This window comes from Anomaloglossus baeobatrachus, chromosome 12 (assembly GCF_048569485.1).
Source record: "Anomaloglossus baeobatrachus isolate aAnoBae1 chromosome 12, aAnoBae1.hap1, whole genome shotgun sequence".
Lineage (NCBI taxonomy): Eukaryota > Metazoa > Chordata > Amphibia > Anura > Aromobatidae > Anomaloglossus > Anomaloglossus baeobatrachus.
This window is the reverse complement of record NC_134364.1, coordinates 117,426,416-117,498,504: the sequence shown is the minus strand read 5'-3', so window position 1 is coordinate 117,498,504 and position 72,089 is coordinate 117,426,416. Positions and strand designations below refer to the sequence as shown.

General features: G+C 48.9%; 2 protein-coding genes across 2 annotated transcripts; both read right to left on the bottom strand.

Annotated features, from left to right (window-relative positions):
* Positions 1-840: 840 nt before the first annotated feature.
* MRPS21 (mitochondrial ribosomal protein S21) lies at positions 841-5,115 on the bottom strand. Its single transcript, XM_075329655.1, has 3 exons — positions 4,973-5,115; positions 4,714-4,802; positions 841-1,153 (listed from the first exon to the last, which is right to left on the bottom strand). The coding sequence occupies exons 2-3, from the start codon at positions 4,794-4,796 to the stop codon at positions 973-975; spliced, it is 264 nt and encodes an 87-aa protein (XP_075185770.1). The 5' UTR covers positions 4,797-4,802; positions 4,973-5,115; the 3' UTR covers positions 841-972.
* Positions 5,116-36,692: 31,577 nt separating this feature from the next.
* On the bottom strand, positions 36,693-41,506 carry LOC142257492 (uncharacterized). Its single transcript, XM_075329629.1, has 5 exons — positions 41,480-41,506; positions 38,708-38,767; positions 38,576-38,595; positions 37,835-37,858; positions 36,693-37,681 (listed from the first exon to the last, which is right to left on the bottom strand). The coding sequence occupies exons 2-5, from the start codon at positions 38,715-38,717 to the stop codon at positions 36,809-36,811; spliced, it is 927 nt and encodes a 308-aa protein (XP_075185744.1). The 5' UTR covers positions 38,718-38,767; positions 41,480-41,506; the 3' UTR covers positions 36,693-36,808.
* Positions 41,507-72,089: the final 30,583 nt, after the last annotated feature.

Below are 72,089 nucleotides of genomic sequence, written 5' to 3'. Positions count from 1 at the left end.
TCTCAACAATAGGGTGATGGCCGGGTGCTTCAGAGCCCCAGTAAAAGCACTGGTGAGGATCTCAACAATAGGGTGATGGCCGGGTGCGTCAGAGCCCCAGTAAAAGCACTGGTGAGGGTCTCAACAATAAGGTGATGGCCGGGTGCGTCAGAGCCCCAGTAAAAGCACTGGTGAGGATCTCAACAATAGGGTGATGGCCGGGCTCTTCAGAGCCCCAGCAAAAGCACTGGTGAGGGTCTCAACAATAAGGTGATGGTTGGGCACTTCCTCACTGGTGCGATTACTGAGGCTCTGAAGTGCCCAGCCATCACCTTATTGTTGAGACCCTCACCAGTGCATTTACTGGGGCTCTGAAGCGCCCGGCCATCACCTTATGAGGTCCTCACCAGTACGATTACTGAGGCTCTGATCTCATAAAGTGATGGTCGGCTGCTTCAGAGCCCCAGTAATCACACTGGTGAGGGTCTCAAGAATAAGGTGATGACCAGGAACTTCAGGGCCCCAGTAATCACACTGGTGAGGGTCTCATGGAATAGGGTGATGGTCAGGTGCTTCAGAGCCCCAGTAATCAAACTGGTGAGGATCTCAACAATAAAGGTGATGGCCGGGTGCTTCAAAGCCCCAGTAATCACACTGGTGAGGGTCTCAACAATAATAATAGTGTTATCACCAGTCCTACAGCTGAAGAGTTTGCTGATGACTATTAAGCTGAATCTTGACCTTGATTCTATTGGTCAGACACCTGGATACTTCCCCGGGCAGATATGCAGGAATTCCTGTATGTGCCGCCCCCTAATACATGGACGGATTGTGGCTGTGAATGAGGAGACACACAACTGATTCACTACAAGACTTCATTCCGTATAATGTACAGTTACATGGTGCAGCCGGGAGCTCTGACGCTGCGCTGTGATGATGTGACCGGGAGGCGGCAGAACGGGCAGCGCCGCCCCGGCTCGTACTCCGCTCCCTCTAACAGCCGGGCCAGGGGTCGGTGCGGGTGGTCCGGCTCAGGAACGCTATCTTCCTGGCCATCTCAGAGTTATAGATCCGCTGACAGGTCTCGTACTTTATCCTCCGCCTCTTGTCACACGGCTTCTCATAGTAACGCCTCCTCTTCACCTCGTCCACCAGTCCTTCTGTGGTCAGGATCCTGGGGAGAAGACACAGTCAGGAAACACGCACCTCAGCTGCTGCAGAACCTCACAGCACGCACCTCAGCTTCTGCAGAACATTACAAGACACACTGGAGCTGCTGCAGAACCCCATAACTTGAACCTCAACTGATGCACAATGTCATAAGACGCACCGCGGCTGCTGCAGAACCTCACAATACGCACCGCTGCAGAACCTCACAATACGCACCGCTGCAGAACCTCACAATACGCACCGCAGCCGCTGCAGAACCTCACAATACGCACCGCGGCAGAACCTCACAATACGCACGGCGGCAGAACCTCACAATACGCACGGCAGCAGAACCTCACAATACGCACGGCAGCAGAACCTCACAATACGCACGGCAGCAGAACCTCACAATACGCACGGCAGCAGAACCTCACAATACGCACTGCGGCCACTGCAGAACCTCACAATACCCACCGCGGCCGCAGCAGAACGTCACAATACGCACCGCGGCCACTGCAGAACCTCACAATACCCACCGCGGCCGTTGCAGAACCTCACAATACGCACCGCGGCAGAACCTCACAATACGCACGGCAGCAGAACCTCACAATACGCACGGCAGCAGAACCTCACAATACGCACGGCAGCAGAACCTCACAATACGCACGGCAGCAGAACCTCACAATACGCACGGCAGCAGAACCTCACAATACGCACGGCAGCAGAACCTCACAATACGCACGGCAGCAGAACCTCACAATACGCACTGCGGCCACTGCAGAACCTCACAATACGCACGGCAGCAGAACCTCACAATACGCACTGCGGCCACTGCAGAACCTCACAATACCCACCGCGGCCGCAGCAGAACGTCACAATACGCACCGCGGCCACTGCAGAACCTCACAATACCCACCGCGGCCGCTGCAGAACCTCACAATACGCACCGCGGCAGAACCTCACAATACGCACGGCGGCAGAACCTCACAATACGCACGGCAGCAGAACCTCACAATACGCACGGCAGCAGAACCTCACAATACGCACGGCAGCAGAACCTCACAATACGCACGGCAGCAGAACCTCACAATACGCACGGCAGCAGAACCTCACAATACGCACTGCGGCCACTGCAGAACCTCACAATACGCACGGCAGCAGAACCTCACAATACGCACTGCGGCCACTGCAGAACCTCACAATACGCACGGCAGCAGAACCTCACAATACGCACGGCAGCAGAACGTCACAATACGCACCGCGGCCACTGCAGAACCTCACAATACCCACCGCGGCCGCTGCAGAACCTCACAATACCCACCGCGGCCGCTGCAGAACCTCACAATATGCACTGCGGCCGAACCTCATAATAGACACCTCAGCCGCTGAAGAACCTCATTACACGCACCTCTGCCGCTGCAGAACCTCATTACACGCACCTCTGCCGCTGCAGAACCTCATTACACGCACCTCTGCCGCTGCAGAACCTCATAATAGACACCTCAGCCGCTGAAGAACCTCATTACACGCACCTCAGCCGCCGCAGATCCTCATAATAGACACCTCAGCCGCCGCAGATCCTCATAATAGACACCTCAGCCGCTGAAGAACCTCATTACACGCACCTCAGCCGCCGCAGATCCTCATTACACGCACCTCAGCCGCCGCAGAACCTCATTACACGCACCTCAGCCGCTGCAGAACCTCATTACACGCACCTCAGCCGCCGCAGATCCTCATTACACGCACCTCAGCCGCCGCAGAACCTCATTACACGCACCTCAGCCGCCGCAGAACCTCATTACACGCACCTCAGCCGCCGCAGAACCTCATTACACGCACCTCAGCCGCCGCAGATCCTCATTACACGCACCTCAGCCGCCGCAGATCCTCATTACACGCACCTCAGCCGCCGCAGAACCTCATTACACGCACCTCAGCCGCCGCAGAACCTCATTACACGCACCTCAGCCGCTGCAGATCCTCATTACACGCACCTCAGCCGCCGCAGAACCTCATTACACGCACCTCAGCCGCTGCAGAACCTCATTACACGCACCTCAGCCGCCGCAGAACCTCACTACACGCACCTCAGCCGCCGCAGAACCTCACTACACGCACCTCAGCTGCTGCAGATCCTCACTACACGCACCTCAGCTGCTGCAGATCCTCACTACACGCACCTCAGCTGCTGCAGATCCTCACTACACGCACCTCAGCTGCTGCAGAACCTCATTACACGCACCTCAGCCGCCGCAGATCCTCACTACACGCACCTCAGCCGCCGCAGAACCTCATTACACGCACCTCAGCCGCCGCAGAACCTCATTACACGCACCTCAGCCGCCGCAGAACCTCATTACACGCACCTCAGCCGCTGCAGAACCTCATTACACGCACCTCAGCCGCCGCAGAACCTCACTACACGCACCTCAGCCGCCGCAGAACCTCATTACACGCACCTCAGCCGCCGCAGAACCTCATTACACGCACCTCAGCCGCTGCAGAACCTCACTACACGCACCTCAGCCGCCGCAGATCCTCATTACACGCACCTCAGCTGCCGCAGAACCTCATTACACGCACCTCAGCCGCCGCAGAACCTCACTACACGCACCTCAGCTGCTGCAGAACCTCATTACACGCACCTCAGCCGCCGCAGAACCTCACTACACGCACCTCAGCTGCTGCAGAACCTCATTACACGCACCTCAGCCGCTGCAGAACCTCATTACACACACCTCAGCCGCTGCAGATCCTCACTACACGCACCTCAGCCGCCGCAGAACCTCATTACACGCACCTCAGCCGCCGCAGATCCTCATTACACGCACCTCAGCCGCCACAGAACCTCATTACACGCACCTCAGCTGCTGCAGAACCTCATTACACGCACCTCAGCCGCCGCAGAACCTCACTACACGCACCTCAGCCGCCGCAGAACCTCATTACACGCACCTCAGCCGCCGCAGAACCTCATTACACGCACCTCAGCCGCCGCAGATCCTCATTACACGCACCTCAGCCGCCGCAGAACCTCATTACACGCACCTCAGCCGCCGCAGAACCTCATTACACGCACCTCAGCCGCCGCAGAACCTCATTACACGCACCTCAGCCGCCGCAGAACCTCATTACACGCACCTCAGCCGCCGCAGAACCTCATTACACGCACCTCAGCCGCCGCAGAACCTCATTACACGCACCTCAGCCGCTGCAGAACCTCACTACACGCACCTCAGCCGCCGCAGAACCTCATTACACGCACCTCCGCCGCAGAACCTCATTACACGCACCTCAGCCGCTGCAGAACCTCATTACACGCACCTCAGCCGCCGCAGAACCTCATTACACGCACCTCAGCCGCCGCAGAACCTCATTACACGCACCTCCGCCGCCGCAGAACCTCATTACACGCACCTCAGCCGCCGCAGAACCTCATTACACACACCTCAGCCGCTGCAGAACCTCATTACACGCACCTCAGCCGCTGCAGAACCTCATTACACGCACCTCAGCCGCCGCAGAACCTCATTACACGCACCTCAGCCGCCGCAGAACCTCATCACATCCCTCATCACTCACCGGTTCAGGTTCTTGTACGCGGCGTCCACGTTGCCGTTCTGCACCATCACTGTGCGGGCGATGAACCGCAGGTGATTCGCCATCTCGTCCTGAGGGACATAAAGCGCCACAGTTACCCTCACCTAACTGCTAGGACACAGAACACTACAAGTCCCAGCATGCCCCACGCGCCGAGGCCCAGCAGCCCGTAAGCTTAAAGTAGCATGGCCTTCTGGGACTCGTAGTTCTACACGTGTATTTCTCACTGATGTAAACTCACAAGGTTACTGTCACCACATCCTGCACACGGCGCCGGCCACAGCAAAGCACGCCGGGAGTTGTAGGCACAGGCAGCGCTATGTATTTCGGGTAATGTAGTATTCACACTGGCCGCTTAACATGCCTGTTCTGGTCGCCCGTCATACGAGACTGACATCTAATTTGAATATCCACGCCCATAATATGGGGTCACGTGATCCGCCCACTATGGCATACTTTCACTCTCTATGTCCCGGCTCTACCATGTCACGTGTCCTCCTCGGCTGCAGCGCCTATAGAAGCTGCCCCTATAGAGAGGTGCAGAAGTCATCCTGGAGGAGGCCACTTTACAGTTTTGCACTTTCTTTTTTAATTTTTGCGAAAACCGTCATTTTCTTTATTTTATATTTTATTTCTAAAGCTTTATGTACAGTGTATGGCAGGAGGCGCTGCAGCCGATCATAGCACAGCCATTTTACCAAAGAATCTACTGAAAGACGGGAAACCCTTCCCAAGGGCTGTGAAAACACCCTACTACAATTACGCATTTGGTTGGTTTTTTTTCCCATTTTTTTGAAATTCCACCTTAATCATCCCATATGCAGCAATAATGTCCCCCAGTACATTCCCCCACACACAGTATAATGTCCCCCCAGTACATTCCCCCACACACACAGTATAATGTCCCCACAATACATTCCCTCCACACACAGTATAATGTCCCCCCAGTACATTCCCCCACACACAGTATAATGTCCCCCCAGTACATTCCCCCACACACAGTATAATGTCCCCACAATACATTCCCTCCACACACAGTATAATGTCCCCCCAGTACATTCCCCCACACACAGTATAATGTCCCCACAATACATTCCCTCCACACACAGTATAATGTCCCCCCAGTACATTCCCCCACACACAGTATAATGTCCCCCCAGTACATTCCCCCACACACAGTATAATGTCCTCACAGTACATTCCCCCACACACAGTATAATGTCCCCCCAGTACATTCCCCCACACACAGTATAATGTCCCCCCAGTACATTCCCCCACACACAGTATAATGTCCTCACAGTACATTCCCCCACACACAGTATAATGTCCCCCCAGTACATTCCCCCACACACAGTATAATGTCCCCCCAGTACATTCCCCCACACACAGTATAATGTCCCCACAGTACATTCCCCCACACACAGTATAATGTCCCCCCAGTACATTCCCCCACACACAGTATAATGTCCCCCCAGTACATTCCCCCACACACAGTATAATGTCCCCCCAGTACATTCCCCCACACACAGTATAATGTCCCCACAGTACATTCCCCCACACACAGTATAATGTCCCCCCAGTACATTCCCCCACACACAGTATAATGTCCCCCCAGTACATTCCCCCCACACACAGTATAATGTCCCCCCAGTACATTCCCCCACACACAGTATAATGTCCCCCCAGTACATTCCCCCACACACAGTATAATGTCCCCCCAGTACATTCCCCCACACACAGTATAATGTCCCCCAGTACATTCCCTCCACACAAAGTATAATGTCCCCACAGTACATTCCCCCACACACAGTATAATGTCCCCACAGTACATTCCCTCCACACACAGTATAATGTCCCCCAGTACATTCCCCCACACACAGTATAATGTCCCCCCAGTACATTCCCCCACACACAGTATAATGTCCCCCCAGTACATTCCCCCACACACAGTATAATGTCCCCACAGTACATTCTTTCCACACACAGTATAATGTCCCCACAGTACATTCCCTCCACACACAGTATAATGTCCCCACAATACATTCCCTCCACACACAGTATAATGTCCCCACAGTACATTCCCTCCACACACAGTATAATGTCCCCACAGTACATTCCCTCCACACACAGTATAATGTCCCCACAGTACATTCCCCCACACACAGTATAATGTCCCCCCAGTACATTCCCCCACACACAGTATAATGTCCCCACAGTACATTCTCTCCACACACAGTATAATGTCCCCCCAGTACATTCCCCCACACACAGTATAATGTCCCCACAGTACATTCCCCCACACACAGTATAATGTCCCCCCAGTACATTCCCCCACACACAGTATAATGTCCCCACAGTACATTCCCCCACACACAGTATAATGTCCCCCCAGTACATTCCCCCACACACAGTATAATGTCCCCCCAGTACATTCCCCCACACACAGTATAATGTCCCCAAAGTACATTCCCCCACACACACAGTATAATGTCCCCCCAGTACATTCCCCCACACACACAGTATAATGTCCCCCAGTACATTCCCCCACACACACAGTATAATGTCCCCTCAGTACATTCCCCCACACACACAGTATAATGTCCCCCCAGTACATTCCCCCACACACACAGTATAATGTCCCCTCAGTACCTTCCCCCACACACAGTATAATGTCCCCAAAGTACATTCCCCCACACACACAGTATAATGTCCCCCCAGTACATTCCCCCACACACACAGTATAATGTCCCCCAGTACATTCTCCCACACACAGAATAATGTCCCCACAGTACATTCCCCCCCACACACAGTATAATGTCCCCCCAGTACATTCCCCCACACACAGAATAATGTCCCCCCAGTACATTCCCCCACACACAGTATAATGTCCCCTCAGTACATTCCCCCACACACAGTATAATGTCCCCAAAGTACATTCCTCCCACACACAGTATAATGTCCCCTCAGTACATTCCCCCACACACAGTATAATGTCCCCCCAGTACATTCCCCCACACACAGTATAATGTCCCCCCAGTACATTCCCCCACACACAGTATAATGTCCCCCCAGTACATTCCCCCCCACACACAGTATAATGTCCCCCCAGTACATTCCCCCACACACAGTATAATGTCCCCACAGTACATTCTCTCCACACACAGTATAATGTCCCCCCAGTACATTCCCCCACACACAGTATAATGTCCCCCCAGTACATTCCCCCACACACAGTATAATGTCCCCCCAGTACATTCCCCCACACACAGTATAATGTCCCCTCAGTACATTCCCCCACACACAGTATAATGTCCCCAAAGTACATTCCCCCACACACACAGTATAATGTCCCCCCAGTACATTCCCCCACACACACAGTATAATGTCCCCCCAGTACATTCCCCCACACACAGAATAATGTCCCCACAGTACATTCCCCCCCACACACAGTATAATGTCCCCCCAGTACATTCCCCCACACACAGAATAATGTCCCCCCAGTACATTCCCCCACACACAGTATAATGTCCCCTCAGTACATTCCCCCACACACAGTATAATGTCCCCAAAGTACATTCCTCCCACACACAGTATAATGTCCCCACAGTATATTCCTCCCACACACAGTATAATGTCCCCTCAGTACATTCCCCCACACACAGTATAATGTCCCCCCAGTACATTCCCCCACACACAGTATAATGTCCCCCCAGTACATTCCCCCACACACAGTATAATGTCCCCCCAGTACATTCCCTCCACACACAGTATAATGTCCCCACAGTACATTCCCCCACACACAGTATAATGTCCCCACAGTACATTCCCCCACACACAGTATAATGTCCCCCAGTACATTCCCCCACACACAGTATAATGTCCCCACAGTACATTCCCCCACACACAGTATAATGTCCCCCCAGTACATTCCCTCCACACACAGTATAATGTCCCCACAGTACATTCCCCCACACACAGTATAATGTCCCCCAGTATATTCCCTCCACACACAGTATAATGTCCCCACAGTACATTCCCCCCCCACACACAGTATAATGTCCCCCCAGTACATTCCCCCACACACAGTATAATGTCCCCAAAGTACATTCCTCCCACACACAGTATAATGTCCCCATAGTACATTCCCCACACACAGTATAATGTCCCCCCAGTACATTCCCCCACACACAGTATAATGTCCCCCCAGTACATTCCCCCACACACAGTATAATGTCCCCAAAGTACATTCCTCCCACACACAGTATAATGTCCCCACAGTACATTCCCCCACACACAGTATAATGTCCCCCCAGTACATTCCCCCACACACAGTATAATGTCCCCACAGTACATTCCCCACACACACAGTATAATGTCCCCACAGTACATTCCCCCCACACACAGTATAATGTCCCCACAGTACATTCCCCACACACACAGTATAATGTCCCCACAGTACATTCCCCCCACACACAGTATAATGTCCCCACAGTACATTCCCTCCACACACAGTATAATGTCCCCACAGTACATTCCCCACACACAGTATAATGTCCCCCAGTACATTCCCCCACACACAGTATAATGTCCCCACAGTACATTCCCTCCACACACACAGTATAATGTCCCCACAATACATTCCCCCACACACAGTATAATGTCCCCACAGTACATTCCCTCCACACACACAGTATAATGTCCCCAAAGTACATTCCCCCCCCACACACAGTATAATGTCCCCACAATACATTCCCCCACACACAGTATAATGTCCCCAAAGTACATTCCCCCCCCACACACAGTATAATGTCCCCACAATACATTCCCCCCCACACAGTATAATGTCCCCAAAGTACATTCACCCCCACACACAGTATAATGTCCCCAAAGTACATTCCCCCCCCCACACAGTATAATGTCCCCACAGTACATTCCCCCACACACAGTATAATGTCCCCACAGTACATTCCCCCACACACAGTATAATGTCCCCCCAGTACATTCCCCCACACACAGTATAATGTCCCCCAGTACATTCCCCCACACACAGTATAATGTCCCCACAGTACATTCCCTCCACACACACAGTATAATGTCCCCACAATACATTCCCCCACACACAGTATAATGTCCCCACAGTACATTCCCTCCACACACACAGTATAATGTCCCCAAAGTACATTCCCCCCCCCACACACAGTATAATGTCCCCACAATACATTCCCCCACACACAGTATAATGTCCCCACAGTGCATTCCCCCACACACAGTATAATGTCCCCCCAGTACATTCCCCCACACACAGTATAATGTCCCCACAGTACATTCCCCACACACAGTATAATGTCCCCCAGTACATTCCCCCACACACAGTATAATGTCCCCACAGTACATTCCCTCCACACACACAGTATAATGTCCCCACAATACATTCCCCCACACACAGTATAATGTCCCCACAGTACATTCCCTCCACACACACAGTATAATGTCCCCAAAGTACATTCCCCCCCCACACACAGTATAATGTCCCCACAATACATTCCCCCACACACAGTATAATGTCCCCAAAGTACATTCCCCCCCACACACAGTATAATGTCCCCACAATACATTCCCCCCCACACAGTATAATGTCCCCAAAGTACATTCACCCCCACACACAGTATAATGTCCCCAAAGTACATTCCCCCCCCCACACAGTATAATGTCCCCACAGTACATTCCCCCACACACAGTATAATGTCCCCACAGTACATTCCCCCACACACAGTATAATGTCCCCCCAGTACATTCCCCCACACACAGTATAATGTCCCCCAGTACATTCCCCCACACACAGTATAATGTCCCCACAGTACATTCCCTCCACACACACAGTATAATGTCCCCACAATACATTCCCCCACACACAGTATAATGTCCCCACAGTACATTCCCTCCACACACACAGTATAATGTCCCCAAAGTACATTCCCCCCCCCACACACAGTATAATGTCCCCACAATACATTCCCCCACACACAGTATAATGTCCCCAAAGTACATTCCCCCCCCCACACACAGTATAATGTCCCCACAATACATTCCCCCCCACACAGTATAATGTCCCCAAAGTACATTCACCCCCACACACAGTATAATGTCCCCAAAGTACATTCCCCCCCCACACAGTATAATGTCCCCACAGTACATTCCCTCCACACACAGTATAATGTCCCCACAGTACATTCCCTCCACACACAGTATAATGTCCCCACAGTGCATTCCCCCACACACAGTATAATGTCCCCACAGTACATTCTCCCCACACACAGTATAATGTCCCCACAGTGCATTCCCCCACACACAGTATAATGTCTCCCCAGTACATTCCCTCCACACACACAGTATAATGTCCCCAAAGTACATTCCCCCACACACAGTATAATGTCCCCCCAGTGCATTCCCCCACACACAGTATAATGTCTCCCCAGTACATTCCCTCCACACACACAGTATAATGTCCCCCAGTACATTCCCCCACACACAGTATAATGTCCCCCAGTACATTCCCCCACACACAGTATAATGTCCCCACAGTACATTCCCTCCACACACACAGTATAATGTCCCCAAAGTACATTCCCCCCCCCACACACAGTATAATGTCCCCACAATACATTCCCCCACACACAGTATAATGTCCCCAAAGTACATTCCCCCCCCCACACACAGTATAATGTCCCCACAATACATTCCCCCACACACAGTATAATGTCCCCAAAGTACATTCCCCCCCACACACAGTATAATGTCCCCAAAGTACATTCCCCCCCACACAGTATAATGTCCCCACAGTACATTCTCCCCACACACAGTATAATGTCCCCACAGTACATTCCCTCCACACACAGTATAATGTCCCCACAGTACATTCCCTTCACACACAGTATAATGTCCCCACAGTACATTCCCCCCCACACACAGTATAATGTCCCCACAGTACATTCCCTCCACACACAGTATAATGTCCCCACAGTACATTCCCCCCCACACACAGTATAATGTCCCCACAGTACATTCCCCCCACACACAGTATAATGTCCCCACAGTACATTCCCTCCACACACAGTATACTGTCCCCACAGTACATTCCCCCCCACACACAGTATAATGTCCCCACAGTACATTCCCCCCCACACACAGTATAATGTCCCCACAGTACATTCCCTCCACACACAGTATAATGTCCCCACAGTACATTCCCCCCCACACACAGTATACTGTCCCCACAGTACATTCCCTCCACACACAGTATAATGTCCCCACAGTACATTCCCCCCCACACACAGTATAATGTCCCCACAGTACATTCCCCCCCACACACAGTATAATGTCCCCACAGTACATTCCCTCCACACACAGTATAATGTCCCCACAGTACATTCCCTCCCCCACACAGTATAATGTCCCCACAGTACATTCTCCCCACACACAGTATAATGTCCCCACAGTACATCCCCCCCCACACAGTATAATGTCCCTACAGTACATTCTCCCCACACACAGTATAATGTCCCCACAGCACATTCCACCCACACACAGTAAAATGTCCCCACAGTATATTCCCTCCACACACAGTATAATGTCACCACAGTATATTCCCCCACACACAGTATAATGTCCCCAAAGTACATTCCCCCCCCACACACAGTATAATGTCCCCACAGTACATTCCACCCACACACAGTATAATGTCCCCCAGTACATTCCCTCCACACACAGTATAATGTCCCCACAGTATATTCCCCCCCCACACACAGTATAATGTCTCCAATATACATTCCCCCCCCACACACAGTATAATGTCCCCAAAGTACATTCCCCCCCACACACAGTATAATGTCCCCACTGTACATTCCCCCCCACACACAGTATAATGTCCCCACAGTACATTCCCCCCCCACACACAGTATAATGTCCCCACAGTACATTCCCCCCACACACACAGTAAAATGTCCCCACAGTACATTCCCCCCACACACAACATAATGTCCCCACAATACATTCCTTCCACACACAGTATAATGTCCCCCAGTACATTCCCCCCCACACAGTATAATGTCCCCACAGTACATTCCCTCCACACACAGTATAATGTCCCCACAGTACATTCCCCCCCACACACAGTATAATGTCCCCGCAGTACATTCCCCCCACACACAGTATAATGTCCCCACAGTACATTCCCCCCACACACAGTATAATGTCCCCACAGTACATTCCCCCCACACACAGTATAATGTCCCCACAGTATATTCTCCCACACACAGTATAACGTCCCCACAGTACATTTCACCCACACACAGTATAATGCCCCACAGTACATTCCCTCCACACACAGTATAATGTCTCCACAGTACATTCCCTCCACACACAGTATAATGTCCCCACAGTACATTCCCTCCACACACAGTATAATGTGTCACGCTCCCCGGGTCCCCTGTCACGCTCCCCGGGTCCCCTGTCACGGTCCCCGGCTCCTCTTCCATGCTCCCCGGCTCCCCTGCCTTGCTTATCGGCTCCCCTGCCGTGCTCCGCCGCTCCCGTGCCAGGCTTCCTGGTCCCCTGCTCCACAGCCTTCCTGCCCCATCACCTGCGGTCCCCAGGCAGCCCGGTCCCCGCTCCCGGTGTCCGATGGCAACCCAGCCCCAGCCCGGCTCTCCTGCTTCCTCCTCACCGCTCCCTCCTCTGGCTTCTGGCACCCGGGCCGCGCGCATGCGCATTAGGGCGCGCGCGCGGTCATTGACCCTCTCTTAAAGGGCCAGCGTCCACTGACAGGAAATTGAACACGCAGGTACAGGGTATAAAGGGGTTTAATGTCCAAGTGGGCGGGGCCTGTTCTTCGTGTTTCCTAAGCTAGGAGTCAGGTCTCCTTGTCTCTGTGATATACTCACCTCTCTCTCTTCTAGAGCCGCTCCTGCCTCGCCAACCGGTCCTGCCGATCCCCGAACCCCGAACGCTGACTATCTGCCATCTCGTCAGTCCGTACCATCTCTGATCCCTGTGGTGACCCGTCCTCTCGCTCCATCGGTTCCGGACTCTGCCTGACAACATCTCGGCCTCCGAACCTGAGCTCCGTCACCCGGACTGCCATCAGTGACTCCGTGGTCCCAGGGACTTCTCCATTCCACGCTTTTGCACGGACTATCCTGCTACCTGTAGTGCTCCAGCTACCGGACCCCTTGCCTTCAGTGAGGAGTTCGGCCCAGTGGATCCACCTCCTGGGTCTGCCCGTCCACCTGGCCCTAACAGTAAGAACAGGCCATGGATCCCGCCGAAGCACTAGCGGCCTTGCAGGAGGAACTCACACGCCAGCGTGAGACCCAGACCCGCATGCTGAACTTCATGACTTCTGTGGACGCCCGCCTGAACACGCTGCAAGCGTCGGTCACATCTTCGGCATCTCGAGCTTCCACTGTACGATCCACGGCCACGGCTCCCGTGGCAGCCTCCTCGGATGCTTCCAGACTTCGTTTGGCCTCACCACCCCGGTACGCCGGAGATCCCAAGACCTGCAGAGGTTTCATCAACCAATGCTCTCTCCATTTCAAGCTGCTGCCGCACCTTTTTGCCTCTGACCAAGCCAAGGTCGTGTTCATGATGTCCCATCTAGAGGGTGAGGCGCTGGCCTGGATGAACCCCTTGTGGGAGAAGGAGGATCCGGTGACCACCAACATCCAGGAGTTCCTGCAGGCATTTCGTGGCACCTTTGACGAGCCCGGACGCGCCTCTGCGTCTGCCTCATCTCTCCTCAGGCTACGTCAGGGCACCATGACGGTGGGGCAGTATGCCATCCGTTTTCGCACCTTGGCTTCGGAACTCGGGTGGAATAAGGAGGCTCTAACTGCCGCCTTCTGGGAAGGTCTCTCGGGTTGTATCAAGGATGAGCTGGCTGGTCGTGACGTGCCGTCCACCTTGGATGCCCTGATTGCCCTAGCGACTCGGGTGGATCTTCGTTTTCAGGAACGATTCAAAGAGGTGTCCCGTGAGAGACGTTCGATAAGGCATTCCTCTCCTCCGCAGAAGTCCGCCGTACTTCAGTCAACGTCATCTGGTGTCTCCGTCCACGAGCCCATGCAGATCGACCGTTTGCGGCAGTCTGAACAACGCAGAGCAGAACGACTTGCCAAGGGTCTCTGCTTCTACTGCGGAGAGGGCACACACCTTCTACGCTCCTGTCCAGAGAGGCCGGGAAACTCCAAAGCCTAGGGTTGGTAGGAGAGGCCACCCTAGGTGCTTGGATTCTCTCAGACCCGGTTACGTGGACTGTTCAAGTGACAACGGGAGAGACGCGGTTCACGGCCGAGGCGTACCTCGATTCCGGGGCCGCAGGCAATTTCATCCAGCAGGCCACGGTGGACAAGTACCAGGTGCCTGTTACTCCACTCGACAAACCCCTCGTGATTGCCTCTGTGGATGGGAGACCCCTCTCTGACACCATCTCGTGGATCACCAAGCCGGTGGAACTACGTATCGGTGCCCTGCACACTGAGAACATCGCTCTCTATGTCCTCCCACACATGTCTCATCAAATCTTGCTGGGACTCCCCTGGTTGCGGACACACGAACCCTCAGTCAGCTGGGGTACTGGTGAAATCACCCGATGGGGCTCCTCTTGCCACGAGAACTGTCTGAAGACCATACAACCCATCCGACGACCTCCGGTTCCAGAGTCCCTACCGGGACTGCCCTCGGCCTATTGGTCCTTCGCGGACGTCTTTGACAAAAAGGAGTCAGAGGTACTGCCGCCACATCGTCCTTACGATTGTGCCATCGACCTGCTCCCGGGAACTACACCACCTCGAGGACGGATATATCCGCTGTCTCCTGCCGAAACAAGGGCCATGTCTACCTACATCACAGAGAACCTGGCAAGGGGATTCATTCGGAGATCCTCCTCTCCTGCTGGAGCAGGGTTCTTCTTCGTTAAGAAGAAAGAGGGCGATCTACGCCCATGCATTGACTACCGGGGATTAAACCAAATCACCGTGAAAAACAAATACCCCCTGCCGCTCATCCCCGAATTGTTTGATCGGCTTAGAGGAGCTCGTGTGTTTACCAAGTTGGATCTTCGGGGTGCCTACAACCTGGTCCGCATCCGCTCTGGGGACGAATGGAAGACCGCGTTCAATACTCGCGATGGGCACTATGAATACTGTGTGATGCCCTTCGGCCTGTGTAACGCACCAGCAGTCTTTCAGGAATTGGTGAACGACGTGTTCCGAGACCTTCTCTACGTCTGTGTGGTGGTGTATCTTGATGACATCCTGGTCTTTTCTCCGGACCTCCAGACCCACAGAGAGAACGTGCAGCTGGTTCTACAAAGACTGAGGGAAAATCGTCTGTACGCCAAGTACGAGAAGTGTGTCTTTGAGCAGTCTTCTCTTCCCTTCCTGGGTTACATAATCTCCGATACCGGACTGCAGATGGATCCGGAGAAGGTCTCTTCCATTCTCAACTGGCCCCCTCCTTCCGGACTGAAGGCAATCCAACGCTTTCTGGGATTCGCAAACTATTACCGTCAGTTCATCCCTCACTTCTCTGCTCTGACTGCACCTCTCTCCGCCTTGACCAAGAAGGGGGCTAATCCAAAGGACTGGTCACCTGCGGCCGACGCCGCGTTTGGCTCCCTGAAACAGGCATTTGCTTCTTCCCCTGTGCTCCACCGTCCGGAGTTAAACTGACAGTTCACCTTGGAGGTGGATGCCTCCTCCTCGGGAGCCGGAGCAGTGCTCATGCAGAAATCCTCCTCCGGGAAGATGGTGACTTGCGGTTTCTTCTCCAAGAGCTTCTCAGCGCCTGAACGCAACTACACCATTGGTGACCGAGAACTATTGGCAGTCAAATTGGCTCTGGAGGAATGGCGCTACCTTCTGGAGGGAGCAGTGTACCCCGTGATCATCTACACGGACCACAAGAACCTGGAATACCTGCGGTCCGCTCAGCGACTGAACCCACGGCAGGCCAGGTGGTCCTTGTTCTTTGCCAGGTTTGATTTCCAGCTCCATTTCCGACCTGCGGACAAAAACGTACGTGCAGATGCCTTGTCCAGGTCATTCATGCCCTTGGAGCAGGAGGAGGAGACATCCCAGCCCATCATCTGCCCAAGTAAAATCATTCCGGTGGCTCCTGTCACCCTGGCCCAGATACCGCCTGGGAAGACCTATGTCTCTGAGACTGACAGGCAAAAAGTGTTGCACTGGGGCCACGCCTCGAAAACAGCCGGCCATGCTGGTCAGAAGAAAACATGGAGTACGATTGTACGTCATTACTGGTGGCCATCCCTTCGCACAGACGTCGCGTCTTTTGTCTCAGCCTGCTCCTCTTGTGCCAGGAACAAGACGCCCAAACACCTGCCATATGGCCGTCTTCTGCCTCTGCCTATACCCTCAGTTCCGTGGCAACACATAGCAATGGACTTCATTACGGACTTGCCTCTGTCCTCCGGACACACAGTCATATGGGTCGTGGTGGATCGGTTCTCCAAAATGGCTCATTTCGTCCCTATGGCCAGACTGCCCTCAGCCCAGGAACTCGCTGACGCCTACATACAACACATCTTCCGGTTGCATGGCTTTCCATCACACATTGTGTCCGACAGAGGGACTCAGTTCACCTCCCGCTTCTGGAGGGCTCTCTGCAAACATCTAGGAGTGACTCTGGACTTTTCTTCAGCCTACCATCCTCAGTCGAATGGCCAAGTGGAACGAGTCAATCAGATCTTGACCTCCTTCTTACGTCACTACGTCAACGCCCATCATGACAACTGGTCCACGCTTCTTCCTTGGGCTGAATTCTCCCATAACCACCACGTCAGTGAGTCCTCCTCCAGCTCTCCCTTCCATGTTGTTTACGGACTTCAGCCTTCCGTCCCATTGCCTGTATCCTCTTCCTCGGATGTCCCTGCTGCTGATGCTGTAGTCCGTGACTTTGCAACTATTTGGGACTCTGTCAAGGCGTCCCTTGGACGTGCTTCCCTGCGGATGAAGAGACACGCAGACAAGAGGCGTCTGGATCCTCCGTGTTTCTCTCCAGGAGATCTGGTCTGGCTTGCTTCCAAGTACGTCCGATTGAAGCTGCCATCCTACAACCTGGGTCCTCGCTACATCGGGCCGTTTAAGGTCATCAGCAAGATAAATGAGGTCTCCTACAAGCTGCAGCTCCCGGCCACGATGAGGATACCCAACTCCTTCCACGTCTCCCTGCTCAAGCCGGTTGTCCTTGGTCCCTTCTCCGCTGCTGCCAGTTCTGTTCCTCCTCCTATTGCAGATGATGACATTTATGCGGTAAGGGATATCGTGGCCATGAAAACCGTACGGGGCCGACAGTTCTTCCTGGTGGACTGGGCAGGGTATGGTCCTGAGGATAGGTCCTGGGAACCCCGGGAGAATGTGGGTACTCCCCTGATACGTGCCTTCCTGTCCCGGTTGCGGGGAGGGGGGCGTGGGGGAGGGGGTACTGTCACGCTCCCCGGGTCCCCTGTCACGCTCCCCGGCTCCTCTTCCATGCTCCCCGGCTCCCCTGCCTTGCTTACCGGCTCCCCTGCGGCGCTCCGCCCTCCCGTGCCAGGCTTCCTGGTCCCCTGCTCCACAGCCTTCCTGCCCCATCGCCTGCGGTCCCCAGGCAGCCCGGTCCCCGCTCCCGGCGTCCGATGGCAACCCAGCCCCAGCCCGGCTCTCCTGCTTCCTCCTCACCGCTCCCTCCTCTGGCTTCTGGCACCCGGGCCGCGCGCATGCGCATTAGGGCGCGCGCGCGGTCATTGACCCTCTCTTAAAGGGCCAGCGTCCACTGACAGGAAATTGAACACGCAGGTACAGGGTATAAAGGGGTTTAATGTCCAAGTGGGCGGGGCCTGTTCTTCGTGTTTCCTAAGCTAGGAGTCAGGTCTCCTTGTCTCTGTGATATACTCACCTCTCTCTCTTCTAGAGCCGCTCCTGCCTCGCCATCCGGTCCTGCCGATCCCCGAACCCCGAACGCTGACTATCTGCCATCTCGTCAGTCCGTACCATCTCTGATCCCTGTGGTGACCCGTCCTCTCGCTCCATCGGTTCCGGACTCTGCCTGACAACATCTCGGCCTCCGAACCTGAGCTTCGTCACCCGGACTACCATCAGTGACTCCGTGGTCCCAGGGACTTCTCCATTCCACGCTTTTGCACGGACTATCCTGCTACCTGTAGTGCTCCGGCTACCGGACCCCTTGCCTTCAGTGAGGAGTTCGGCCCAGTGGATCCACCTCCTGGGTCTGCCCGTCCACATGGCCCTAACATAATGTCACCACAGTACATTCCCTCCACACACAGTATAATGTCCCCACAGTACATTCCCTCCACACACAGTATAATGTCCCCACAGTATATTCCCCCACACACAGTATAATGTCCCCACAGTACATTTCCCCCCACACAGTATAATGTCCCCACAGTATATTCCCCCCACACACAGTATAATATCCTCCCAGTACATTCCCTCCACACACAGTATAATGTCCCCACAGTACATTCCCTCCACACACAGTATAATGTCCCCGCAGTACATTCCCTCCACACACAGTATAATGTCCCCACAGTACATTTCCTCCACACACAGTATAATGTCCCCACAGTACATTCCCTCCACACACAGTATAATGTTCCCACAGTATATTCCCCCCACACACAGTATAATGTCCCCCCAGTACATTCCTTCCACACACAGTATAATGTCCCCACAGTACAATCCCCAACACACAGTATAATGTCCCCCCAGTACATTCCCTCCACACACAGTATAATGTCCCCACAGTACATTTCTTCCACACACAGTATAATGTCCCCACAGTACATTCCCTCCACACACAGTATAATGTTACCACAGTATATTCCCCCCACACACAGTATAATGTCCCCCCAGTACATTCCCTCCACACACAATACATTCCCTCCACACACAGTATAATGTCCCCACAGTACATTCCCTCCACACACAATACATTCCCTCCACACACAGTATAATGTCCCCACAGTACATTCCCTCCACACACAGTATAATGTCCCCACAGTATATTCCTCCCACACACAGTATAATGTCCCCACAGTATATTCCCCCCCACACAGTATAATGTCCCCACAGTATATTCCCCCCCACACAGTATAATGTCCCCCCAGTACATTCCCTCCACACACAGTATAATGTCCCCACAGTACATTTCCTCCACACAGTATAATGTCCCCACAGTACATTCCCTCCACACACAGTATAATGTTCCCACAGTATATTCCCTCCACACACAGTATAATGTCCACCCAGTACATTCCCTCCACACACAGTATAATGTCCCCACAGTACATTTCCTCCACACACAGTATAATGTCCCCACAGTACATTCGCTCCACACACAGTATAATGTTCCCACAGTATATTCCCCCCACACACAGTATAATGTCCCCCCAGTACATTCCCTCCACACACAGTATAATGTCCCCTCAGTACATTCCCCCACACACAGTATAATGTCCCCACAGTACATTCCCTCCACACACAGTATAATGTCCCCACAGTACATTCCCTCCACACACAGTATAATGTTCCCACAGTACATTCCCTCCACACACAGTATAAATTCCCCACAGTACATTCCCTCCACACACAGTATAATATGCCCACAGTACATTCCCTCCACACACAGTATAATGTCCCCACAGGACATTCCCCCCACACACAGTATAATGTTCCCACAGTACATTCCCTCCACACACAGTATGTCCCCACAGTACATTCCCTCCACACACAGTATAATGTCCCCACGGTATATTCCCTCCACACACAGTATATTCTCCCCACACACAGTATAGTGTCCCCACAGTACATTCCCTCCACACACAGTATAATGTCCCCACAGTACATTTCCTCCACACACAGTATAATGTCCCCACAGTACATTCCCTCCACACACAGTATAATGTCCCCACAGTACATTCCCTCCACACACAGTATAATGTCCCCACAGTACATTCCCTCCACACACAGTATAATGTCCCCACAGTACATTCCCTCCACACACAGTATAATGTACCCACAGTACATTCCCTCCACACACAGTATAATGTTCCCACAGTACATTCCCTCCACACACAGTATGTCCCCACAGTACATTCCCTCCACACACAGTATAGTGTCCCCACAGTACATTCCCTCCACACACAGTATAATGTCCCCATAGTATATTCCCCCCACACACAGTATAATGTCCCCACAGTACATTCTCTCACACACAGTATAATGTTCCTACAGTATATTCCCCCCACCACACAGTATAATGTCCCCCCAGTACATTCCCTCCACACACAGTATAATGTCCCCACAGTACATTCCCTCCATACACAGTATAATGTCCCCACAGTACATTCCCTCCACACACAGTATAATGTCCCCACAGTACATTCCCTCCACACACAGTATAATGTCCCCACAGTACATTCCCTCCACACACAGTATAATGTCCCCACAGTTCATTCCCTCCACACACAGTATAATGTCCCCACAGTACATTCCCCACACACACAGTATAATGTCCCCACAGTTCATTCCCTCCACACACAGTATAATGTCCCCACAGTACATTGCCTCCACACACAGTATAATGTCCCCACAGTACATTCCCCACACACACAGTATAATGTCCCCACAGTTCATTCCCTCCACACACAGTATAATGTCCCCACAGTACATTGCCTCCACACACAGTATAATGTCCCCACAGTTCATTCCCTCCACACACAGTATAATGTCCCCACAGTACATTCCCTCCACACACAGTATAATGTCCCCACAGTACATTCCCCCCCACACACAGTATAATGTCCCCACAGTACATTCCCCCCCACACACAGTATAATGTCCCCACAGTACATTCCCTCCACACACAGTATAATGTCCCCACAGTACATTCCCTCCACACACAGAATAATGTCCCCACAGTACATTCCCTCCACACACAGAATAATGTCCCCACAGTACATTCCCTCCACACACAGTATAATGTCCCCACAGTACATTCCCTCCACACACAGTATAATGTCCCCACAGTACATTCCCTCCACACACAGTATAATGTCCCCACAGTACATTCTCTCCACACACAGTATAATGTCCCCACAGTACATTCCCTCCACACACAGTATAATGTCCCCACAGTTCATTCCCTCCACACACAGTATAATGTCCTCACAGTTTATTTCCCCACATAGTATAATGTCCCCAAATTGTAAGTGTGCAAATTGCATATGTATTAGCGGTCACATGACGACTAACCAGCTGCGTTGGGGGGCACTAAACAGAATTCTTGCCTTGGCTGCCAGAAAACCTATATTTGCCTCTCATATTACCTGTACACTTACACTATATACTGTACTGTCTACTGAGCTCCTGTGTTTAATGTCACCGGTGATCACTGTATTACCTGTGCATTTACAGTATACTATACACAGAGCTCCTGTGAATAATGTGTCTGTGATTTCTGAATCACCTGTACACACATAATAATAATAACTATGATAATAATAATAATATTTTTTATTCCTATAGCACCAACATATTCTGTGGCATTTTACAATTCAGAGGTGACATGTACAGAGAAGAGTGAGGGCCCTACTCGCAAGCTTACAATCTATGAGGAAATAGGGGAGGCACAAAAGGAAAATGGGAAAAAATTCTTGTATTGTCTGGTCCAGCCATCAATATGATAAGTGAGGTATTCACATAGCGCTGCAGGAACCAGTCACCAACCAGTAAAGTACAGGTACAGAATACTATTAAGTGCATGGAGGGTGTAAACAGATGATGAAAGGGATGAGATTTTGGAAATATTTTGTAAGGGCAAAATGGGAATAATAAGATAAAGTGAGGTCAGTCTAAAAAATATTTTTTTTAGGTCAGGCTTAACACTGGGGTATTGGGAATAATTTGAATTGTCCTGGCAATTGTATTTCAAAGAATTGGCACAGCTCCCGACAAGTATTGGAGACGGGATTATTGAGGATGTTAATCTTAGGTCATTAGTGAAATGGAAGGCACGGGTAGGGTGATAGACAGAGATGAAGGAAGGTATGTTGGGCAGGGCAGAACTATGTAGCACTTTGTGGGTGAGAGTGATAAGTTTATATAGTATTCTGTAGCAGATGGGCAACCAGTGCACTGACTGGCACAGAGTAGAGCAATCTGTGTAGCAGCTGTAGAGGAATATGATCCTGGCTGCGGCATTCAGGATAGATTGGCGAGAGGAGGTTTTAGTAAGTGAGAGTTGCAATAGTCCAGACGAGAATGAATAAGAGCAGCAGTAAGAGTTTTTGCAGAGTGAATGGTAAGAAAGGTGGAATAGTAGAGAAGTCATCAGATGTAATTAGATGTAGGAAGTGAAGGCGAGATCGGAGTCAAATATAACTCCAACACAACGGGTGTGCTGCTGGGGAGTAATGGTCGAACCACCTACAGAAACAGTAATATTGTGTTTAGGAAGGTTAGTAGAGGGAGGAAGTTTACTTTTTGACAGATTCAGTTTTAGATAGAGAGAAGACATGATGTTAGAGACTGCAGACAGCCAGTCACTGGTATTTTGTAGTGTATTTTGGGGTGATGTCAGGAGACGGTGTGTATAATTAGTTGTCATTGGCATAAATGGAACTGAAAAGAAAATCTACTGATTGTTTGTCCATTAGGGGCAGCGCATAGAGAGAAGAGAAGTGCCTAGGACTGAACCCTGAGGAACCACGACAGTAGAGGTAAGAGGAGAGGAAGAGGAGCTGGCAAAAGTAACAGTGAAGCGATAAGAGAGGTAAGAGGAGAACCAAAAAAGAACGGTGTCCTTGAGCCTGATAGAGAGGAGCATAGTGAGGAGGAGTAAAGGGTCAAGCATAGCGTTATCTGAGAGATGGTAGATTAGACTGCAGTAGACCAAACGTTGCAGAAGTTTGGAGATGAACGTGAGATTAGAGACAGGTCTATAGTGAGCAGCGCAGTTCTGTTTCGAGATATGTTTTTTCAAGTAATGGGTGTATGCTGGTGTGTTTGAAGGAGGGGGGAAAGACACCAGAGGAGAGAGAGAGGTTAATTATTTTAGTTAGTTGAGTGGTAAAAGTTGCGGAAAGTGACTGAAGCAGATGTGAGAGCATAGGGTCACTAGGGCAGGTAGTAGGGCGAGAAGATGCAAGGAGTGCCTGGTAATTTCTTCTGTGACTAGTTTGAAGACAGAAAATTAGCGAGGTGAAATTTAGGAGGGAAGAGAATGCATGATGTTAGGAGATTGGGAGAAAATTTCCTGTTGGATATGGTCAATTTTTTCTTTGAAATAATTGGTCAGATAGTCAGAGCTGAAGTTGATGATTGAGGCCAGTTCTCTTAGATATATACTATCTACAGAGCTCCTGTGTGTAATGTCATTGGTCATCTCTATATTACTTGTACACTTATCCTAAAAATTATATAGTACGTATACAGGTAATACATGATTCGTCTCTGCAGAAAGTAACACAAACAACTATGGCTGATAATTTCTAGATCATCTGCCCCACTTTTTCACTCACTTCTACACTGCACCAGATGAAGAATAAAAGTGCCATAGTGCAGTCATGGTGCCCTGCATAGTAGCAGTGCCTCTTTTGTCTCCCATAGAGTAACAACAGTCCCAAAAATAAAATGTTTTGCAGTTGTGATTAGAGATGAGCAAACCGGTCGCGATTCGGCTTGAGCTTGGTTCGTCGAACGGAGGTCTAGTTCGAGTTCAGTTCGGCGAACCGGTTCGACGAACCACTCGAACCCATAGGAAACAATGGGAGGCAATCACATAAAAACACCTAGAAAACACCCTCAAAGGTGTCCAAAAGGTGTCAAACAACTCACAACACAACACAAACACATGGGAAAGTGACAAGGATATATACTCATGCGAAAACAAAAGAGCTGGACAAGGAAAAAGAGGAGGACACACAGATATATGAGTATATGCAAGGGAACATTGATGCCATTACTGTGCAACTTGAGTCCTGCTCATTTTAGGCTTCCAATCTGGATAAATTGCCTGAGCTCACCACGTACGCCTTGGGGATCTTGTCGTGTCCCGCAGCTAGCGTTCTCTCGGAACCTGTTCTCAGTGCTGCTGGGGGTCTGCTGACAGATAAGAACACGCGTCTGTCCACTGACAATGTGGACATACTAAGATTAACCAAGATGAGGAAGTCATGACTCTCAGAGGACTTTTCTTCCCCTGTGTCATCCAGGGGAGGCGAAAGGCACGTGTATTTTTGAGAGTGCTTCATGCAAAGCATCTTTTTCATTTTGAAAATGGGGGTCAACTGATGCCAGTCAAGTGGGGTGTGTGTGGCCCAATTAGTCGAAACGAGGGAGACTGTGGTTGGAGTCCCCTCGTTGTGTTTTACATGCTTTTCGAAGGGCATGACATGCCTAAGAGGTTGAGTTTCAGCATCTGCAACTTGTTGGCTACAGAAAGGCTGCCTTTACACCCTTTTGAGACCGAGGATTTTCGAGACCTTATGCCCATTGCAGTGCCCCAAGAACCGATGGACATTCGCCACTCGTTCTCCAAGAAAGGCGTGCCCGCGCTACCACATCAGGTCGCACACAACATCACCGATTCCTTGAGAAACTCTGTGTGTGACAGGGTGCATTTCACCACAGATACTTGGACCAGTAAACATGGACAGGGGAGTTACATGTTGCTGACTGGGCACTGGGTAACTATGGTGAAAGATGGAGAAGGGTCTGCTGTACAAGTCTTTCCATCCCCACGAGTTGTGTGTCAATCCTTCCTCTGTATGTACAAGTTCCTCCACTGCTTCTGCCTCCTCAACCTCATGTGGGTCCTCCACCTCTGGCCAAACCCTGTGTGGTCAGGCTACCCTTTCTTGTAACTGCGCCCAAGGAATCCCACACACCTCCTTACTATGCTGGCAGCAGAGCTCAACAGCATGATGCGGTCGACTCTTTACTTAGAAATGTCTGGGAAATGTGAGTCACACCGCTGAGGAGTTGTGGACGGTAAGCTCTGGAGAGTGAGATCGAGTTTCATCAATGGTTGTCTCACTCAACCAGCAGCCAGGGAAGGCCGGGTGCGACAATGATGCAAACCAGTCTGCGGCCCTTCTTCAGGGCTTTGTGACACACGTGCCTTGTGTGGCTCACGTGTTGAACTTGGTTGTCCAGCAATTTTTAAAGCACTATCCTGGCCCACATGGCCTTCTGCAGAGGGCACGGTGTAACGCCTGCCTGGATCGATACACTCAGATGGGCTGTAAAGGATAGGCTAGAGGGAACCCACTCACCAAGCTGGACCCCCAGAACCCTGAAACCCTTTAACCCCTAGACAGTGATTTGGAATTACACAGGGCCCACGTTGATCAATACCTGTGGAAGGCTGCAGTTCCAGAGAATAGTAGTCATGCAGGGTCAAAAACATTAATTGAGGAAGAGGAACAGAATGGGATGGCCAGGACTTAATCAGAAAACAAGCAGAGGTGAAATGCGGATCGGCCAACAAGGTACATAAACAGCAAGCAGGAAACGTAGTCAGGTAGCAAGCACACAAACTCATAAAACTGAACTGAGGGTAACAGTAACAAGAGGTTCATAGCTTTGTCTGGCAGTGGTCTGCAGAGAGGATGGGCCTAAAAAAGGTTTTGGTGTATTCCCATTGGTTGTAGCTGAATGATGGTACTTCATCTGTGAGATACCCACCAGCTACATTCAGCCTGTGATTCTGCATCTGTCAAGGAAACGCAGCCCAGTGGGTGAGCATAACCTGCGTCCACCTGCGCCGCTGGCATCGACTCCTCTCCCATCATCAGCACTATGCATGAAAGGAACACGTTGTCACCTGGCGACCGGAGTACAAATTGATTGAGCGGACTCCGTTGGTGACTTAACATCCGTGTGCGGCAATGATGCAAACCTGGCTGCGGGCCATCGTCAGGGCAATGTGACACACGTGCCTTGTATGGCTCACGTGTTGAATCTGCTTCTCCAGCAATTTTTAAACCACCATCCCGGCCTACATGGCCTTGTGCAGCGGGCACGCTCGCTATGTCCTCACTTTCATCCTTCGCACCCAGCAGCTCAACAACTTTCATCGCTCCAGAAGTCTTTTGGTCTGGCGGGTCAACGCCTGAAATGCGATGTTCCGACACGCAGGAATTGGAATCTGCACATGTTGCAGCGTGTGTGGCAGCACCGCAGAGCCCTGCTGAAATACGGTATGACGTATACCCTGGGCTAACTTGATCCAGAGGTAGTGCAGATCACGCTGCTGTAGTGGTGTCAGATCAAGGACCTATGCACCCTGCTACACAGTTTACAAATGTCGACGAAGATGTTTACCACTGGCGATGCCATTCTCAGCGTGACAATTCTGGTCATCTACAAGATGGAGCACACTGTAAGCATTATTCGGAGTCAGGTGTTGTGACAAGAGGAAGGGGAGGAAGTACAGGAGGAGTCATATGCAGAAGGGATAATAAGATCTACAAGGTCCAGACGGTCAGCGGCACCTAGGCGGAAGTCATGGGACGGTGGGGGAGAGGGATTAACAAGGGCGCATAGTATCAGCAAAACTGTTGAGGAAGGTGCAGGAGCCCAGGAAGAGAGGGAGGACGAACTGGCGATGGGCATGGAAGACTCAGCAGATGAGTGAGAGCTTGCTCACATTTCGGTTGTGCGAGGTTGTGGGGAGAGGGCAGAGGAAGGAGGCACGATTCTCACCTCTCTGCCACCAACACACCAAGGACTTGGTCCTCCTGGATGCACAAGACACATGAGCGGCTTCTTGCTGCACTACCTACAACATGACCCTCGGATTGTACAAATTACAAGTCATGCTGACTACTGCATTGCCACACTGTTAGATCCCCGGTACAACACAACATTTTGCAAAATAATTCCTGCTATAGAAAGGGACGCACGTATACAGGAGTATCTGCAGAAGGTGGTACAGATTCTTAGATCTGCTTTTCCAGTAAACACCAGTGCTGCACAGAGTGAATCTGAACGCTTTGTCATGGATAGGAGGAAATGGTCTTTTACTTGTACACATCTGAGGGACCCTGCTGGCGCTTTGTTGCTGCGGCGGTGGTCAGTGCACGGTGCCGCACAAAAAGGTCAGGTTAGGGACCCACTCAAGAGGTTTGCCGTGACGTGGCAGTGGGCTTAATACAATCTGATCAGAATGGTAACAAAAGAACCTCATGTTCTATTTAATTTTTTGCCTAGCGGCTTTAGATCATTGTATTTTTGGGATGTGCGATCCATGTCTTTTTCTCCATGGCTTGTTATATAACAGTCTATCCCCCTCTTTTTTTGCTTGGATCTGCACTCTCCCCATTTGGCACAGGTGATTTTAATCAGCAGGAGACTGCAAGAGGGGTCAGCCTTCTTTTTGCTCCCAGTTCACATTTGGGAGCCAGTGGGAGGTGAGTGCACAGCTCCTCTCACTGTGTGCTGGTGCTGTGTGGTGGCTGCTGTTGTGGTGGTGTGGTGTCGGTGGGGTGGCGCGGCCTGGAGCCTTGGGGGCTTTGCCTTGCAGCATGGGTGCTGTGAGGCACCAGGTCGCCCGCCCTGCTGGCGCTTTGTTGCTGCGGCGGTGGTCAGTGCGCGGTGCCGCACAAAAAGGGTCAGGTTAGGGACCCCCTCAAGAGGTTTGCCGTGACGTGGCAGTGGGCTTAATACAATCTGATCAGAATGGTAACAAAAGAACCTCATGTTCTATTTAATTTTTTGCCTAGCAGCTTTAGATCATTGTATTTTTGGGATGTGCGATCCATGTCTTTTTCTTCATAATATGGCACGTATACAGGAGTATCTGCAGAAGGTGGTACGGATTCTTAGATCTGCTTTTCCAGTAAACACCAGTGCTGCACAGAGTGAATCTCAACGCTTTGTCATGGATAGGAGGAAATGGTCTTTTACTTGTCCACATCAGAGGGACCGAGGGCTGGATGCTGTGCTGAGATGCCATTGAGTACGGTGTCCCTGCAGAGTTGCACTTTTGGTCATATACAAAATGAGTTGAAAAAGGACAGATGCTGGTGGAAAGGGGAACAGGTGTGTTGGAAAGGGGAAAAAAGTTTTTGTCCGTGGGTTTGGTGGTTAAGCAACAGTAACATTTGCTGAAGAAACACCATCTGTTCCAGTGGGACTGGCAGATTTGGATAAGGTAGTATATACTATGTTACCGCTATATACCGAAAATTATTAATAAGAAAAGAAAGAGAAAGGTATATATCCCCATCGCCAGTCGGTGTCCACCGTGCTCCCAGATGGAAAAGGAGAGGTTGGCAACTGTAAGGTTTGGTGGAGGATACAGATCTGTGTGGCTATGAAACTAATAGTAGCCTGAACCAAGTTAGACGCCACTCGGATCTTGAGACTGGGAGCCCTGTTAACGTCACAGGGTCCACATGCCCACCCAGCCCCGGAACTCCCTGTTAACAACACAGGGGCCATTGGGTACGCTGTCGGTGTGCGTAGGGGACACACCTGTGGACAGCAGGCGCATCAGCAGCAGCAGGCCTGTTAATGCCACTGGGCTGCACTAGCAGGACTGGTAGGACAGGACCTGGTCTTAACCGTTCTGCGTTACCAACTGTGGTGGCGGCCTGCATCGACGCCCTATCCCTGCCTACCTCTGGCCTAGAGCCGCAATGAGTTCAACACATGGAGGTGTGCTCTTTCGGAGCATAATAGAAGACTGCGCACCTCCTTGTTGGCTTCAGCCCCTTTTATAACCTGGGTCCGCCCCAAACCAGGGTGGACCACAATGCACCTCCTGGAGACAAAAGCAGAGTGACACGTCATGAGTGGCATAACTAGCATCCTATTCTGAACCGCCACTTCAATAATGACCTCATGGCTGCCACGACCCAAACACCTCACCAGTCATCGTCTGACCATCAATAATGCGGTGACAAGTCATAGGGGCGGGCCTCTGCAAGCCATTTGGGAGTGGCCTGGCCACATCGTCAGGACACCAGATGCCCTGTGGTCTATATGGGCCCCCCACATCAGGGACAGGGCCAAAGAGTTCATTACCGGACCTAGCCTCTGATGCAGTAAGTGCCTGAGCATGCTCAGTAGCATGAAATACAGTCTCCGAAAAAAGACTATCCGCTTCAGCATGGTGTCTAGGCACAAAACAGGACTTAGACCCGGCACGGAATGCAAGTACCTGTGCAAAGAGGCTTTCCGCACTAAGTGTGAAGCCCCACAGGTGTTGTGTCGGTGCGTTACCTTCAGGGACTCCACGTGGAGGAACAGTCTGGTCACAGGTAGGTTGCTTCTTTATATGTAGTTTTGTGACGCCACTCTCGATATTGCGGTCAGTGGGGACCGCCACTGCAGTGTAAGGGAATACCTGGGGCTTATGTTAGGTGCAGTTAGTTGTAGTGGCCTCCCGAGAGTGAGGCAAGCCCCAGGGCCCTGTGTAAGTGTGTGGAACAACAGGTCGCAGAATGACTCAGGCACAGTCCAAATGAGCATGCGAAATGAAGACTTAGCCTCAGGAATGGCACAGTCAGGCTGATCATACTCAGTAGGCTAAATTCTGAAGTTAGGCTGAGGCTGGGGTAAATCGGCACACGCATGCGCACTAGCCGCCTCTCCACATTTAGACGTGGAGGAGAAAGCAGCCAGCTGGACAACCTGAGGCACAGCCCTAAATGGCAGCTGACGCCTGGGCGCAACTGGAACTGCAGCAGGCTGCTTGCATTTACGGCGGCACCGATTCGTAACTACAAATAACAGCCAAAATAACAGGTGTACTTCTTCCCGTGGATAATCAGATATGATCCTTTTTTCATGGACACGACCATCGCTAACAAATGTAGATGAGGCACTAAAACAGCAGCTGCTTCAATGGATCTCGAGTGCGCCATAAAGTGGCCTCTCCTCCACCTCAAGTTCAATATCACAAATACTCCATTCCACTGTAGTGTCAACCCAATCGCACTTGCTTCCTAACAGATCTCAAGTTTCCACCAGCCCTGCTGAGTATGGGGTAACAGAGATGGTTGAGTCTGCAGAGCTATTCAGTCGCACTATAGCCTGGGAATCAGAGGTCTGCTCCAAAGCTGCAATGAGTACAGACAAAGAAGTTATTATTATTATTATTATTTATTTATAGAGCACCATTGATTCCATGGTGCTGTACATGACAAGGGGGTTACATACAGAATACTTATACAAGTAACAATAGACAGACTGGTACAGAGGGCAGAGGACCCAGCCCTTGCGGGATTACATTGTAAAGTATTTTGGGGAGGAGACAGTAGGTGGGGTGTAGGTTGGGCAGAAGCTCCGCACAGTGGTGGTGTCATTTAATGGTTATAGTCATTCATGAACAGATGAGTTTTCAGGTTCCGTTTGAAGCTTGCGGGTGTAGCAGATAATCTGACGTGTTGAGGCAGCGAGTTACAGGAGACAGGGGAAATGATCTGCACAGATGGCCAGAAGGTTTGTGAGTTGGATCCAGGCCCCGATGAAGAAGATGCTGAGCATAATGTACACCCTCATTTCCAAACCGTACATCATCCTGGTGGAGACAATGTTTAACATGATGAGGAGACTCAGATACCTGATTGTAACGTCAACTTTGCTATTCGGTCAGAGCAGGAAGAGGTTGTCACGGAGGACTCATGATGAGGGGATTGAAAACACACAGGGTGATGATGAGGTTGGAGACAACACTTACTGTCAAACCAAAGTGAGCCAATCGATGACGTCAGCAGAGGAGGTGGAGGAGGATGCTACTGACGACGAGGTTACGTTGCGTCTTCCTGGACAAAGACAAAGTACTGGAAGCACGTCAACAACAGAATCCTCGGCCACAACTCTGCCTATGAGCATAAGTCATGTTGGCTATGCAGTTCGCATGGGCTGTAAGCCTTGCCTAGCCTGGGAATTTTTTGGACATAGCAAAGGATCACCCAAGTCATGTAATCTCTAACAATCTGTAAGTAGAAGGCAAAAAATCTCAACTTTGAGTACTTCCACCATGAAGTGTCACATGGACATGAATTGATAGCGTGAGGATGTATTACTCAGCTTTAGCCACTGTCAATGCAACATGCTTATTTGCCGTTCATTGCATGCATTGTTGCAGACTACACACAAGGGGCTGCTGTTATTTTGGAGCTGCTTTTGTCTGTTTGTTCACTGTAGCAATAGCAAAACGATCTTCGGGTGTGGACTTGGAGATGCTGTCTATGAACAAAATGAAAAGATAAAGGTGTGTGTTACAGCAAGGAGCAACCGCGGAAACACTTCGTTCAATTGTGAGGGGAGTCATTTTGGAGTTTGGTGAGGAGTACCGTAACACCAGTGAGCACCATCCTGTGCCACAGACCAACATTCTTACGGTGCTGTCTATACTGTTTACCATGAAAGGAGCGTAAAGTCTGTATTTATGGCAAATGGACAACACAGTACCCGGGTACGGTAGGCTGTGCCCAGACAATAATGCGGGCACGCAACACTTTGTTTTATTATCAAAACACATATCTGTTCTGGGTAGGCCGACTATATAGACAATCAGACTTGCTGCCTCTGCACTGTCAAATTGTCACGTACAGTTTAAATCATAGAGGGACAGCGGCACATGTTTGCATTGACTGTTGATTTTCAAGATTTCCATGACTGTGTTGCAGAGCTGTGTGGTTTGCATTCACACAATTATCATCTGCCTTATCTGTGAGGCTTCAGCTAACAAGGGTATTCGGGGGGGGGGGGGGGGGTAATGTGTTTTGTCTATGATTAGGTAGATAACTTGGAAGCTCTTGTGATGTGTCACTGGTAAGTCGTGTTCACACACACACACACACACACACACACAAACACACAATTACTGCTGCTACGCAGAGGGCTTAGCAAGCAGTAGGCAACTGAATAGATTGTTCTATTATTGCAATGTAATGCATGGTTCTTATTGTTTGTTTTGGGAAAGTTAAACAATCATTTATGAACCCAACTGCAAACAGTGCTTTTCATGTTGCGTGGTTTTGCTGCATACTGGGGAGCCCACCAAATACAAGACAAAATGAAGCATAAGTCGAAATGGGAATTTCACTGTGCTACAATGCAACCTAGCGGGGCTGTGCAACCACTGCCTGCCCAATCAAGTGCATCTGCATGCTCTTCATCCTCTGTGACTGTGGGGACAGCAGTCTCACATGCTTTTTCACACTGAACTTCCACCCCGTAAGCGGGAGTGTGATTGGCAGGTCGTCACTTGTTTTGTAAGTGAAAACAGATGGTATAGTTGAGCTGTCAGACATCGAGAGAACCATCATTGGATGAAGGAAACAATATATCCACGCCTGCACCTTCGTCACAGATTGCCTGGACTACCTGCAGTTAATAATTGCGTTACAGAAATGGAAAGGAGAGTAGAATGCACATGTGTTGTACCTTGCTTGGCAGCAAAGGAACAATATCTTAGTATTCCAGACAATTTTAGGATGGCAGAAAAAGAGTCAGATCTTGGGCAAATTAAATAGCGTGGTAAAAGTGGGCAGGTGGGTACAGTGGCCGTGTTCTGTGGGTACCAGGACAGTAAAGGAAGCCTCACTTTCTATCCCTCCGAATGATGAAATACAGCAAGGAATTCCATGAGTTTGCTATAAAATTAGCATAGCAAAATGTGCATGAGGGTGTAATGCAGAGGTGCTAGAAATACCTTACCACCAGTGGGGCACAAATGGAGTACAACAGCCACTTTCAGGATGCCACTAAGTTTCCTCAGTGTTTGCTATTATAATGGCTTAGTAAAAATGAGTTTGAGGGTGCAATGCAGAGGTGCTGGAAATAGCTTGGCAACAGTGGGACACTAATGGAAGTCCAACAGCCACTTTCAGGATGCCATTAACTGGCAGCACTCTTTTCAATTAAAATGGCTTTGCAAAAATGTGCAGGAGGGGAGAATGCAGAGGTGGTGGGACTTGCTTGGCACAAGTGCCACAATAATGGAGGACAGCAGCCACTCTTTGGATGGCACTAACTGGCAGCACTCTGCAGTTAAAATGGCTTTGCTAAAAAGGGCAGGAGGGTACAGTGGCAGGGTTGTGGGTCAGTGTACAGGAAAGGAAGCCTCACTTTATATCCCTCCTAATGGGGAAATGCAGCAAGGAAATCCCTAACCTTAGCTACACAGACGCTGTTATCTGTAGCTGTTAAAAACTGTTTCCACGGACCTGACTGTCACCTATGGCTCTGAGCCGGATGAAATGAGCCCTGAAAAGGGCTGAATTAAACTTCTATCCCTATTCTGTATAGTGCTGTGTGTAGAGCGTACACAGCAGTATCGGTGACAGGAGCTGCCCCAGCGGTGACTGACACCCAGACGCAGAAGACAGATAATGGCGTCCAGATGGGAACATTGCCGTATTTATAATGCAAGGACATGTGACATGGACATCCTATCACACATGCCCTTGCTTGTCTGGCAAAAAGTCCACTTAGCTGTGTGTGTGTCTGGGATTGGCTGACATGCTGGCCCGCCCCACTGCATGCGCGCTTTGGGAAGGAAGAGAAGAAAAAAAAAAAATGGCGATCGCCATTAGCCCAGCAGCAGTGATCTGAACGCACAGTCCCCGCACACTATATGCTGAAATTTCATAATAGTGTGAATCACAGAGTGACTCACACTATTACAGTGAAAAGCCAGCTAGTAATTAGCTTGTCTTTTTGCTGATAGAACCGTTCTCGAACGTAACTCGAGCTATCGAGCTTTTAGCAAAAAGCTTGAGTTCTAGTTCGATCTAGAACAGCCCCCAAAATCACTCGAACCGCGAACTGGAGAACCACGAACCGCGAACCGCGCTCAACTCTAGTTGTGATATTCCTATTTGTGATCCCCTCACATGAGAAATGTTCTATTTTATGGCCCCCATACAACATTAATACATATGAATCCTTTTGTGGGCCCCGCACAATAGTAAAGTTCCCAATTGTGGCCACCCAAACAGTAGTAGTGTCATTTATTTGTGCTCAAATACAGCAGTAATGTTCCTCTTTAGTAAGTGGCACCCATACACTAGTAATGTACATCTTTACTGCTTCTATACAGTAAAAGGATCCACCTTCTATAGGTTGATGGAGGTGGACCATCGCAAATTATGGCTCCATAAATAATAATGTTTGAGGCCACAAGGTGGACATTGTTAATGTATGGGGCTACAATGTGGGCATTGTTATAATCCGTCTTAAAGCCAATTACACCAATAATGTCCCCCAATTTGTACCATACAAAGCAATATTCCACATTCTGGCCCCCATTTAGTGAGAATGACCCTTATTTTGAAAAAAGCATAGTTCATCAAATTGAACCTGGATGGTTAGGAGACGCTGAGCCACCCCAGGTATTGGTGATGACTAGGGACAATCACCTGCAATGCTCAGGTATATATATGTATATGTATATATATATATATATATATATATATATATATATATATATATACACATATATATATATATATATATATATATATATATACACACAGGGGTTGGACACAATAATGGAAACACCTAACGTTTTGGCATCATAATCTTTGAACATGTTATAAACGTGACATATGTTAGTGTTTTGTAGTTGATTATTAGTATTATGTGATGTGTGTGTAAATTAACTGTTTGTTTTGCAAAATTGTAAGAACATTGATGAGAACCTGATAGCAATGGCAGACCTCTCGGATTTTCAAAGAGGCCAAATTGTTGGTGCTCGTATGGCAGGTTAGTGTAACAAAAAGTGCCCGAATGCTTGGCGTGTCAAGAGGTACTGTCTCTAAAGTAATGACTGCGTTTGAAAGAGAAGGAAAAACATCCGCAGCAAAGCACAGGTCCGGCCGAAAGTCGAAGTTGACTGAGAGAGAACATCGGACTCTAAAGCGAATTGTGAGAGAGCATCGCGAGACCACGGCTCCGAAAATCACTGCTGAGCTCAATGAACACCTACACAACCCGGTTTCCACGAAAACTGTTCATCGGGAGCTGCACAAATCTGGATTCCACGGAAGAGCTGCAATTAGAAAAGCGCTGCTCTCAATGACAAATGTGTCCAAGCGTTTAGAGTGGTGTAGAAACCTCCAGAATTGGTCCCTCGAGCAGTGGAAACATTTGATATTCTCAGACAAATCATCGTTTACCTGATATCCGTCCTCCGGCCGAGTGCATGTTTGGAGACAGCGGAAAGAAGCATTCCATCCAGACTGCCTTCTCCCAACCGTAAAACATGGTGGAGGTTCTGTGAGGATCTGGGGTGCTATTTCGTGGAGATCCGCCGGGCCAATGATATCCCTTCATGGAAGAATTAACAGCCGAGATTATTTAGGCATTTTGGGCGACCAAGTGTATCCCATGGTTCAAGCACTGTTCCCGGAGGGGAACGCCATCTTTCAGGATGATAATGCACCAATTCATATAGCTAGAATGGTTACAGCATGGCACGAGGAACCTTCTAGTGAAGTTGAGCATCTCATCTTCCCCCACAATCCCCAGACCTCAACATTATTGAGCATTTATGGTCGATTTTTAGAGATTCAAGTTAGACATCGATTTCCGCCACCATCGTCACTCAAAGAACTGGAGGGTGTTTTAACTGCAGGATGGGCTAAAATTCCTTCAGAAAAAATGCACACCTTATATGAATCCATACCTTGGAGAATTGAGGCAGCAATCGCAGCAAAAGGTGGACCTACACCATATTAAACTAACTTTTGTTGATGTTTCCAGGTGTTTCCATTATTTTGTCCAACCCCTGGATATATATATATATATATATATATATATATATAGTTTTAGTTTTTATTATCTTTATATTCAGTTTTAATTCAGCTACTTTTGTAATCAAATATTAAAGCATAAATAGAGTGAAAACACAGAGACTTTAGTTGCTGTAATCACAAGAGATTTTTATTGATATGCTAGATCTATTAGGAGTATAGGGTAACAGAAGGTATCATTAGGTTTACGTAGATATCGGTCTGTTGACTTCAGGCCTTTTACTTGTCTTTTCCTTGTTTAAAGTTGTGAGAGGATTGTCCTTGCCCCTGACTCTGTCCTCCCTGCTGACTTCCACAAGTTTGTTGCCCACTGCCCTGACTTTGTCCTCCTGTTTGGCCTTGCTGACCACTGCTGCTGTTACCTTGCTGACCACTGCTGCTACCCTGGCTTTGTCCACTGGTTTGGTCCTTTCCTTGCTGGAATCCAGAACCGCTCTGCCCACTGCCCTGATTCTGTCTTCCAGACTGACCCTGCTGACCACTGCTGCTGCTACCTTGCTGACCACTGCTGCTACCTTGCTGACCACTGCTGCTACCTTGCTGACCACTGCTGCTACCTTGGCTTTGTCCACTGGTCTGGTCCTTTCCTTGCTGGAATCCAGAACCGCTCAGTCCACTGCCTTGTTGCCCACTGCTTTGATTCTGTCTCCCAGACTGACCTTGCTGACCACTGCTGCTACCCTGGCTTTGTCCACTGGTTTGGTCCTTTCCTTGCTGGAATCCAGAACCAGTCTGTCCACTACCTTGTTGCCCACTGCCTTGATTCTGTCTCCCAGACTGGCCTTGTTGGCTGCTGCTGCTGCTGCTGCTGCTACTACCCTGGCTTTGTCCACTGGCTTGATCCTTTCCTTGCTGGAATCCACAACCAGTCTGTCCACTTCCTTGTTGGCCACTGCCCTGATTCTGGCATCCACCACCCTGTTGTCCACTGCTGGTGGTTTGTCCTTGTCCTTGTTGGCTTCCGCTGACTTGTCCGCTTCCCTGGTTTTGTGGTTTATTGCTTTGGCTTTGGTTTTGTGGTTTATTGCCTTGGCTCTGTTGACCGCTGGTCTGGCTTTGGCTGTTTCCTTGGCTTCCTTGATCTGATGTGCCCTTTAGAAAATAATAGACATAAAATATATGTAATATATGTGGTAGACTCAAAGCCAACTAGTCATCAAGAATATAAGAGTACAAAACTAATGCATATAGTTTACGTTCATACTATTATCCATATGTAATACGAGTTTAACAGGTTTCACTTACTGAGCCTTGTTGACTGCCAGAGGGCTGCAAAGATAATAAAATATTAAGGTTAAAGATTGAACTTGTATGCATTGCATCTAATATCATGTAATCACTATATATATATATATATATATATATTTATATGCTGTATATATAAAAATATATATTGTGATATCTAAGTTTTGCATAGGTTCAAAGGAGTTCAGGATTACAAAATAATCTGCTTCTTCCCAACAGTGCCATTCTTGTTTGACGGCTGTGCCTGGTATTGTAGCTGAGTGGAATAAATTGATAAAAGAGGAGCTGTTTGTAAAAAAGGAGACAGATTCTTTTTTTTAATGTCAGACAAATTGATAAAGGATGGTGATATCTTGTACAGATAATTGCAAACCAACCTGTAAGCACTGAAGAGGCAGTGACATGGCACTGTTGTTGTCAGGGATGCTAAGAGTTGACTCCTCAGTTATCTAATATTGACTGATTAATTCTTATTTCCTTAAGGGCAGAATAAATGTCTATCAGGGAAAGCTGTTGTATCTCAGCTGCTTGGTAAAAGCGACGGATAACAACAAGCTCACTACCTTGGCCAGGGTATTTCCATAGGGCAATGAACTAAATGAAGAGAATCCCAGCTGATAATGGGCTCATTTTTCTCCATTTCCAATGTATCCCGCACACATCATGTGTATAATGTTTCATCTAAATCATTCTAAACGCAAGTAAGACTTTTTTCCTAGGAAATTAGATGTCTTCTCTTACCTTCTTGGAGGGGTTTGGTGCTGAAAATGAATAAAAATAAGGTAAATATAAGGAACATGGTGTGTTTTTTTGAGCAAAGGATTGCTTTTATTTTGGCTAGAAGCCATTTGGAAACTAAAAAGTCTGATTTACCTCCTTCCATTTCTGTGGTTGGGGGTTATAGGCTCCTGGGGAGGATGTATAGAATAAAAGCTGTTGAGAAATGAATAATTGATAATTAATTATTGCTGCAAAATGTCATAAATATCATTCTTATTGAGAGATTTTTGGAAATTAATGACTCATTGATGGATAAGGATCATATTAGAAAAGTTACTTTAGTTTAGGAGAGGGTAAAGACACCCATAGACAGACTAAAGTCATCCAAATCTACCAAAAGTCTGTATATGGGGGCTTCCCGACTGTTCGATGTTGGAGAAGAGGATGATCTGACCTGCCAACCCTTTTCTTCTCCCTCAATATAGGAGTCCTAGAGAACCCAACCACTTGATATTGTCCTCCCAAAGTACATCTATCCAATCAATAAACTTCTGCTGTTATGAAGGGTATAATTTATGGGGTCTTACAGGTGGGCATCTATAAATGTTGGATCTATATTTATTTGGTAATGTCAGACACATTGTTACGGGATGGTACAGGTCTGTGATATTTTGCCCAGACAAGTACAAACCAGCCTGTAAATAGTAAAGAAGCTGTGAAATGGCGCAGCTGATTGTCAGGGGTGCTAAGAGTTGACTCTCCATTGAACTAATATTGAATAGTTAATTCCTAATCCCTTAAGGGCAGAATATGGTTGTAGTGATATCTACCAGGGAAAGCTGTTGCTGTGTAAAATCGAGGTACCAACAAGCCCAGGGTATTTACATAGAGAACAAGGGCAATGAACTGAATGAAGGATATCTACATTGTGTCAAGGCTATATACACAGTAGGTTGATAAATTCCACATAATAGCTACCTCCCTTAATGTAACCACCTTGTTTTTCTGTAATAATAGTCTAGTAAACCTTGGATTATATATACCTTGACATCTGACAAAGCAGAATCCTTTGCTAATTATTTAGCTTGTCAGCTTATATAAAAGTAATATTTGGCCACTCCTTTCTTTACTATTTTTTTTGGCAAACACTTGCCCAATTTTTGTTTTATCTCACATGTCAGACATTTAGTTGAAAAAAACAAGGTAATAATAAGAATTTCAAAGCCACTTGACACAAAATATCCAAATTTGCCTTCTTAAAAGTATATAAAACATAATTCTGCAAGTGAGTTACTAAAGCAATAAACATACAAAAAACTTGTAAAATGATTTATAAGGTAGCATCAATTTATGCAATTTCTAAATCCCATTCTCCAAATTGAACCCCTTTTTTAAAAGCAGAAATAGATGGAAAATGTGAGCTGTAGGAAATTTAAAGGATTTCTGCACATTTGCTTAATAAGGAGCTGTAAATGGCAAAATGCATCATGCTTATAGATTAAGAAGAATGATTCTCATAACAGGAATAATGTATTTTTTGGAGTGTAAGGTAAAATTTGCTTAAAAAAAGTCATAGCTTAGAGGAGCACAGATATCTCTCCTCTTGGTCAATACTGATGTGTGTAGACAGCTGTGTGTGTGTGTGTGTGTGTGTGTGTTTGTGTGTGTGGGTGTGTAGCAGAGCTGTGTGTATGCAGCAAAGATGTGATTGAGGCAGAGGTGTGTGTGTGTGTGTGTGTGTGTAGCAGAGCTGTGTGTATGCAGCAAAGATGTGATTCAGGCAGAGGTGTGTGTGTGTGTGTGTAGCAGAGCTGTGTGTATACAGCAAAGATGTGATTGAGGCAGAGGTGTGTGTGTGTGTGTAGCAGAGCTGTGTGTATGCAGCAAAGATGTGATTGAGGCAGAGGTGTGTGTGTGTGTGTGTGTAGCAGAGCTGTGTGTATGCAGCAAAGATGTGAGTGAGGCAGAGCTGTGTGTGTGAAGTAGAGCTGTGTGTATGCAGCAATGATGTGAGTGAAGAAGAGCTGTGTGTGTGTAGCAAAGTTGTGTGCATGCAGCAATATTGTGTGTGTAGCAGAGCAGTGTGTGTGCGCAGCAGACCAGTGTGTGTAGCAGAGCTGTGTGTCTTTGTGTCTATGTGTATATACACAGGAGAACTAAATGTACATGTACTGCACACACAGCAGTGTTGTGTATATGTGTGTGCTGCAAAGAAACACTAACAATATATCTATTACCTCTATATTCTATCCTGGTGCATCTAAATTAGTAGTATTGACCCCTCTACATCTTTAGACTGCCAGGGAAGTTTTAGCCATTAGGAAATTTTTTTCCTATTTTCTGAAGCCAAAACTACAACTGTTTCCTATACTGTTTCTTTAACTCGCATAGCCTTTGTGCTGAAAAACAGTGCACCTACTAAACCTCTCGATTACTGTTTTCGGGCTGGTGAGGAGAAACCCCGATACCCACGGTAGTCACAGGTGGGGGTCTCCTTTATCAGTCATAGGCAATGGGTCCTATAATCTGCCCCTAAATAGCATAATATTTGCTCTGATAAAAGGAGCTTGGCTTTGCAGCTGCCTATGCCTAATATCCTTCTAAAGGTATAGTACTTATGCATTTCATTCATACATTTTCAGAAATCACTGCACAATTTTAAGTTAAATAATTAAAAGCAATGAATAAATGGTCTTTTTTAAGCTTCTGTAGATGAACTGTTATTTGATAACTCAGTAAAACATTAGAAAATGTAACAAATCTAATGCATGCATATCTACATAGATAAAGGACTATATACACTGCAAGTACCCAATATTACATAGAAACAGATAATAGTGCATCAGATTCTGCAATGCCATGGAGAAAAGCTGTTCCCGTAAGATTTCCATCAAGGCTGACCTGCCACTGGAAGAAGTCACTTACCTTGAGCAAGCAGCAGTAGACTGTGAGGTTTCATGGTCCAGCTTGCTCTATTTATACTGGAAGAATAGGTGGATCTCAATAGTATGGAATTCAGCCCAACCAGGGTGCGGTCTTCAAGGATTCATTGACATCAATATAATCTAGTACGATGAGTAAAAAACTCATAAAATAAATAATAGCTCGGCAATGACAGAAATGGAGCGGTTGAAATAAGCCGCAAGTTAATAACAGTAATCTCAATTGTGCTATAATTACTATGATTACTACAGGTTTGTTAGAGGTTCCGTCTTATACAGGACCACAGGACTTTTCCTATGTCTGTAGAAGGTTTGTGAGAGGGCCTCAAACAATAGAAGGGGTCACAGGGAAGTCCATCAATCATCATGTTCTGGAGAACAGCCCCATAAGTGGTTTCTCCCCTCTGCACCAGTGCCGAACATGTCGATATGAAAGGGGTTGTCCATTATTCATACAATTCCTTATCAATCACCACAGTTCCCCCACGTAAAATCTCAACAGCTGTCCCCACCTCTGGTACGGGCACCATTCCAGTGATGTTGCGCCCGCTATCCCGAAAGCGCCGAAGCCAATCAGTGGCCGCTTCCTACTCACCTCCTTTGGACATAACAGACATGTGGAGGACTTCAGAGACCAGCGCTCAGGTGTCTGAGTATTGGAGAACCCCTTTAACAATGGTGTGAGCACAATGCAGGACTCCCATTTCTTTTTTTTTTTTTTTTTTAACACCATTCACCATGAAGTAAGTGATGAGACAGCATTATTTTTCGAGTCAATACGATTATAGTGATCCCAGGATTACATAGGCTTTTTATTTAGTTACTTTTGCATATTAAAAGTATTTTTTTTTACAAAATATAAAGCTACGTTTTTGGCTATTTTTATCTTTTTTTTGTTTTTCAGACTTTTCTTTTACATTGTTACAACTTAAATTGGCCTTTTTTATACTTTTACTTAGTCTCACTGGTTTCAGCACGGGTCTAATACGCTGAATTTATTCTGTCATTTTAAGGATTAGTTCATTAAACCGTATAACAAATATCATCCGTTTTTTTCTCATCTGTATTGTCATCTGTGTAACACTCGTTTTTATACATCAGCGTCAGCGGTTAATTAAGTTTACGAGACCATAGTTTGGTCTGTCAAGTTATTCGTAAAAATTAGATGATATACGGGTGATTTGTATGAGATCTGAGTTTTTTAAAATTTTATTTCATAAGGTCATTCGGTTTCTGGGAAAAAAATTGTCCGGGTGAGGTCATTTTTTTTGACAGACACCATGAGATTGAAAATATGGTTCTGTTGAAGTACCAGGAGGCTTTTTAGACCCTATGGGAGCACCATTGATGGCAAACCTGGAGGCCTTTCGTAGGCTTCAAGTCACCATAGCAAACATTGGCGTTCCGTGATCAAGGGGTGATGAAGTGAAAGAGGAAGCCTTCCTCACGCTCCTTGCATGTTGCATTTCTGGAAGGTGTTGATAACCATCCTATGTTTCTTATTATTGAGCTACTTGTAAAGCCAATTACACATTTTCCCCAATTTTTTCCCAGTTGCCAGATTTCCTTTAATGCATTGTCACTACCCTCTCACTTTATTGCAATGTTCCCCAGATGCCAGGTTTCCTTTAATGCATCCTTGAAGAGGGAAGCCAGGTGATGGGCCAATAACGCTTCCCTTCTATAAACGTGAATGTGTGTGTGCGGCTCTCATTTGGATCGTAGGCATCAGCCGTTACCTTTGGGATCCCCCCATTTCTCCTTGCTGTTTCCTCGTCTTAGACAGGGGAAGGGCGACAATAATTACATGTCAGTATCTGGCAAAAACAACTGGAACTCCTTTATTGTGGCGTGCTCTGAATCCATACTTCAGGTCTGTAGAACCGCTCATCTCATGCTGCTTTGAACTAACCTTGGGCGAAACACTCTTTGTTTCTGGTCAACTTGCCCTGGGTACTGTCATCCAGCAGCTAAGTCCTGTATAACCTCTTCCCCCAGAATCCCTTCTGTGCGCCTACCGTGTCTCACTCATGCCCTCGTCTGGGCGCGTAGTGGCTACTGGCCAGTACGAGGCTCCGCCAGGGTCTCTGACTCCCAACGTCCCACCGTTCCAAGGTCGACCTGCCGCCCGTTCGCTAGTGATATCTTGACACCTGGGGTGTACCCCCTTGCTAGACAGGCCCTAGCACTGGGCCTTGTTCTGTTCCTTCAGCTCCTGCCACTTAACTAATCCCTCCCTATGTAAGGGCCCAGATGTTCCCTGCTATCCACCCCCACACAGTATCCACAGCTGATGGACAGTCCACAGACACGGTCTTGGGGATAACAGTTGCTTTAATATAGCAGGAACAAAGCAAATCAACACGGAATATATGTTTCACAGTCTCTCGTGGGTAGGCCACGGCAAATACAGCTTGGAGTTGAATGCTGAAGTGGAATTAGGGTACTGGAGCTTTAAGTGCACGATTTGTTTCAGAATTAATACTGGTATGCTTTAGGTTCAGAGTCTCTTGAGCTTAGAGGGTAGATATGATAAGATTGTACAGACCTGGAGTCCTGGGGTTAATTTCACTGCTAGTTCAGACATGTGCAGTACTTGTAAGCAAATGAAGACAGTTGCCCAGCGTGCTACGGGGACCGGACGGCTGGGGCGTGGACAATGGCATGCAAGCCACTAATATTGCAGTGGGGCGGGAGACCCTCAAACTTCCCCAATCTGCGTGCAGTAGGGTCTGGTATATACTCAGTATGCCCTACTGTCTGAAGAGATGTATATCTGGCCAGTGAGGATTCAGGATAGGAAGCCTTCAGTATATTGGCCGTAAGGACCGGGGCTGGGCGGTGGCCCACCGGTACCAGACCGGGGAACGGAGTGAAGCTAAGCACACAGGCAGGGCCATCGGACCCCGACCAGGCTTGGAGCCGCCATCAATAGTCAAATCCGAATGTGACAGGAACCCCCGGGGTTCCCTAACAACTAAGTCCCAATTGAAGGCAACCGCTCACACCGTGAGGATATACAGCCACCGCCACCGGCTAGAAATCCGAGGGCCAGCGCCTGCGGGCAAAACTGGCTCCTCCGGTATCTATACACCGGGGAGCGGACTACAGTTGGGAAGCCATTGGAGTCATCACAGTACACAAGGGTGCAGGGAGAGACAGCCACCATTACCTGTGCGGGGAGAGACACTGCAGCCGGCTGCGGGACCCGTCCATCCAGCCATTTGGTTTACCGGAGACTTTGTGCATCTATTGCTGAGTGAGTACACCCGTGCCATCCGGCACCGCACCGCGCTGTCCCTGCAACCCTGCAAGTCACCGACCCTGCCTCCCCGTCACACCACCGGGCCCCAGGACCACCAACCCCTACCCACGGAGGGGGAAAACAACATCCCAGCTGCTCCCTACCATCGCTCCCGGGATCCCCATTATCAGCAGCGGTGGTGCCCATCTTCACCACAACCCGTGGGTGGCGTCACGGACTAAATCCTCAAACAAACCACCCCCTTTTCACTCATGGGCGAGGAGCGCCGCTCAAGTCCCCGGATCCGGCCCACCGCTCGAGCCACCAAGCAGCAGCAGCGCCGGACCCGAGCGTTAGCGAGCGTAGTGCCCCGCCGCCCGCGACACTAGCGATCTCACTAGCGAGATTGCAGCGTGTAAAGCGGCCTTAACACCGTGTTTGTAGGAGAGGGCGCTATTCGCCCCCTTCCTACATCGTCACTACCCCCTCACTTTATTGCTCTGACGTTTCTTTTTGTCATTATTTGTACCTCTAGCCTTAGTAGTCTTCTATTTCTATCGCATGTATATCCACATTGACACCCAAAAGTGTCCCCTTTGAATTGTGTACTCTTATCTTTGAGGGCATTGTACAGTAACGGCATTAAGATCATCTACCAAACATCCTATTAATAAATGAAAATGTAATTTATACAGTACAGAATCCATTAAAAAAATAATCAATTTTTTAATATTTATTTGTCTTCTCCTAAAAATATATTTATTGCAATACTTCATAAGGCTACTTCAAAAAAATTAAAAAGTTTTGGTTTTTAGGCCACGTTCACACGTTGGATATTTGGTGACTTTTTTTACCTCAGTATTTAAAACCAGGAGTGGAACAATCAGAGGAAAAGTATAATAGAAACTCGTACACCACTTCTACAGTTTTTACCACTCCTGGTTTTGGCTTACAAATCCTGAGGTAAAAAAGTCACCAAATACTCACCGTGTGCACGAGGACTTAGGCTACTGTGCACACGTCTTCTAGGTTATGTGCACACATTGAGTATTTGGTGAGGTTTTTTTGCCTCACGAGTGGGTGATAAATACAGAGGTGGTGCCCGTGTTTCTATTAGACTTTTCCTCCGATTGTTCCTCTCCTGGTCTTGGCTACAAATGCCGAAGTAAAAAACTCACTAAATACTCAATAAAAGATGTCAGAAAAGACACTTTGGGGGGGAAAAACTCTAAGGGGCAAATTGAGTATTTGGTGAGTTTTTTACCTCAGTATTTGTAAAAGGAACAATCAGAGGAAAAGTATAATAGACACACGGGCACCACCGCTGTATTTATCACCCACTCCTGGTTTTAAACTACAAATACTGAGGTAAAAAAACTCATCAAATACTGAAAATGTGCATTGTGCATGTTGCCTAAAAGACGTTGTGTGAACAGTGCCCTATGTAGTCAGTATTTTGTGAGTTTTTTACCTGAGTATTTAAAACCAGGAGTAAAACAATCGGAGGAAAAGTATAATAGAAACACAAGCACCACTTCTGTATTTCTCAGCTACTCACCTGGCTTACAAATACTGAGGTAAAAACCTCACAAAATACTTAACGTGTGCACATGGCCCCAAAGATGTAAAAAAAAACCCCACTAAGGCCACGTGCAAACATTCAGTATTTGGTGAGCTTTTTACCTCAGTATTTGTAAGATAAAACCAGTAGTGGTAATAATAAATACAGAAGTGGCGCCCGTGTTCCTATTATACTTTTGCTCTCATTGTTCCACTCCTGGTTTTGGCTACAAATTCTGAGGTAAAAACTCATTAAATACTCATCGTCTGCGCCACATCTTTTAGGCCACATGCACACGTTGAGTATTTGGTGCCTTTTTTACCTCAGTATTTGTAACCAAAATCAGGAGTGGAACAATCAGAGGATAAGTACGAGGGGGCTGCTGATAAGTCTTTGGCTTTGTGATCTTTTTTTGTTTCTATGGTAACAAATGTTACATCACATGAAAGCCTTATGTGTCTAATATATGTTTTAAAAATTTTGTGTTTGTAGCTTAAGGCAACAGTGTTCTAAGCACGCGAGACAACAAAATGGCAGAGTCTAATGTGATATTCACAGCAACTGAGAGCAGAGGAGGGATAAAATTCTTGTTTCTGCAAGGAAAGTCCACAAAGGATATTCATGGTGATATGTCGCAGACATTGGGGGATCAATGTCCTTCATATTCCACAGCTAAGAACTGGGTTGCCAAATGTAAAACGGGCCACTTCAGCACCAATGATGAGGAACTGTGACGCCCTGGCCTATCAGGTCGTCACAGTGTATTGTGCAATCTGCCCTTTTATACAGTATCCACCTCCTCCTTGGTTATGGGTTCCTGACCTTTGGTGTTGCTAAGAACAAGCTAATCAAAACTCTAGCAACACTCTGCACCACACCCACCAGACACACCAGTGGCTGACCTGAAGGGAATAGGGTCGCCTTGGGGGGTTGATTTACGGGGAGGTCAGGAGTGTCAGGAAACAGTTACTGTAGTTGTTGAGGAGTGACTCTCAAGAGGAGAGGTCAGGAGCTGGGCTCCTCGTATACTAGGTGGCAGCCATTGGTCTGGGCCTGGTAGGAGCTGGACCCCAGTCGCAGGGGATCATGACAAGTGGCACGGACTGTCGAGGAGGACAGCCGGCGGCCTTGTGCCATCACCAGGCAGGGGCCAGGGCACAACGGGATACGTGGACCCTAGGCCAGGAAGTAGCTTCAGGTATCCTGGTAATTTACCCGACGAGGACGGAGCCTTCAAGATCCGTTCTCCACCCGCTCCAAAATCGGGGTACTAGCACAATGAGGGGGATAGGACTTTCCCACTACATAGTCCAGAAAATCCCAAGCGTGAACCTTGAGAGCAAGCTCACCCAGTTCGCCATACTGGTAAGCGGGACCCGTTTAGTCCCATGCTAAAAGGGACCAACTACAGACAAGAGGTGCCAAGGTTAAGGTCACAGGCTAACAAGCAACACCAACGGGCACGGGATCCAGGCGTGCTCCCTCCCTGCTGCAGTGCATCAAGAACTTTTGTTTACCACGGTTGTCAGCTGAGTGAGTACGCGATTAACCCTTACCGGCCCGACGGCACCTCCCCAACGCCATCACCGAGTCCCGGGCATTCTCCCTACCCGTGGAGGGGTTAAACACCTGGCTGCCCACAGCATCGCCACCGGGTACTCCCAATCGCAGCGGTGGTACTCAAATCTTACCACGCACCACGGGTGGCGTCACGAACCTTCCATATCTTTTCCCCCTGTAAATACCCCCCTTTTATTCCAGGTGGCTGCGTGACCCCGACTCCTCAGGTCCGGAGACCGCTCGAGCCACCTCAGATCCGAATCCGAGCAGCAGTGGCAGGCTGCCGAAGCAGTGGCGACACACCCTGGAAACTTTGGCGTCACGAACAGAATCCGAGCAGGACCCACTTACCCGGGTGACGTGTGCCTTAGAGCCGAAAACTGTGAGTCAAGATTCCTTTTCCCGCCAATTCCGCCATCTTTTCGTGCCAAAACGCCATCTTCCTCGTGAAAGCGTGTGAAACAGAAGCCCCACCCTTTGTCCTGAGCGCAAGGCCTGAAGTGGAAGTTCCCAGAGGGCCACAGCACGCAAAGGAGTGCTGAGTGAAAACCGAGAGGGCGTGCCAGAATGTAACAACAGCGGAAATGAAGCAGGGACGCCAGGACTCTGCCATAACGTTCCTGGATGACGCAGAGGCAAGATGGCGGAGCGGGACTGGTCACCGGAAAGTGCTGTTCCCGGGACTGCAACATGGATAGAGGAAGAGACAGAGCAGCTGTGCAGGAGGATGCGGACCTAGTTCCTGTTCATCTTAAACCATTGGAGTGAAGAGATGAGGAGCCTGGCGATGGCGGTGCCAACCAGTGAGATTGAGATCCCACGTGAAGAGAGGGTAAGCGGTTACCCAGTCCCTACTGATTGCCCAAATCCGGCCACAGCGGCTGAGGGATCCGGTCCCCCCCGCTCGCGGTGAATCCTACACTGTCACCTACCCCGTCCTCGGCGGACGCCGAGCTGCCCACACCAATCCTGTTTAGCTCCATGCTAAAAGGGACCAACTACAGACAACAGATGCCAGGGTTAAGGTCACAGGCTAACAAGCAACACCAACGGGCACGGGATCCAGGCCTGCTCCCTCCCTGCTGCAGTGCATCAAGAACTTTGGTTTACCATGATTGTCAGCGTAATTGGACTGAGTGAGTATGCGATTAACCCTTACCGCCCCACGGCACCTCCCCAACGCCATCACCGAGTTCCGGAACATTCCCTCTACCCGTGGAGGGGTTAAACACCTGGCTGCCCACACCATCGCCACCGGGTACTCCCAATCGCAGCGGTGGTACTCCAATCTTACCATGCACCACGGGTGGTGTCACGAACCTTCCATATCCTCCCCTGTAAATACCCCGCTTTTATTCCGGGTGGCTGCGCGACCCCGACTCCTCAAGTCCAGAGACTGCTCGAGCCACCACGGATCCAGATCTGAGCGGCAGGCTACCGACACGGGGGCGACACAGAACGTCCTGGACGACCGAGAGTGGTCGTCGATGCTGTGCACAACCTCATACTGTAGAATACACGAATTTCAGCTAAAGCAATAGCAGACATCATGGGGATTTCCCGTGAACGTGCTTGTGTGATTATCCATGAACATTTGGACGTGAGAAAGCTTCTGCAAAGTGGATCCCCAAATGTCTGACAACAGATCAGAGAAGCATGCGAGTGACAACTTCCCGGTCCATTTGTCAGCATTTCTGGACTGATAAGAACTTCCTGGAGCGACTGGTCACTATGGATAAAACCTGGGTTTGTTTGTATGACCTGAAAACAAGGAGCAGTCAAAAGAGTGGAGGCACAGTGGTTCTCCTCGTCCAAAGAAGTTCAGGGTGCAAAAATCAGCCACTAAGGTGATGGCATCTGTGCTCTGGGATAAGGAGGTCGTGCTGCTAGTGGACTACTTTCAAAAGGGTTCCATCATCAATAAATTGAACTTTTGGGCCAATTGAAGGCAGCTCTGAAGGCCAAAAGGCGCAGCAAGCTGTCCAAAGGAATCTTGTTCCTTCAAGACAATGCCTCCACTCACACTGCACAAGCGACCACGACAAAACTGGCAGAGGTGGGCTTCCAGCTGGTTGACCACCCACCTTATTCACCAGATCTAGCTCTCTCCGACTATCATTTGTTTCCAAACCTGAAGAAATACCTTAAGGGTACCAAATTTCACACCATTTCTGGTGCCATGGCTGCTACGGATGCCTGGTTTGAGGCACAACCGAAATCTTTCTTTTTGCTAGGCTTACAGAACTTGGAATACCGATGTAAGAAGTGTGTTGTCATCAGTGGATAGTATGTGGAAGAAATGTAACGTTTCATCATCCTAGCTTGTTTCTTTAGGCAAAGACTTATCAGCAGCCCCTCGTATAATAGAAGCACTGGCTTCTTGGTTTATCACCCACTTTTGGTTTTGGCTACAAATACTGAGGTAAAAAAAACTCAGCAAATACCCAACATGTGCACGTGGCCTTCATAGTGAGTGGTTTTCAAAAGGAGGTTGGCAGAAAAATGATTCGGTCACTTAACATCTTTATGGTTTTGGAAGACTGAACATATGCACGGTGTTACGGGGGAACCGGCAGATTAGGACCAGGGGGTATATAACCCAATCGCCAGTCGGGGCCCACCGTGCTCCAGATGGTAATGGAGCTGCTGGCACCCTGTGGGTTAGGCGGAGACTATAGAGCTGGATGGCTCTGAGATAACCCAGGGAACCAGTCACGTGTGTAGTGACACATAAGACCAGACGACAACCCAGTTAACGTTTCGGTGGAATTGGCGCAACCCCGACCACGTGTGCAGGCAACACGTCAGGCCGGATGGTGACCAGGTAGCGTTGACCGAGAAGACCGCTGCGACAGCGCCCTGTCAGCCACGTGTGTCAGACACGACAGGCCGAGTGGTCCTTTGATTAGCGTTTCTGGTCACTACTCGAATGGCCACGTGTGTAGAGGACATGTCAGGCCAAGGGATCACACCAGTAGCGTTGACTGGAAAGCCAAGGAGGATAATAGGTTCACACACCCAATCCTGGAACACCCTGTTAACTCCACAGGGGTCCTGGGGTATGCTGTCCGTGCGCGTAGGAGGCACAACCGGACAGGTGACGCAGCAGGTATGCTGTCCATGTGCGTAGGAGGCACAACCGGTCAGAAGATGCAGCAGGTATGCTGTCCGTGTGCGTAGGAGGCACAACTGGACAGGTGACGCAGCAGACACAGCCCAGTTAACGCCACTGGACTGCTATAGCACAACAGGACCGGTAGCAATGAAGCACGGTGCCTGACCCTCATGTTCTGAGCCACGAATCTTGGCGTGACGGGCACCGTTCGCCCAGCCCTACCTACCTCTTCCAACAAGGCTTAAGCCACCATGAATTCTAAGTGAATATGAGTAAAGACTGCGCACCTCCATGTTGTCTCCAGCCCCTTTTATAACCTAGATCCACCCCAAACCCAGAGTGGAACCACCAAGGTCCAATAGCAGAGTGCCATATCATCAGCGATGTGACCAGCGGCCTATCCGGAACCGCCACGTCAATGATGACCTCATGGCAGTCACGCCCCAAACACTTCAGCAGTTATTGACCAATGGTGAGGTGCCAGATCATAGGGGCGGGCCTCTGTGAGCTAGTCCGGAGTGGCCACGTCATCAGGACACCTGATACCCTCTGCTCTATCAGGGCCTGCCACCTCATGGACATGCTCAGTGAGGTCCTTACCGAACCTAGCTTCTGATGCACTAAGTGCCTAAGCATGATCAGTATCCTGAACAACAGACTCAGAAATCAGACTATCTGCCTGAGCATGCTCAGTAGGCACATCCCAGAACTTAGACGCAGCACAAAGTCCAAGTACCTGTGCAAAGAGGCTGTTAGGATTAATTGTGGGAGCATGCTCAGTAGCCTGAACTGAGGACTAAAGCGGGCTTAACACGCTACAATATATCTTACGATGTGTCGGCAGGGTCACGTCGTAAGTGACGCACATCCGGCATCGTAAGTTATATTGTAGTGTGTGACAGCTACGTGCGATTGCGATTGAACGTTAAAACATTCATCGCATGCACGTCGTTCAATTGCTAAAAATTGAACGTGAGGTTGTTAAGTGTTCCCGAGGTAGCACACATCGCAGTGTGTGACTCCCCGGGAACGATGAACACATCTTACCTGCGTCTCGCGGCTCCCGCCGACAATTCGGAAGGAAGGAGGTGGGCGGGATGTTTACGTCCCGCTCATCTCCGCCCCTCCGCTTCTATTGGCCGACTGCCGCGTGACGTCGATGTGACGCCGAACGTCCCTCTTACTCCAGGAAGTGGACGTTCTCCGCCCACATCGAGGTCGTTTGGAAGGGTAAGTACGTGTGACAGCAAATAATCGTTTGTGCAACACGTTCAACAAATTGAACGTGCCGCACATACGATGGGGGCGGTTACGATCGCATACAATATCGTATGCTTAATCGTAACATGTAAAGCAGGCTTTAAGGGGGCTTTACACGCTACGATATCGTTAATGTTTTGTCGTCGGGGTCAAGTTGTTAGTGACGCACATTCGGCGTCATTAACGATATCGCAGCGTGTGATACTTACCAGCGACCTTAAACGACCTCAAAAATGGTGAAAATCGTTCACCATGGAGAGGTCGTCCCAAACTCAAAAATCGGTAATGGTTGTTTATCCAGGTGGTTCATCGCTCATGCGGCAGCACACATCGCTGTGTGTGACCCCGCAGGAGCGAGGACCGTCTCCTTACCTGCCGCCGGCCACAATGCGGAAGGAAGGAGGTGGGCGGGATGTTACGTCCTGCTCATCCCCGCCCCTCCGCTTTGATTGGCCGGACGCTTAGTGACGTTGTGGTTACGTCGCTGTGATGCCAAACGTCCCTCCCCCTTGAAGAAGGGATTGTTCGGCAGTCACAGCGACGCCGCCGACCAGGTAAGTATGTGTGACGCTGCCGTAGCGATAATGTTTGCTACGGCAGCGATCACAAACAATCGCATGCGCGACGGGGGCGGGTACTTACACGCTCGCTATCGCTACAAATTGCTAGCGATATCGCTACCGTGTAAAGCCCCCTTTAGTCTCAGAAATGACACAATTAGGCTGAGCATGCTCAGTAGGCAAAACACTGGGCTTAGACTCTGGCTGGGGTAAATTGGCGCGCGCATGCGCACTAGCCGCCTCTCCACACTTAGACGTGGTGGAAGGAGCAGCCAACTGGACGACCCGAGGCATGGCCAAGAACGGCAGCCGGTGCCTGGGCGCAACAGGAACCATAGCAGGCTGCTTGCGGCTATGGCGGCGCCGCTTCGTAACACACGGCAAGCTGTTTTTACATGGCAGTGTATATGTTTATTTTTTGTCATTTTTTTTGTGCTTTTCCAAGGTGAATATTTCTGAAAAAGACGTCAAATTCACATCCCATTAAAAAGAAAAGGATTAAAAAAATAACAAAAATTAAATACTGCAAATATAAATTAATTAAAAAAATCAATAAAAAAATATAGAAATAAAAAAAACCTAATCATGAAGGGAATAATCGGCTGAGCCAACAAGGGGCGTCCATTCACCCAGTCCGCAAGTGTATTAAACATGAGTAAAACACGCAGACGTTAGTAATGACGACGCTCGCAGATTAATATGCTGTTAATATATTCATATGAACAGCAAGATGATGTAAAGATTAATGAGAAGGTGAGAGATATGCAAACCATTAGTCCCAGATTAAAAAAAAAAATGTCTGCCGCATAGATGGCGTTTATCAGGAAACTATTTGATATAAGGCAGCGGCTGCCAAGTTCTCTATGGAAGGTTTTAATTAGAGCAGCGATGCAGGGCGTGTACGGCGGGCAGGTCACACCGCAGATAATTAGGAGTGACAGTGGATTTTAGAATCGTTTTTAATCATCATGAAATAATTATCCAGCAAAGAGACATAAATTACAGCGCACCTGATAGAAAGCCAGGAGGGGTGAAGCTTTAATATGAAACTATGTTCTCCCTGCACTGGAAAGCACTAGGGGTGTCTTACCGGGAGGGTGATAAAGTGGTCTTATGGGGCTCATAGGAAGTGGAAACACTGCTGACGTCCTATGTTACTCCATTATGCCATATTCATATTACATTTGCACAGGGCTTCCATTACGGCAGCACAGATAGTATTGCTGCCTTGTGCCTAAACACACATGTGGGCTGCCAAAAACTTGCTATCCAACAGTCATTGCATGGCAGCCATAGAGTTAACTTAGAAAATAAAAACTTTATCTACAAGGCATTGATGTGAAGTATCAAACACAAGTTCCTTAAGCCCACTAGTAGAAATGACTCGTGAGGAGGATCCTCTCTATCCTGTAGAGCGTAAGCACTTATTTCAGCAGTGTAGTATCCTCACACATTTCCTCCTCCTTCATACTGTCTCCTCACACATCCTCTCACTCACCATACTGTCTCCTCACATATTTACCCCCTCGCTTTCCATATTGTCTCCTCACACATTCTCCCACTCACCATACTGTCTCCTCACACATTTCCTCCTCCTTCATACTGTCTCCTCACACATCCTCTCACTCACCATACGGTCTCCTCACGTATTTACCCCCTCGCTTTCCATATTGTCTCCTCACACATCCTCCCACTCACCATACTGTCTCCTCACATATTTACCCCCATGCTCTCCATCCAGTCTCCTTACACATCCCTCACTCACAATACTGTCTTCTCATATATTTCCCCCCTCACTCTCCATACTGACTCCTCACACATCGCCCCACACTCACCATACTATTTCAAAACACATTACCGCCCCCTAAGTCACCACAGTCTCCTCAAACATCCCACCACTCATCATACTGTTCCTCACATATTTATTACCTCGCTCTCCATATTGTGTCCTCCCACATCCCTCCACTCTCCATACTGTCTATACACATGTTCCCACCCGCGTAGCTCACCATATTGTCTCCTCACACATTTCTCCCCTTTACTTGCTATACTGTCTCCTCATACATCTCCCATCCCCATTAAATAAATCATCGGATTCTTCAGTTCCTTTGAAACGCTTACCACACCAACGTTATTTATGCCTATGCAGTGTTGAGGAGTAACGTCGGTAACGTGATCAGATGATCTGATCACACTGCTGACATCACCATGACCTGCAAGTGCCGATGGTCAGATCTTTATTTGTGGTCATTCTTGAAAGATGAAAACACAATTGATTGTTGGGAGTCGGCATGTTGCACCTTCTCTGAGAAGGCTGTCAGTTTGACAGGGAGCTCAGCAAATGATTGAATCCTTCTATGGGGTGGCAAAATACAGCTACCAGGGAGATACCTTGGACCACAGCATCGGGTGGTCCGATGGCACCCCCTGCTAGCTGCTTGTGGTTCAATTGACCTGCTTGTCCCATACCTAAAAATGCCTCTGCTGAGAGACTCAAGGATGAGATTAGGGCTCTGTGGCGTCTGCATCATCACTTCCAGAACTCCTTGTCTTTACACTGAAGATCGGGCTTAATGACATTGTCTGTATTTTGGGGTTCTTGCTCAGCGGCAGAATAAATTTGAATCCAGATGATGTTTCATTGATGGTATTAGATGATGGATAAGTAGTATCTGTCTGGCTGGATCACAGAAATTTGACTCTTTTGCTCATCTCTACTTAGTAGCCATTGAAGTTGAGGAGCAACACAAGCATAAACGCTAATGCACCTAATATGTTTTTTTAAAAAAAATTAAAAAAACCCATACAAATTACCCAATACAATAATCACAAGTTTTGTTGCCTTTTTTTGGGGGGGGGGGGTTGCTCCTTCTTGCCCCTACGACATTACCACTTCTTCCTGTAGATGGCCAAACTTGAGTTTTTTAGTGGAAAAAAACATAAAATGTATTAAAAAACTCTAAACATATATTAAATGTATTTTGAAGAAAGGAAGGAATGACACTTATACATGAGTTTTTTTATTGTGAGAAAATAGCTCTATATAGACGTTGCATCACCAACACGGCAATTGTAAAATATCGTACCACAGGTCAAATTAAGATTGGAAAATAATGCAATATCTATGGAAGATTTCACTTTTCTGACAGAGTATTCATTTGTGCTTTTTCTGCCAAAATAAAGAATGCACAGAAATACATATTGTGCACATTGACCCTTAGGAGTCACTTTTATGGCCATAAAAGTGTGATTTGTGAAGTTTGGCTTGTAACTAATCAAACTGGAAGACAAAGGTTCTGTCACGGATGTGTCACTGTTGACAGACAGTCCTGTGGTGTCCGGCTGTAGAAGGTCGCAGTGTTTGGCTACACAAACTGCTCCCTTACGTTCTATTCTTCCTGCTGTGGTGTAAATGGTATTCCCTGTATCTTCTCTGCTTGGAGTTAATCCCTTTTCTTTTAGGACCCTGAGGATATCCTCACCTTCCAGCTGTTAATCATCATCACTTCCCCTTGTGTCCTTAAATACCCATATTTCCCTTTGGTGTTTGCTGGTGATAGAGTTAAATTCAATCAATCTCAACCTTTATTTTTTTTCAATCTTTATTTTTATATAGTGCTAACATATTCCGCAGCGCTTTAAATACATCAGGAACACTGTCCCCATTGGGGCTCACAAACTAAAGTCCCTATCAGTATGTCTTTGGAGTGTGGGAGGAAACCAGAGAACCTGGAGGAAACCCACGCAAACATGGGGAGAACATACACACTCCTTGCAGATGTTGTCCTTGGTGGGATTCGAACCCAGGACCCCAGCGCTGCAAGACTGCAGTGCTAACCACTGAGCCACCGTGCCGCCCTTTCCTATACAGGCCTTGGAAGCAAGCAGTCGGCTTGCATCAATGTAAAGAAACGTTGTTTTCTGCTGTTCTTCTCCCTAAGTCTTCTTGGAAAGAAGTTATTGATTCACTTTCCCCTGTTTGTGCTCCCTGTGTCTTCTCTAGAGTTTAGTGGGGTTGACTAAGTGCTCATCCCATCTGTACTTTAGCTAGGGCCCAGCTCAGGGTCAGTCAGGGTCAGGTATCCTGCTTGGTGCATAGGTGAACCTATCTAGGGTGGTTAAGGGAGGCAGGGTTTCATCCCGTTTTAGGGGCTTGCGCTACCGCTCAATAATTGCTGGTACAAACTGAGGTTTTGAGTTTCGAGGTACAGTGGGGTGTGTCGAAACATTTAATATAAGTGTTCAAAATAAAAGAAGTCTCATTGTGTATAACAAAGCTGTAATTTAATTTTGATGTCCTTATGTCCACTGATAAATATACACAAGCAGCATGTAAAATTATTGCAAGGGAAGCAGTACGTAGTCATCAGGCCTGTTATTAAATTATTTGGCTCTATGAACGCACTCCACTTGAGCTTTGCAATCTACATATTAATATTGTGCATGAAATGTAAAACTGATGTCATGATATGTATTTTTAATTAATATGTATATGTAGGGCAGCCAACAAGAATACACCAAGGAGCATATTAAAAAGCAATTGAGTACAAAACTCTTATTATCAGAAACAAGTTTAAACAATGGCAAAGTAGACTAGTATGGTTGGTTTTAGAATACAAAGGGTTGCCTAGGATTAGAAAAAAAACATTTTTTTTTCTAAAACCCTTACTATATTATTATAGGATGTATTTGTTATTGTAGCTCAGTTCCATTCACTTGAATAGAGATGAGCTGCAATACCAGATATAGACAGGTGGGGAGCTGTCTTGGGAGAAAAGGCAGACAAGTTCTAAGACAACCCTCTTAACTTCACTAAATACTTTTATACTCTTCAGGCTCTATGTAAAAACAAAGCTATACGGCAGCAGAAGACGTGCTATCAGGTGTAATGCAAGTTGCTACGGGTAGTGCAGACGGAAGAGTAGTCAGGCAAGCCAGGGTCTGGTAACAGGAGGACATATATGGACACAGGGAGTACACCGAAGCGTAGTCAGGTCACAATCTGAGGGCCAGAATTCCAGGAAGGCACGTAATAAATTCAGGGAGAAAACTGAGACATGGTCAGGTAACGGTCTGAGGTCAAAAGCCTGGAGGTCATGACAGGAAAAGGGAGCGGGCATAGATGAGTCAAACAACGGTCCGGGGTCAAGAAACAATGATCAGAACACTAGCAGAAACACAGGCCAACAGCACAATTACAGAACCAGAGAATACAACTGACAAGGTTCTGGGAGAGCATGCTCAGTAAAGAAGAAGAGCAATTATCAGGAAGATGGAACACCTGAGCAATCAGCACCAACATGGAATCCTGCCAGCACAGTGCTCAGGAATACACAGCAGAGCATCTCCTAATGTGCAAGATACTCTGCACAGAGAAATTGTTTCATTGCCTGCTCAGTAGCCCAGGAAAGCGCAGCACAGCATTTCCTAGTGTGCAAAAAAATAGTGCATATTCCACTAGAAAACTTTTTTTTTTTAACTGCCTTAAAGAAAACTGCCATAAAATTATGCATTATAATTCAAAGGCATGAACTTAGAGGTTGACTGTCATTTAGGCATCAACAAGTGCTACTGGTTGGCCTCATGGCAGAATCAAAGAAAGGAGCACCATTTCACTTTTGACCATCAATTCTTGCAGAAATGGTTTGTTTGCCTTATCACATTTTCTGAGCCCCTGAGTTGAAGGTACAGTAGAAATTACGTAGAAGTGACCCAAGTGGCCACATTTTAGAAACTGCAATCAAGGACATCATGTAGTGGTGTAGTGAATATTTAACCCCAGAAGAGTTTCATATAGTCCTTTAACATTGGCCTGTGAAAATGAAAAAAAATAAATAAATAAAAAAAAAATACATTTCTTACATTATTATGTAGATATAGCTTAGCTTTTCTTTTATAGAAAAGGTAATAAGAAAAAAAAATGTTCCCCATAATTGATTATGCAATTTCTGGCTACCATACACCGTGTGCAGAATTATTAGGCAAGTTGTATTTTAAAGGATTTTTTTATTAATGATCAACAACTATGTTCTCAATCAACCCAAAAGACGTATAACTATCAAAGCTTAATATTTTTGGCAGTTGGAGTGGGGTTTTTTAGATTTGGCTATCTTAGGAGGATTCTGTTTGTGCAGGTAACTATTACTGTGCAGAATTATTAGGCAACTTAATAAAAACCAAATATATTCCCATCTCACTTGTTTATTTTCTCCAGGTAAACCGACATAACTGCACAAAATTTAGAAATAAACATTTCTGACATGCAAACACAAAACCCAAAAAATGAGTGACCAATATAGCCCCCTTTCTTTATGATGACACTCAACAGCTGACCATCCATAGATTCTGTCATTGCTTGATCTGTTTACGATCCACATTGCGTGCAGCAGCCACCACAGCCTCCAGACACTGTTCCCAGAGGTGGACTGTTTTCTTTCCCAGTAGATCTCACATTTTATGAGGGACCACAGGTTCTCTATGGGGTTCAGATCAGGTGAACAAGGGAGCCATATCATTATTTTTTCATCTTTTAGACCTTTACTGGCCAGCCACTCTGTGGAGTAGTTGGATGCATGTGATGGAGTATTGTCCTGCATGAAAATCATGTTTGTGTTGAACTATACTGACTTTTTCCTGTACCACTGCTTGAAGAAGTTGTCTTCCAGAAACTGGCAGTAGGTCTGGGAGTTGAGCTTCACTCCATCCTCAACCCGAAAAGGTCCCACAAGTTAATCTTTGATGATCCCAGCCCATACCAGTCCCCACCTCCACCTTGCTGGCTTCTGAGTCGGAGTGGAGCTCTCTGCCCTTTACTGATCCAGCCTCTGGCCCATCCATCTGCCCATCAAGAGTCACTCTCATTTCATCAGTCCATAAAACCTTTGAAAAATCAGTCTTCAGATATTTCTTGGCCCAGTCTTGAGGTTTTATCTTATGTTTCTTGGTCAGAGGTGGTGGTTTTCAGCCTTCCTTACCTTGGCCATGTCCCTCAGTATGGCACACCTTGTGCTTTTTGATACTCCAGTAACGTTGCAGATCTGAAATATGGCCAAACTGGTGGCAAATAGCATCATGGCAGCTTCACGCTTGATTGTCCTCAATTCTTGGGCAGTTATTTTGCGCCTTTTTTTCCCAACATGCTTCTTGTGACCCTGTTGGCTATTTGCCATGAAATCCTTGATTGTTCGGTGATCACGCTTCAAAAGTTTGGCAATTTCAAGACTGCTGCATCCTTCTGCAAGACATCTCACAATTTTGGACTTTTCAGAGCCCGTCAAATCTTTCTTCTGACCCATTTTGCCAAAGGAAAGGAAGTTGCCTAATAATTAAGCACACCTTATATAGGGTGTTGATGTCATTACACCGCACCCCTCCTCATTACAGAGATGCACATCACCTGATTTACTTAATTGGTAGTTGGCTCTCAGCCTATACAGCTTGGAGTAAGACAACATGATCAAAATACTCATTTGCCTAATAATTCTGCATATATTGTAAATTATGCCACCCAACACCATCATCCCAGCAGGAGAAGTGTGACGTTACCTTGTGAAGGCCACTTCATTGCGTTGCCCATGTCATCGCCAGATGTATCTCGGCTAGCGCTACATCAAAAAAAGCAGTACTCATCTCTGAAGAGGACTGACCTCTATTTCAGTCTTCATTGCTATCTTTCTCTGTAGCCTTTGAGAGCAGTAGCATGAGATCAATGGAACTCCTTTACAAGGGAATATCACGCTGATCCTGTCACAAGGAGGTTTTTACAAACATAGCCAACTGTCATGGCGGCATCAGAAACTGTGGAAACTACAGATTTTGGCACTCTGCCTGTTAACTTCTCTCATGTATGTGATCAGCATAGGCAGACTCAGGCTTCAACCCACAGACTTGTGGTTTCTAGGCAGCCTAGCAAGAGTTAATCACTGCTTGTTAGTCTCCATTGATCATATGCTGTGGGGGATATAGTAACATTCACTCCCCACCTATATATGCTGGCTAGACGCTTCCTTTAGTGCCAGCTATAGTTTATCTATACTGGTCTGGTGAGGTGTTGTGATCCCGACTTACTAGTGGTTGTAGTACTATGTTGTTGTAAGCGGTTGTGGTGTTAGCCCTTGTCCTTTTGTTGCTGCCTTCCTTCCCTTGCTTTTCTCCGTGGTCTGTTATTGTTTGTTCCTGATAGTTGGCAGTGTGTCTGAGTTTTGGTTTTGGTTTTACCCTGTCTGTCTTTCTGTGTTAGGCTGGAGTTACACTTGCGAGTGACTCGTGCGTGACTTGCGCGAGTCTCGCATCGCATCACCTGACACGGCCACATACTCTCCGGACACGAGTGTCTCAGGAAAGAAATACATGCAGCTGACCTGTTCCTGTCAGGAGAGTGTGTGGTTGTGTCGAGTGGTGCGATACGAGACTCGCATGAGTCACTCGCAAGTGTGACTCTAGCCTTACCATCACACTCCTGCCCCATCCTTTCCTGGAGGAAACAGATTAGTTCTGGTTAGGAGGACAGCCAGGCATGGCACTCTGGCATCTCCACCATCAAGGGTAATCCAGAGGTTTAGCCTAGGGTCTTCTAGCGTAAAGGTCAGAATAGGAGCCTCCTGTCCCTTGCTACCCTACAGTCACATTGTAACAGGTCTTACTCCCTACTGGACCTCTCTAGTCTTCATTCTAGGTACGGTAACACGTCAGTATAACATTGATTTGGTCATGGCACCAGTAGTGTAACCATTTCTTCTATGCGTCCCAGGAGCCATTTTTCAATGACAACACCAGATCGCATGTTGCACGTTCTACTGTTACCAGCATGAAGGCTTTAACATGCTACCATAGTCTGCAGCATCTCCATTCTTGTCTCCCATCGAGCACATCCAGGAGGTGACTGGTCGGCAATTGCAATAGTGTTATCTATCCCAGAATGCTATCAATATAAATGTTGTCTCACCCCACAAAATAATAAGCCATTGTACAGCTCCATTGACTGAAAAATTAAAATGTTATGGTTCTTGGAAAATGGTGACACAACACAAAATATGTTTTTTTTTCAAACTTAGGAATTTTTATTCACCACTAAAATAATAAAAAATCTGGACATATTTGGTGTCGCCGTAAACGTATACAATTTTTAGGAGTGTATATGGAGTATGAGCGATGAGCATCTTCTTCATAAGGTTTTTGCTTTTCTTGATCAACAAATTAAAGGTTGACCTCGATGGACTTCTGTCTTCTTTCAACATAAAGGCTGCTTTACATGCTACGATTTCATATGCGTTCTCGTATGCGATGCGACACGCCCAGGTCGTATATACGATCTGAAGAGATCGTACATAGGTCGTCTCTGAGCCGTCACACGGGCATATTTTATATGATGCCACATCGATCAATATCTCGTTAGATCTACCGGACCGCAGACCGGGATAAATGATTAACATTACACGAGTTACGTACACCTTATAAAGCACGAAGGACAATTCATTACGCAGTTGGTACCACCAATCATAGTGGTGGGCGTGAGGCATGGCGTGTAGAGACACGCCCACATCGCATATGGCATACATAAGAATGTTGAGGCTCGTCGTTGGTAGGGTGTCACACGTATCAATATACCAGTTTCGTTCAAGAAAATGAACAATATTTAGAAAATGAACGACGTGTATGCGATCAACGTTTTTGCGCACAATCAGGGTCACGCAACTATGTCACTAACGATGTCGGATGTGCGTCACTTACGACGTGACCCCGCAGACATCTCGTAAGATATATTGTAGCGTGTAAAGCCCGCTTTAGAACTTTGAAGCAAAACAACACGAGGCCAAAAGGAGAAAAACAAAAAAAGTCCAACCTCCTTAAGTAAACAATATTTTTGCTATTAAACTAAGGTGCAGTTCTGTAGATGAGCCACTCACAACATTTTTTGCATCTTTATATAAATTGTGCGCTCCTAGGAACTATATTTTACGTGACTTATTCCAATAAACGTGTCAGTCACATATTGAGTCATAGCGGCTGATTTCTGAAAAACAACATATTACATGGCAAAGATGGCAGGTTTATGAGACAGTTTAGTACTGGAAGATTATAAAATCCTTACTAATTGTCTATTTATGATACTCATGAAAGATCACATTGAAAAATTCTGGTAAATAAACTTCATCAGGCATCACTCACTTTACTTCTTACTGGAATATCCTGATCTTCCCTTATCCAACAGTTAATACCCCGCGTATTGCAAATAATATTTTACACCTTCTGTATTCTATCATCTGCTCGTGTTGACGAGCATGATTTTCTCCATGAGAATGGCTTTTTTTATAACACATACCATACCTCCATCAAGGGACAGGTTGTAATAAGGACTTGAGGTACGAAGAAGTGCCCATGATATACTATATATATATATATATATATATATATATATATATATATATATATATATATATATACATATATAGAGGGGTTGTGTTAGGGCCAGGTGGATGGGCAGACCCGGGAGGTGGATCCACTGGGCCGAACTCCCCGATGAGGGAAAGGAGTCCGGTAGCCGGAGCACTATAGGTAGCAGAACAGTCCGCACACAAGAGCACAATGGAGAAGTCCCTGGAACCACGGGGTCACTGATGGTGGTCCGGGTGACGGAGCTCAGGTTCGGAAGCCGGGATGATGTCAGGCGGGGTCCGGAACCGTTGGAGCGAGATGACGGGTCACCGCAGGGAACAGAGATGGTGCGGACTGTCAGGATGGCAGATAGGCAGCGTTCGGGGTTCGGGATACGGCAGGACCGGATGGCAATGCAGGATCGGCTCTAGAAGAGAGAGAGGTAAGTATCTCACAGGAACACAAGGAGACCTGACTCCTAGCTTGGGAAACACGAAGATCAGGCCCCGCCCCCTTGGACATTGCACCCCTTTATACCTGTGTGCTTCATTTCCTGTCAGTGGTCACTGGCCCTTTAAGAAAGGGTCAGTGACCGCGCGCGCGCCCTAATGCGCATGCGCGCGGCCCGGGTGCCAGAAGCCAGGGCAGGAAGCTGAGAGGAGGACGCAGCAGAGCCGGGCTGGGGCTGGGAAGCCGACGGGCGCCGGGAGCGGGGACCAGGAGGCCTGGGAAGCGCGGGCGATGGAGGCTGGAGAGCGGGGAGCGTGGCAGGTGAGCCGGGAAGCGGAGCAGAGGACCCGGGGAGCGTGACAGTACCCCCCCCCCCACGCCCCCATCCCCGCAACCGGGACAGGAAGGCACGGATCAGAGGAGTACCCACATTCTCTCTGGGCTCCCAGGACCTATCCTCAGGACCATACCCTGCCCAGTCCACCAGAAAGAACTGTCGACCCCGTACGGTCTTCATGGCCACGATATCCCTTACCGCATAGATGTCGTCATCAGCAATAGGAGGAGGAGCCGGACTGGCAGCAGCGGAGAAGGGACCAAGGACAACCGGCTTGAGCAGAGAGACGTGGAAGGAGTTGGGTATCCTCATCGTGGCCGGGAGCTGCAGTTTGTAGGAGACCTCATTGATCTTGCCGAGGACTTTAAACGGTCCGATGTAGCGAGGACCCAGCTTGTAAGATGGTAACTTCAATCGGACGTACTTGGAAGCAAGCCAGACGAGATCTCCGGGGGAGAAACACGGAGGATCCAGACGTCTCTTGTCTGCGTGTCTCTTCATCCGCAGGGATGCACGTGCAAGGGACGCCTTAACTGAGTCCCAAATGGTTGTAAAGTCACGGACTACCGCATCAGCAGCAGGGACATCCGAGGAAGAGGATACAGGAAATGGGACCGAAGGCTGAAGTCCGTAGACGACATGGAAGGGAGAACTGGAGGAGGACTCACTGACGTGGTGATTATGGGAGAATTCAGCCCAAGGAAGAAGCGTGGACCAATCGTCATGATGGGCGTTGACGTAGTGACGTAAGAAAGAGGTCAAAATCTGATTGACCCGTTCCACTTGGCCGTTCGACTGAGGATGGTAGGCTGAAGAAAAGTCCAGAGTTACTCCCAGATGTTTACAGAGAGCCCTCCAGAAGCGGGAGGTAAACTGAGTTCCTCTGTCGGACACAATGTGTGATGGGAAGCCATGCAAGCGGAAGATGTGATGTATATAGGCGTCCGCGAGTTCCTGGGCAGAGGGCAGTCCAGCCATAGGGACGAAATGGGCCATTTTAGAGAACCGATCCACCACAACCCATATGACTGTGTGTCCGGAGGACAATGGCAAGTCCGTAATAAAGTCCATCGCAATGTGTTGCCAGGGAACTGAGGGTATGGGCAGAGGCAGAAGACGGCCATATGGCAGGTGTTTGGGCGTCTTGTTCCTGGCACAAGAGGAGCAGGCAGAGACAAAAGAGGCGACGTCCGTGCGAAGGGATGGCCACCAATAATGACGTACAATCGCACTCCACGTTCTTTTCTGGCCAGCATGACCGGCTGTTTTCGAGGCATGGCCCCAGTGTAACACTTTTTGCCTGTCAGTCTCAGAGACATAGGTCTTCCCGGGCGGTATCTGGGCCAGGGTGACAGGAGCCACCGGAATAATCTTACTTGGACAGATGATGGGTTGGGATGTCTCCTCTTCCTGCTCCATGGGCATGAAAGACCTAGACAAGGCATCAGCGCGTAGGTTCTTGTTCGCGGGTCGGAAATGGAGCTGGAAATTGAACCGGGCAAAGAATAAGGACCACCTGGCTTGCCGTGGGTTCAGTCGCTGAGCAGACCGCAGGTATTCCAGGTTCTTGTGGTCCGTGTAGATAATCACGGGGTACACTGCTCCTTCCAGACGATAACGCCATTCCTCCAGAGCCAGTTTGACTGCCAATAGTTCTCGGTCACCGATGGTGTAATTGCGTTCAGGCGCTGAGAAGCTCTTGGAGAAGAAACCGCAAGTCACCATCTTCCCGGAGGAGGACTTCTGCATGAGCACTGCTCCGGCTCCCGAGGAGGAGGCATCCACCTCCAAGGTGAACTGGCGGTTTAACTCCGGACGGTGGAGTACAGAAGAGGAGGCAAAGGCCCGCTTCAGGGAGCCAAACGCGGCGTCGGCCGCAGGTGACCAGTCCTTTGGATTAGCCCCCTTCTTGGTCAAGGCGGAGAGAGGAGCAGTCAGAGCAGAGAAATGAGGGATGAACTGGCGGTAATAGTTGGCGAATCCCAGAAAGCGTTGGATTGCCTTCAGTCCAGAAGGAGGAGGCCAGTTGAGAATGGAAGAGACCTTCTTTGGATCCATCTGCAGTCCGGTATCGGTGATGAAGTAACCCAGGAAGGGGAGAGAAGACTGTTCGAAGACACACTTCTCGTACTTGGCGTACAGACGATTCTCTCTCAGTCTTTGTAGAACCAGTTGCACGTTCTCTCGGTGGGTCTGAAGGTCCGGAGAGAAGACAAGGATGTCATCCAGATATACCACCACACAGACGTAGAGAAGGTCCCGGAACACGTTGTTCACTAATTCTTGGAAGACTGCTGGTGCGTTACACAGGCCGAAGGGCATCACGCAGTATTCATAGTGCCCATCGCGAGTGTTAAACGTGGTCTTCCATTCATCCCCCGAGCGGATACGGACCAGGTTGTAGGCACCCCGAAGATCCAACTTGGTGAACACGCGAGCTCCTCTGAGCCGATCAAACAATTCGGGGATGAGCGGCAGGGGATACTTGTTTTTTACGGTGATTTGGTTCAATCCCCGGTAGTCTATGCATGGGCGTAAGTCGCCCTCTTTCTTCTTTACGAAGAAGCCTGCTCCAGCAGGAGAGGAGGATCTCCGAATGAATCCCCTTGCCAGGCTCTCTGTGATGTAAGAAGACATGGCCCTTGTTTCGGCTGGAGACAGTGGATATATCCGTCAATGAGGTGGTGTAGTTCCCGGGAGCAGGTCAATGGCACAATCGTAAGGACGATGTGGCGGAAGTACCTCTGACTCCTTCTTATCAAAGACGTCCGCGAAGGACCAATAGGCTGAGGGTAGTCCCGGTAGGGAGTCTGGAACCGGAGGTCGCCGGATGGGTTGTATGGTCTTCAGACAGTTCTCATGGCAAGAAGAGCCCCATCGAGTGATTTCACCAGTGCCCCAGCTGACTGAAGGTTCGTGTGTCCGTAACCAAGGAAGGCCCAGCAGGATTTGATGTGACATGTGTGGGAGGACGTAGAGAGCGATGTTCTCAGTGTGCAGAGCACCGATACGCATTCCAACCGGCCTGGTGATCCAGGAGATGGTGTCAGAGAGGGGTCTCCCATCCACAGAGGCAATCACAAGGGGTTTGTCGAGTGGAGTAACAGGCACCTGGTACTTGTCCACCGTGGCCTGCTGGATGAAATTGCCTGCTGCCCCAGAATCGAGGTACGCCTCAGCCGTGAACCGCGTCTCTCTCGTTGTCACTTGTACAGTCCACATAACCGGGTCTGAGAGAGTCCCAGCACCTAGGGTGGCCTCTCCTACCGACCCTAGGCTTTGGAGTTTCCCGGCCTCTCTGGACAGGAGCGTAGCAGGTGTGTGCCCTCTCCGCAGTAGAAGCAGAGACCCTTGGCGAGCCGCTCTGCTCGACGTTGTTCAGACTGTCGCACACGGTCGACCTGCATGGGCTCATGGACGGAGACACCAGATGCCGTTGACTGGAGTACGGCGGACTTCTGCGGAGGAGAGGAATGCCGTACCGGGCGTCTCTCACGGGACACCTCTTTGGACCGCTCCTGAAAGCGAATGTCCACTCGAGTCGCTAGGGTAATCAGGGCGTCCAGGGTGGATGGTACGTCACGACCAGCCAGCTCATCTTTGATTCGACCCGAGAGTCCTTCCCAGAAGGCGGCAGTTAGGGCCTCGTTATTCCACCCGAGTTCCGAAGCCAAGGTGCGGAAACGGATGGCGTATTGACCCACCGTCAGAGTTCCCTGACGTAACCGGAGAAGAGATGAAGCAGACGCGGAGGCGCGTCCGGGCTCGTCAAAGGTGCCGCGAAAAGCCTGCAGGAACTCCTGGAGGTTCTTGGTCATAGGGTCCTCCTTCTCCCACAAGGGGTTCATCCACGCCAGTGCCTCGCCCTCAAGGTGAGACATTATGAAGGCAACCTTGGCTTGGTCGGAGGCAAACAAATGCGGCAGCTGCGTGAAATGGAGGGAGCATTGGTTTATAAACCCCCTGCAGGTCTTGGGATCTCCGGCGTACCGGGGTGGTGAGGCCAAACGAAGTCTGGAAGCATCCGAGGAGGCTGCCACGGGAGCGGGAGCCGTGGATTGACTAGTGGAGGCCGGAGGTGCTGAAGACGTGACCGATGCTTGTAGCGTGTTCAAGCGGGCGTCCACGGAAGTCATAAAGTTCAGCATGCGGGTCTGGACTTCACGCTGGCGTTGGAGTTCCTCATGCAAGGCCGCTAGTGCTTCGGCGGGATCCATGGCCTGATCTTACTGTTAGGGCCAGGTGGATGGGCAGACCCGGGAGGTGGATCCACTGGGCCGAACTCCCCGATGAGGGAAAGGAGTCCGGTAGCCGGAGCACTATAGGTAGCAGAACAGTCCGCACTCAAGAGCACAATGGAGAAGTCCCTGGAACCACGGGGTCACTGATGGTGGTCCGGGTGACGGAGCTCAGGTTCGGAAGCCGGGATGATGTCAGGCGGGGTCCGGAACCGTTGGAGCGAGATGACGGGTCACCGCAGGGAACAGAGATGGTGCGGACTGTCAGGATGGCAGATAGGCAGCGTTCGGGGTTCGGGATACGGCAGGACCGGATGGCAATGCAGGATCGGCTCTAGAAGAGAGAGAGGTAAGTATCTCACAGGAACACAAGGAGACCTGACTCCTAGCTTGGGAAACACGAAGATCAGGCCCCGCCCCCTTGGACATTGCACCCCTTTATACCCCGTACCTGTGTGCTTCATTTCCTGTCAGTGGTCACTGGCCCTTTAAGAAAGGGTCAGTGACCGTGCGCGCGCCCTAATGCGCATGCGCGCGGCCCGGGTGCCAGAAGCCAGGGCAGGAAGCTGAGAGGAGGACGCAGCAGAGCCGGGCTGGGGCTGGGAAGCCGACGGGCGCCGGGAGCGGGGACCAGGAGGCCTGGGAAGCGCGGGCGATGGAGGCTGGAGAGCGGGGAGCGTAGCAGGTGAGCCGGGAAGCGGAGCAGAGGACCCGGGGAGCGTGACAGGTTGTCTCGTACTTTAGTTGGCGACATATCAATCACATATAGTAAAGACGAAACGTTTGGACACACCTTCTCATCTCTAGAACAACTATTAAGAGGAGACTTTGTGCAGCAGCCTTCATGGTAAAATAGCTGCTAGGAAACCACTGCTAACGACAGGCAACAAGCAGAAGAGACTTGTTTGGGCTAAAGAACACAAAGAATGGACATTAGACCAGTGGAAATCTGTGCTTTGGTCTGATGAGTCCAAATTTGAGATCTTTGGATCCAACCACCGTGTCTTTGTAGAAAAGGTGAACGGATGGACTCTACATGGCTGGTTCCCACCGTGAAGCATGGAGGAGGAGGTGTGATGGTGTGGGGGTGCTTTTCTGGTGACACTGTTGAGGATTTATTCAAAATTGAAGGCATACTGAACCAGCATGCCTAACACAGCATCTTGCAGCTGCATACTATTCCATCCGGTTTGCGTTTAGTTGGACCATCATTTATTTTTCAACAGGACAATGACCCCAAACACCCCTCCAGGCTGTGTAAGGGCTATTTGACTAAGAAGGAGAGTGATGGGGTGCTACGCCAGATGACCTGGCCTCCACAGTCACCAGACCTGAACCCAATCGAGATGGTTTGGGGTGAGCTGGACCGCAGGGTGAAGGCAAAAGGGCCAACAAGTGCTAAGCATCTCTGGGAACTCCTTCAAGACTGTTGGAAAACCGTTTCCGGTGACTACCTCTTGAAGCTCATCAAGAGAATGCCAAGAGTGTGCAAAGCAGTAATCAAAGCAAAAGGTGGCTACTTTGAAGAACCTAGAATACAACCTAGAACCTTCTTTCCTTTTCCTCTTTTTTTTCTTTCTTGTACATATTTCTTAAAAGTAATGATTCTCAATATTTGCAAAGAAGATATAACTAAACTAAGCTATATATATGTTGTACAGAAGTCTGTGCAAATGATTATTATGCATGATAGTTCTCCTTCTAACCATTTTCCGAATGCCATTTCACCTTTCTTTTCCCGGTTTCCCCAATAAAGATCTCTCCTTCCACCTTCCCTCCCCGGCTTACCTCCCCTCAAACAAAAAACGCAAATGTTTGAACTATTTACAAAGAAATTGTCTAATGTTTCTACTTTGTTCCACTAAACTAATCTATATATATAATTGCCTTATTCTGTCTGTCTGTCTGTCTGTCTGTCTATCTGTCTGTCTGTCTGTCTGTCATGCTCCAAAATTGTGTCCTTACGGTGACACAAAGCTGATTGGCCGCTGGGCTCGCCATGGCCCCGCCCCCCCACACGGATTGGCCGCTCACCCAGGCTGCGCCCCCACACGGATTGGCCAGCCGCTCGCCCAGGCTCCGCCCCACCCACAGATTGGCCTCTCGCCCCGGCACCCTGCAGGCATTGGCAATTCAGCCACGCCACGCCCCGCCCCCCTCACGCAATGCACGTTAGCTCTGGCCCCACCCCCTCCCTCTCCCCGCGCATTTCTCTAACTGACACGGCTGTCACGGAGGTGAGTACGGTACTCCCTATCCCCCCCCAACCCCCCCCCTCCCCCCCGGCCCCCGCTCCCAAAGGGGTGGTGTGGATACTCGCATGGTTACAAGCGCTGTCACGGAGGTGAGTACTGTACTCCCTCCCCCTCCCCCGGCCCCCGCTCCCACGGCAGTGGTGGGAGTGGTGTGGATACGTTGGTAACCATGCGAGCAAGGTAACCATGGTTACAAGCCCATCAAGGTCCTGCTGCGCCGGAAGGTCCACACGCACACACACAAACATACACACACATCAGATCACACTCACACTCACTCTCATACACACCTCACACACACCTCACATCGCATCCACATACTCACGACATCCTGGGATATCGCTTGCTTCTCGGCGGCGAAAATGTGCTGTTGTGATCTTCCAGGACCTGACGGAGGATCACATGGCCAGAAGCATGTGATATCCCCGGATGTTGTGAGTATGAGCGCGTAAGTGCGATATCGTCAGTGTCTGTGTGTGTGAGTGGATGCGATCGAGTGTGTGTGAGTGGATGCGATCGGGTGTGTGTGAGTGGATGCGATCGGGTGTGTGTGTGAGTGGATGCGATCGGGTGTGTGTGTGAGTGGATGCGATCGGGTGTGTGTGTGAGTGGATGCGATCGGGTGTGTGTGAGTGGATGCGATCGGGTGTGTGTGTGAGTGGATGCGATCGGGTGTGTGTGTGAGTGGATGCGATCGGGTGTGTGTGTGAGTGGATGCGATCGGGTGTGTGTGTGAGTGGATGCGATCGGGTGTGTGTGTGAGTGGATGCCATCGGGTGTGTGTGTGAGTGCATGCGATCGGGTGTGTGAGTGTCGGCAGAGGAGCAGGGCGTGCTGGAGGAGGCTGGGAGCAGAGAGGCTGATCATGGGGAAGAGGGAAATGCTGATGCTGAAGGAGGCTGGGATGGGAAAGCTGGGAAGAAGGAGGCTGGGAGGAGAGAGGCTGATCCTAGGGAAGGCTGGGGAGAGGAGGCTGATGCTGAGGGAGGCTGGAAGGAGAGAGGCTGATGCTGAGGGAGGCTGGGACGAGGGAGGCTGATGCTTAGGGAAGCTGATGCTGGAGGAGGCTGGAAGAACAGAGGCTGATGCTGGTGGAGGCTGTTGCTTGGGGAGGCTGATGCTGGGAGAGACTGGGACAGGAAGGCTGATGCTGAGGGAGGCTGGGAGAGGGAGGCTGGGAGGAAGGAGGCTGGGAGGAGAGAGGCTGATCCTTGGGAAGGCTGGGAAAGGGAGGCTGATGCTGAGGGAGGCTGGAAGGAGAGAGCCTGATGCTAGGGACAGAGACGCTGATGCTGGGAGGAGAGAGGCTGATGCTGCGGGCAGAGAGGCTGATGATGCGGGTAGAGAGGCTGATGCTGGCGCAGCATGGCGGATGGAGCACGTTTGGTAATGCGCAGCATGGCGGATGGAGCACGTTTGGCAGTGCGCAGCATGGCGGATGGAGTACGTTTGGCAGTGCGCAGCATGGCGGATGGAGCACGTTTGGCAGTGCGCAGCATGGCGGATGGAGCACGTTTGGGAGTGCGCAGCATGGCGGATGGAGCACGTTTGGGAGTGCGCAGCATGGCGGATGCAGCACGATGGCGAGTGCGGAGTATGGCGGATGGAGCATGTTTGGGAGTGCGCAGCATGGCGGATG

Coding starts and splice junctions, on each gene's coding strand:
- LOC142257492 (XM_075329629.1), bottom strand. Junction 37,859..38,575: donor CACCAAACCCCTCCAAGAAG/GTAAGAGAAGAC, acceptor TTATCTTTGCAG/CCCTCTGGCAGTCAACAAGG. Junction 37,682..37,834: donor CTGGCAGTCAACAAGGCTCA/GTAAGTGAAACC, acceptor TATTTTCTAAAG/GGCACATCAGATCAAGGAAG.
- MRPS21 (XM_075329655.1), bottom strand. CDS start 4,796: ATGGCGAATCACCTGCGGTTCATCGCCCGCACAGTGATGGTGCAGAAC. Junction 1,154..4,713: donor GCGTACAAGAACCTGAACCG/GTGAGTGATGAG, acceptor TCTTCTCCCCAG/GATCCTGACCACAGAAGGAC.